The sequence below is a fragment of the Cyprinus carpio genome, chromosome A15 (genome assembly GCF_018340385.1).
Source record: "Cyprinus carpio isolate SPL01 chromosome A15, ASM1834038v1, whole genome shotgun sequence".
Classification (NCBI taxonomy): Eukaryota; Metazoa; Chordata; class Actinopteri; order Cypriniformes; family Cyprinidae; genus Cyprinus; species Cyprinus carpio.
The window spans coordinates 11,589,954-11,650,789 of NC_056586.1; the positions used below are offsets into that span (position 1 = coordinate 11,589,954).

The window sequence follows — 60,836 nt, forward strand, 5'->3', positions numbered from 1 at the left end:
AGCTCTTTTCTGCACTTTTTCAAGGGCTTTGGGATTTCTGTTAGACCCGAGACAAGCTTGCAGTAATAGCATCTTAGAAAAACCTCTTGTCTATTGCTTTGTAAAATGTTCATACAATTAGTTCAATGAAGTCTAACAGACTCCATGCTGGCGCCGATCCTCCTTTATACAAAATGGAAATAACTGTGTTTCTAACGTACAGATAAGGATACAACAGTAAAGTGTTAGTTATGCATTGAGGAAAATGCAGTAAACAACACTAAGCGCATGTCCAGACAAGCAGCTTGAAGCGGTAGTTTAAAACTGTATAGTTGTTTTAAACTTAAAATGAAGTATCCTCATGTTTAGTTTCATGTACTTTTCACTGAGAAGTTCTCTTTATTCATTTTACAGATATGTTTTTCCATAGAAGTGTTATTCACTACTGTAAGGTGGAGGTATTTGTGCACAGCGCACAGACTTTATTAATTGATAATCAACTTCATTGATAATTATTTCATTATAGATTAGTTGTTGCAGCCCTACATGAAATAATCTACACAATATGCCTACAAGTTTTGTGAACAGAGGATAATATGTACCTTTATACTGTATGTCCTTTTAAAGTATTAATATGTACAAACAAGCTAAAATGTAGGCCTAACATTTAGGAGTACATAAGGTACAAAGATGTGCCTTTTAACTTTTACCACCCCAGTGACAGAACCTTTTTTCTGAGAGTGCAGGAGACTATAATGCACTAATAATACACACTAATCATACTTTTATGATACATTTATGGTACATTTGTGTCCCTTTTGAAGCTTCAATTCTCCAGTTCCTATTCATTGTAAATAAATGAAAAATATCAACCGGCACATTCTTCAAAATGAGTGTTTATTAGCTGAGCTGCTCTTGTAATTGTTCCAAAAGATCCAAGGAAAAAAAATATTTTGATTTGAAACAAATCAAAATAAATCATGTAGATCCTCTGTTGCTGAACAAAGTAAATTCTGTATTTCATTGCTGCTTCACAGCAAACATCACAGAAGACAAAATTGGATAATGGTACTTTTTTTATTTCCTGCTTGTCAAAATGGACAGAAATAAAAGAAAGGACATTCTTTAAAATGGATCGCTGAGCAGCAGTCATCAGAGCCGCTCAGTTCCACGAGGAGCACAAATGTACAACTCAGTCCTGAGTCAGAACACGCTTCTTTTCTCCATACGTCTGTTTTATTTTTCTATGGACAGTTACAAGAAAGGAAAACACTCACGCGTCCTCTCGCACAAGAGTATCTTTTGTGTGTGTGTGTGTGTGTGTGTGTGTGTGTGTGTTTGTGTGTGTGTGTGTGTGTGTGTGTGTTTGTTTGTGGGGGAATAAAGAAAACTGCAAGCGAAAATCACAGCACAACAGTACACAGGAAGAGAAGACCCTGCGAAATCAGCGAGACAGATTAAAGACAAAAAGAGCACAGATCTCAACCGAAGCTGGACAGAGGACTACGTAGTCCATGTTGAAACGGAAATGTAACTTGGTCACTCACCATTTTAACAATCTGATTAAGCGTTGTGTACCCATAATCCCTCATCCCGCATAATGCCACTCATTCTCTCACATTACTAAGAATACAATCACATCATTATGACTCCGCCCCTCATCAATAAAGGCCTGCGAACTAACACATATTTTCATACAAACCAATCACAGCCCCTCTTTCAGCTTTACGAACGTTTGATAATACTACAGAACATGAAGGTGAGGTTCTAACCAAAAATCTCACCAAGGCAGACAAATCGTATTTTTTTTCCCTCTTAATACTGTTAAAAGTGAAATGTGTAATTTCTGTGCCACTAGCGGCACTGAACAGAATAGCAAAATTTACAAAAAAGGTTTTCAAAACACTCTTACAAGCCCTTCCATCTGCCATTGGCCACACATACAGGCAGCTCCGCCTCCAAACTCTTGCTATTGGTTGAGCCAGTGTTGCTATGCTGGGTCACTCAAATAAACATAGCAATGTTTTGAAAACACCACAGAGCCCCAGTGTTTTGGCTCCAGGAACTGAGAGAGAAAGAATCAACACATTCCATGTGTAATTATTGTGTTATCAATATCAGCGCATGCAAAATGTCTCTATAATTTCATCTTGGGTGTAATTGCTTATTAACAAAATGCTTCAATAGTGCCCTCATCCAATAAAATCACACAGACTGTGCAAAATAGTCACAAGTCAAAAGAAAAAAAAGGAACAACGAGGGGTTGGCTAAACAGAGAAGTTGATATATCAAAATGTGAAATCAAGACTATTTCTACTGAAGACGAAACATTTCTACAACTCTTTTAAAAAGAATTGAAAAGATTTACATATCTGGCGTCAGAGTTGCCAATGGTGCAGTGCTCATTAAAACCATAAACTGGAAAATTATACAAAAATAGAAATAACCCAATAACATGGATTAATATTCCACTGACAGCGTAGAAAAGGCTGTTTTCATATTTTGATGCATTACAGCACATGGAACATTTCACTTGAGTCTATAACATGGACTGATTCTGGAAAGACAGAGCACTTATCTATTTACAGCAAAAGTCTAGCAACTTAAAGCTCAAGGACTCGGTGTAGAGAAAATGGCAGGCAGTCTTTTCAGTTAGGCCACGGATAAGAGGGGACTTTTGGGTTCAAAACAGTCACCTCAGCACAATCGCACACACGCACAAATGCTGCCGTCCCCGTAACACTCCTCTGGATTTATCTTGACATTTTTTCTTCTTTTAAGCAGGCTGCAGTAGCAAGTCTCAGAACACAAAGCAGACTTACAGATAGTAAAGAGCTCATTCTACAAAAGAGGCGCACAATTTTCTTGTCACAAAAAAGGAAAAATGCCCCTCCAAAGAGACAGAGGGGAAAAATAACGAGTCTCCAAAGCTGGTCTTCAGTTTGTCCACAAAATCAAAATTGATGGCATCTGAAATCGTCAGAATGTCACAAACCCCTCCCCCCTTTTCAAAACACCCCGCCCACTGTAGTCTCCGCCCACTAGCATTCTGCCGTTTACAGGTTCAAAGTTCCACGAGAGTTTTAAAGCGCACATACATACAGACGCAACTTCCCCAGAGAGGGTCACAAACACAAAAACATTATTGCAGATTAAGTGTGCTTTCTTCGATTTTTTGTCCTTAAATGATTTAAAAACGATACTATTACAACATGCAAGCAAGTCATCATAAAAAAGAGAACAATCGAACATTTAACGCCCTGTTTTTAAAACAAGGACAGACGTTGCCCGATAAATATACACTTTTATAAATGCACCCTGGCTGAGAGGGAATTTTATGTTGGCTTGTTCAGAATAGGAAGAGGAGGCAGGGATCATGTTGGAAGTACGGAATAAATCAGCAGATTTTTGAAATCTGCTTTTCTTTCTTTTCTTTTTGCAAACAGAGCAAATTTGACTCTGGTTGATAGACATGCACCTCGGACCTTCTTAATAAAGGGATCTATCTATGCATGAAAACAGTTTGCAGCATTAAGACTTCCCTAAAAGTATATGACTGATATTCTAGAATTTTCCAGATTCAATACAAGTAAAGTTGATCACCACAAAAAAAGTCATTTGTACTTGTCCTTTGCTTTTTGCAAGAATGATGAGGCATATATAATAGAAGTGAATGGGGCCAATTTTTGGAGAATTGTGAAAAATTTATTTAAGTGCTTTTATGTAAGCTTTTATAAGCTTATTATGTTGTAAACGCACATACATTATTATTATTATTGTTAAAACGTCTGTTAAAACTGCTGTTCTCATTTTAATGGTTGTTTTAGGCTGATGTTGTCATGGCAACAAAGTTTCAAAATTGGGCATTTACAAAAAAAGGTAAGTGTTTTTCATACTAAAATCATGTTAACATTCATACTGTTTGTGTTTTCTGACTTTATTTTTTAAACAGTGAGTATTTTAATACAGATAAGCCTTATTCACATTCATTGTAAGTTCCTCAATAGCTACATTTAAATGCACTCAAATAATCTGTTTAAAATTGGACAGAAGGCTCAATCAGACTGAAAAGTCTTCATGTAAACAACTCAATCAATCTGACTGAGCTCGATCCGTATGACATTTCAGTCGGATTGAAATGACATTATCGCAGTGGCTTTCTCATACGCCGCAACTGAGCCCCACATATGCACTGAATTTTAGTTTAGAATGTATGTAATGCACATGTAAACAAATATGTGAACTGGTTCATATAAACAGATCTTTCAGAATCTGAATTCGGGTAGATTCATTTCAAGTGACGAAATTAAGTGCTTGTAAACTGTAGAGGTCTGGATGGGATGGATTGTTCAATCCTGCTCCCACAGAAATATGTTATATTTTGTCCTGTTCACGCCTACAGCTTTCATGTTTTGTCCCGCTCGTGTCCGCAAATGCCCGCAGTAAGAGGTCTACACAGATTTTTCAGTCTCGTTCCATTGTCAAAGCCTATTTCCCCCCCGCCCCACACAGCGCTTTAGATCTCAAGTGCTTGTTGCAATTGTTGCAGCAGGTAAAAGGAATGTACGCTGTTGCATACAATGAAAAACACTGAAAATGTCCAACCCTGCACCTTTATTTTTTTGTTGTTTTTGTTAAAAACTGAAAAAATATAGGTCAACTAGATAATTATGTTTTGCCCCACTAGTTATTTTTTTCTCTTAGTTCCTGTGCACATATCTATGGAAGAAATTGTGATTTTTTTTTTTATCTTGGTAGAGGTTGAGATCTTCAGGACCAAATGCAACAGAGTTTTGAATGCTGAGAGCAGGTGTGGGTGGGAAAATACTGATATTTATGGAATCTTATTGCTGCGACAGAATTTTTATCTCACAATTCAGTCTTTTTTGAGTCAGAATTGTGGGACAGTTGCAAATTTTATTTTTATTTATTTATTTTTTTTCATGGAGGAAATAAGATTGTGTTGGGTCCTGCAGATCCCAACCTCTCCCTCACTGTAACTACAAGTTTTGGATTTTTTATTGAAAATGAGTGACAAGTTTTGTGGTAATCAACATTATTCCACAAGTGTTGTAGATTAACTTGTATCAAACCAGGAGTATTCCTTTTAATACAGATTTGTGTTGCAAGAACCAAAAAGTTGTACCTTCAAGGGATATTAAAGGTGCTGTATGTAGGATTGACACCGAGTGGTTGAACTAGGTATTGCAGTCCAAATTCAAAATATTGGACAGGGTTTTTTTCACCGGGCCCCTCCTCCTCAGACTTGATGCACACACAGGTTGCCAGATTGAGGAAACAAACAGGAATGTGCACACTTGATGATAAATGAAATGAAATACGCTGTGTTTTCCGCCAACTGGCAACCTGGGCTGCCGAAATACAATTGGGTAAACTGGCAGTTGGTGGGTTTCACAAACCAAACAAAAGACCGACATTCCGGCCCAGAACGCACATTTTCAAAGGAGAATAACTGACTGTAGCATTGTTTTTCAAATAAACAAGTATGTTAACTTAGCATGTTATTTAAATATCTGCAAACGTATTATGGTATTTTTATGCTTTAGTAGAGACAAAAACTTACATAAAGCACCTTTAATTATTGAAGAATTCATTCATCTCTACAACTGAAGTCTAATTACAGCTAGAATAAGGCCAAATTGAATGACAAAACATGATCTCATTACATGCTGGTGTCTGTTCCTGAAGAATATACTGCTAAGAATCAATGGCACACTGATACCATCTCTCACCAGAGCTAAACCAACCAAAAGCTGCGGTGAGATCATGTGGCACTTGTCTCAACTGCAGTTGGTGCGTCATCTAATGTCACAGAGACTCCTCCCACTGACACGCCCCCCTTAGCCTCGTGCAAAATGTCTCCTCAGCGACAAACTGTTTGGCACTGCTGGTTTAACCAACATAAGATCGAGCCAGGCAAGAAGAAGACCTCTCTGATCCACGAAGGAAACAACTCTTTGGGGGACTGTTAAGGAAAGGTCTGCTTGAGTCCCAATTGACATACAAAAATGTTAGTCGCACCCTACGTTTTCCTTGCAGTCACCATACAGGCAATAGGCAGATGAAACATGTTCTCTTCTGGTGGATGTTGGGGGAGTCTCTTTGGATCTGTGATGATGGGATAGAGTAGGATGAGACTGCTAGGGTGAAGTAGGGCACGGAGATTAGGTTAGTGTGATGTAGGCGGACGCTTTTTCCTTTAGCTGGCGCAGACACAGATGGCAACTCCAGCTCCCTGCAAAGGAAGAGCCACAAATGATGTATAATATTAAAGCGTGGAATATTTGGCCTAAGTTAGTAATAGCTGTAATTGTACACTGCAAAATGTATTGTTTGTTTTATTTTTGTTTTTAGAGAAGATATTTTGAATTTAGTTATCAAATAGTGTTTTATTGTTTTAAGCTCAAACCTCTATAAAATGGGCTAGATTTATGCTTTAAAACAAAAATATTTTTACTGTATTTGAAAGAAAAATTACACTGAAAACCACTGGATGTTCTTAAATGTGACTCATATATAACAAATACTCACATGCATGCCCAATTTTAAGGCAGCTTTAATCACCTTTTTGATAACTTTGTGACTAAACTGACGACATAACTACGACATTGCATGCTCGTAGTTTCTTTTGCACTTTAATAAAAATCTATTAAAAATAAAATCGATCTATTTTCTTACCAGTTTGTATACTTGTGTGTGTGCGTGAGTGTGTATATTTATACATTTATTTGATATTATATGAATTTATATGAAAATAAATATATACTTATTTATATTTTTATATGAATGTATATGAAAATAACTATTTTATTCATTTTTACAAGTACAAAAAATAGTGATTAAGAATATGATTCTTATTATTATTATTTTATTTTTAAACACATCAGTGTAAAACACACAGCACATACCCTCTGGAGGCTCCGACATAGGGGGGCTTAGACAATACATGTGATACCCTCTGTCACAATCATCACAGAATAAAAGCTGATCCTGTAAAAATAATGCAAGTTGATCCTTGTATGAACATGTCCCCAAACACCAGCGCTGGGGCCTTGGAGTAAACAGTTTAGAAATACAACAGATTGCACTGGAAAAGTAAGTTGCTTCGTTCAGTTGACTTACATCGTTCTCTGATGTTCCGCACAGGCTGCAGGATTTGCACTCGATGCACTGCCAGCGGTAGGTCCTCACTGCCGCCGTCATGTTGACCGTGAACTGCAGGCACGACGGATGACCTGCAAGAGCCCAAAAAGAAGGTAATATGTTGAGAAAACTAATAAATCCTATTTCCGAGTAGAGTTTACATGGGTTTGGTCGCACCTGATCGGCCGCAGTCTGCACAGGAAATTAGATCTTCAGGACAGCCTGTTTTCTTAGAGCCTCCTAGACAGAAGTCACAGTAGCCGTTCGGGATGACAGAACCATCGGCTGCTTTTTTGGCTGCAAACGTAATGTAATTAAGAAATATGTTATTATTAATTAATGTGTTACGTGTCATAGACTAAGAATGAAAACATTTTTACATTTTAAGTTAATGGAAATTTATAAATATATTGTTCATCTATAATTCATGTTTCTTCATAATACATTAACAAATGTTAAATTACAAAACTTGAAATGTTAATAATACATTAGTATATGTGTAAATTATCATTAAATGTTTTTGAACTTCGTATTTATCATATAATCCTTAAAAAAAGTATCATGGAAAGTCTTGAATGTTTGGTTCTGAAATTTCTTTTTTGTATTAATTTGAATTTATTGTTTTTTAAAATGTATAATGGCTGCTGAAAATTTAGCTTTGTTGTAATAGTATTGTTACAATATTACTGTTTTTACTATATATTTGACCAAATAAATGTAGCCTTGGTGACCAAAGTCTTTCAAAAACATAAAAAAAATAAAAATAAAAAATAACCGACACTAGTGCAGAATAATTTATGCTTTAAAATATTGTTCATTGTTAGTTAAATACACAAAAATAATGACAGATTTAAAAAAAAAAAATTCTTAGAAAATGTTAGATATAGGATATTAACATATTGTGGATAGGTTGCTGTTGCTAGGGTATTCTGTATGGTTTCTATGATTCTTTGCTTTAAAAAGACCACCGTCAAGCCTCTATAATATTCTAGTCTCTAGATATGACTTCAGTCCCTCAAGCAGTGCCCATCTGCACCTACATACCTTTTTTGCCCAATTTACTTTTCACAAGAAGAAAATCATATATCTGCTTAACAAATAAGTATCATTCATGGAGCACAAACACATTTTAATACTGAGAGCTTTCTTTAAATCCCAACCCTAAATATGAGCAATAGTGCGAGCAGCACTAACTAGAGCTGCTCATATGAAGCCTGATTGTGTAGTGTGTTTCTGTCCATATGTTTCCTATCACAGTGGTATATGGGCCTGCTGAAGCCTGCAGTCGGAGCGGAGGGAGGGGGACAGGCTCTCCACTGGGAGAACTGGAGGTCTGTTAAATATTGTCACAGGAAGAGAGGAAACTGCTGCGGAGACAAACAAATACACAGCAGGAGACTGGTGTATATAATTAACAAGGAAGACAAGGACAGCTCTGTGCAGTGCTCAGATCAGCTTGAATTCATGGCTGAACGGTTCTGGCTTTCAGCCGGTTGAATTCAATGCAACAGTGAGACTGGTTTTGCTTGCATATGTATAGTAGAAATACGTGTATGTGGCAGTGTAAAACAACACACACACACATACACACACACACGCAGTGATCATGTGCGGGTGATTTGGAGAGCTCTGGCCCTCTCCAGCGAGGTCATTAATCCACTCCATCCTCTAGAGATCCTATCAGTGGGGGAGGGAGCATGTGTGTGTTAGAAAGAGAGAGAGAGAGAGAGAGAGAGAGAGAGAGAGAGAGAACAGGGAAAGGGGGTGCTGTTTTATTCTCTAATCTCTAGAGAGAAGAGAGAGAAAGAACCAGGATAAGATAAGAGACAGAGGAAGTAAAACCCAGTCCAGATGAAAAAGTGTTTGCCGTCCAAACCTCGGTGTGAAAACATACGCAAATAACTCCACAAAATGTGTGAGAGGCTGCATTGTGTTGCATGGATATTAGCAGTAGCATTAGAGGCAGTTCTGCAGTGAGATGAGCACACCATGTGCTGTGGAACTGTCCAGGGTGCTTAAAGCCAAACTCTACCCGTTTCAGCACAGGTCAGGTCTCAGCACAGTTCAGATAGTGGGGGAAATAAAAGCTGGAGTTACTCAAACTGTCTGCAGTCCACTGGTTCACTATTATGTAGTTAAAACTGTATCAGAAATTCTCACTAATGCATAGGACAATTCAAAATCACTCAAACAAATATATGCAATCCAAAAATACATTTATTTTATCTGTTGCTTCTAATTTTACAAATAAATCTTTGCATTTGCACTCAGAATTGCAAGGTACTTGTGAATGCATTTGTGAATATTTTTATAAATTATTATATATATATATTATTATTATTATTATTAATCTCATATATAAACAATTCAAATAAACTGGTCACTTGTCTTCATGTTTAATAATTATTATTTTTTATTGTACAATTTATTTTTTTTTTTTGTTTTTTTTATTTTAAAATTTTTATATAAACAATTAAAATAAACCGGTCACTTGTCTTTATGTTTAATAATAATAATAATAATAATAATGAATAATTATTATTATTGTTGTGGCTGTTGTTGTTGTTTTTAAAACATATGAACGAGGCATCAAGTGCTTTTTGTGGCACATTTTTATTGTTTATATATGATCTGTATAATAATAATAATAATAATAATAAGTAAAAAACAACAGCAACTAATAAAAATAAGAATAGTTATTATCTTCATCATCCTCTTGGTCATACATAAACAATTAAAATACACAGTGTCACAAACTCATTTCTACCATGAAAAACAAATCAGGGGTGTTGGACTTTAAAGAAGGGCTGTCAGTCTGTCTGCATCTTGGGAACACATTAAAATCCCTTGGACTTTTGGATCATGCAAATTTGTATTATACAGTTGCTATTTCCCTGCGAACTGATCTGAAATCAAGACAGCCAATCAGACTGGAGCTTGCTGTTTTTGTGTGTAACCAGATGGTCAGTTGATGGTTCATTGGCCTGAAGCTGAGACTAGCATACAGTGAGCAACCAGTTCACACTTGCCATGCAACTCACCTTAATAATCAGTGGGTAAAAATAGTAAAGGCTAGTTTAAATAGAGAACAAGAGGGTTGGAATGTAAATTATAAGGATAGTTACTGAAAGCTGGGCAGTTCACTGAAAATAAGGAAGCAAATCTCTATGGCATACACATTCACACTGCATAATTAGAGAATGAAAACTAGTGAAGGAGTGAACTGCCCTCCAGAAAGCAGTGCTACAATCTGCCTTACACAAATACTGGCTGCAGAATATGACATAAGGGTGAATAAAAGATGTCTGAATTTTCATTTTTGGGGGAGCCATTATAAAGAATGCAGGCTAGTTCATTTTATGGAATGTAATATTGAAAAATAGACATGGAGAGGAAAATAAAAAAGAGGGTATTTGACAGGAGTGTTTAGTATCACTTTTAAAATAATTTTAGTATCACTATAGTTTTTATTAATATTTTGAATGAGTTTTTATTTTTATATTTTCATTTGAAGTTTAGTTGAAGTTGAGGGAAATGTTGCTTTGGCAACTAATTTTAATGTTAATGTCAATTAGTTTTAATGTTAGCTTGAGTTAACTATAATAATTCTGCTTGACAGTAGTGTGACAAAGATTCTTCTGTGAAAAGCTATGAAAAACATGCGAGTATTGATTAATATACAATCAATGTACAAACAATATTTCAATGCATTCTGGTTTCCTACAGTTATATCGAATTGAAAATAGTGAGAAGAAATCTTTTCTTTTGTCCATCTGTCTCAAAGGCAGCGGCGCTCACAAGTCCCTGAGGAGCGCATACATTCACAAACATGAACACACTCTCCTGCTGTCTCATGTACTAAACACAAACAACATACAGTATATGCAGAAAATAAAGGCTTGAAAACAAGATCTGAAAGAGCAGAGAGTGAATCAGCAGATTCTAGCATACGCACAGGGCTGCCCCGTAGCCTGCCCAATTCCAGCAAAAGCCTATCAATGATTAAAAGCCTGCAGTCATGTTTAAGGTGTAGTGTTCAGATGTCAGTCACAGGCAATCAATCCTGCTTTCTCGTACATGCACACAAAAAAGAAGGATGGGAGGAGAGAGACAGGCAGACAGATGCTCTGTTCCAAAATCTAGAGAGCTGCCTCCAAATGCATCATAAGGTGTGATCCCCACACAAAGCCTGTTCTAAAAAGTATAGGCAGCTTAATTATGATGCCCTCTAAGATACATCATTTCAGCCACATTTTCCTTTGTGGAAAAGGAAATCCCATAATGAGAAGAGTACAGGATATTTGTAGAACTTCACTAGACAGAATTTATTTATTTGGAATGCCAAACACAAACAACACTTGAGCTTTATATAATATAATATAATATAATATAATATAATATAATATAATATAATATAATATAATATAATATAATATAATATAATATAAAGTATTTATTTTTTAAATGATACATTTAATTCTATATAAAACTCATATTTTAATTAAATAATAATTGGTACTTAATATACTAATTATTTTTTATTATTATATTGTTAACACAATGTAAAGTAAATTTATTTACAGTGAATTTAAAATAATTTATTTTCATTCTATATAAAAGTTAGATTTCATTCAATAGTTCTAATAACACTTTATTATTTAAATATACTTTATAAATATATTTTATTATACATTATATATATAATGTATGTGTAATGTATGTATAATGTAGACAAATATATATATATATATATATATTATTATTATTATTATTATACAGTGGATTTATATATAGTTATGTAGGTGATTTCATTCTATATGAAATCTTTATGTCATTTAATAATAATAATAATAATAATAATAATAATAATAATAATAATAATAATAATAATAATAATAATAATAAACTATTTATATTTTTATAATAGTTCATTAAATAAGTTGGTTATAATTAATTAAAATGCATTATTTTGTGCATTATATGTGTGTTATGCATCTTTATGCTTATTAGAGTCTCGTTTCATTAGTTTAGTATCATGCCTGAGTTGCTGCCTATGAAGAGTTTTATAAACCAGTGACTTTTGAGTTTCCATGACAGTTAGGAAGCTGCTGTTCTAGAAGACATCTGTCTATGCAGACAGCAGACAGCGAGGCAGCACACTAGGTACTGGCACAAAGCCCTATATTAACACAAAAAAAAAACGGAAAAGGTAAAGAACAGAGAGATGAGTGAAGCCAAAAGAAAAACATAGATTGAGAGTTTTAGAGACAATCGCAGGAGTTTTGTTGCCATGCCTTCCTACCTCCCTAAATCTTTCCCAATGCAGCATTTGGCCAATTATGAGGAGAATGCAGGCAGAACAGCACACTTCACAGCTTTCAAGTGTGTCTGCAGCCCCAAGGGAATCCAAAGGCAGAGATAGGAAGAGGGATCCTCAAAAACCTCCCTCCCTCATCATCGCTCTCTCCGCACCCCTAACTTCTCCAAACGATCCAATAGTGATACCATTCTATTTTAGCAAGATGACACATCTCTAATTAGGACATAATTGGCTGGGAGAGAAAGCAGCTCAAGTAACAGCGCCACAGGAAGTTCTCGCAAGCACCTGTTGGCACAAATTTTCATGGTGACACATCCCAAAAATATGATGCTACCAAACTAGAATCATGCAAAAGCATCGCTCACACTAAGACAATTCCACATGCCTGATCTGACACGCAGATCACTGTGAAATAAGGATTAGATTAAAGCTTAAGGAGAAACATACATCAACATGAATATTTATGAATAGAAAGTTCAAAATAATAATAAATAATGATTAACAGCATTTCTTTCCAATATAAATCATTTGTCACATTATTAATGCTTTACTGTCACTTCTGATCAGTTTGATGCATCTTTGCAACTTTTGATTAGTGTTTCACATTTTTCACAAAAAAAAAAAAAAAAAAAATATATATATATATATATATATATATATATATATATATATATATATATATATATATATATATATATTATTATTATTTTTTTTTTTTGGGGGGGGGGGGGATTCAGCTTGCCATCACAGGGAAAACTTACATTTTAATTATTTTACAGTATTACTGTTATGCTGTGTGTGTGTGTGTGTGTGTGTGTGTGTGTGTGTTATCAAATAAATACAGCCTTGGTCATAATAGACATCTTTTAAAAAACAAAATAAAAAAACAAAATTATTTTTTTTCCATATATTTGCATTATTTACACTATGGGTGAAATGTTTATACATATTATTTACACCTGTATTTTTTTATAATTTATCTTATATATATATATATATATATATATATATATATATATATATATATATTTATTTATTATATATATTAATTATTATTATTATTATTATTATTTACACATTTTGCTTGATTTTTGGTTACATTAATTATTTTCTGTCATAACTGACAGTCATATTTAACTGAATTAATCCTTTATCATGTGCTTTATACTGTGGAAAACCTCACACAATAGCATCTCCTGAACCAAACTAGGTTTAAAATAGGACATAAGAGGCACCTCATTAAGTTTTGCTGCAGTGTGGATGGATTTTACACAAACAAATAGCAGATTCCCCCTCTTGAGCTCGGCTTTATTACTGCTACATCTTTGCCTAATCATTTTTTGAGGCTGCCCACATTCTGCACCCCACTTCTTGACCATGACAAATGGGGCGGACTTCTGCTTTTAATAACCTCCTTCATCATACTACCACAGACACACACACACACATACACACACACATTCATGTATGCTTACACATGAACAAACAGCATTTGTATTGTTGGGTTCGGAATAAAACCAGACAAGTACCAATCATAAACTCGATATATTGGTCAGGACAGTTAATTTGTAGATATTTGGCCATTTTGAGATTATTACCATCAGACGACATGATTGGCTGATTAACAGAAGTGTGTCAGATCCAAAGTCTACCAACAGATAAGTGGTAACCTTTCTAAGCTATTTCTATTTAACCAATAAAAATGAGTTTTGTTGGTATAATACATTCAGCTGATGTTAAATAATACTTCTGACTTTAATAAAACCAGTTAATTTAGATGTTACCACTTTTAGTTAACTTTGTGTGTAACAATCAGATATCAGGGTATAAGGGGCTCATTACAGCAATTGGATATTTGGATCAATAAAAAAAACACTTATAAGTCCTATAATATAAATAAGTAATATGTGAAAAAACAAAAGGCATTTCAGTATCATACAGGCCTCAGTAGTTTGTCCAGTCAGCGACAAAGTTGCATAACAGAATGACATTGTGAAAGGAGAGGAGGATCAGCTTTTGGTGCATAATAAAACCTGATCTATGGTTGCGGTGTAGTCAGTCTGACGTGCGTGCACACACACACACACACACACACACACACACACACACACACACACAAACCAATGCTGTGAGATACATGGTGACTCTAGTGATGAAAGCCAACAGCATGGAGCAGCAGATACACACAGACTATCCTGCAGCCCAAAACACTGAATTAATGCCACAATCACGCTATTCTTTGAACGTGTTTACAAAAGCAAAATTACTCTCCACCACAAAAAGGAATAACACAAACACACACAAGCATATTGAACCTTCACAACACAATCCTTCACACAAGACAACATTCACAGGAAAGTACTGTATATGCAAGCGGGAGGAGAAACACACTTCAGTGAGACTTTTCCACTCTCCAACTTTCATGGAACAAATGGAAACTGTAAACATTTGAAAATCAATATTTCCACTGCAGAACCCTGGGATTGTGAATCCAGAACAAACTCATGCAATATATATATTATACTTATGATACCCCATGATAGCTCTCATACTGAGTGATTTTTGTACTCTCTGTCCTTACATATATATATATATATATATGTGTGTGTGTGTGTGTGTGTGTGTGTGTGTGTGTGTGTGTGTGTGTGTGCGTGTGTGTGTGTCCTTAGATATATGTTTAAATTTATAAAGTTTTATCAAATTTATAAAAAAATATGTTTATAAAGAAAGCGAATGAGAGGTCAGGAGTGCAATAAACTCTTTTTAGGGAACATATACAGAATTTGACTCTGGGCCTCCCATCTGGTTAAACTAAGATTATTGCAGTGCAATAATAACAACTTTTATGTATATGCACATGCCATTTACAAGGTAATAATATAATATAGGTAATAATAGGTAATAATAATATATGTATTTAAATAGGTGTATCTGTATACTGTATACATACTGAGTACAAGTGAGAAAGAATAAATTATATATAATTGTAATTAATATTATATATATATATATCATATATAACATACTGAGTACAAGTGAGAAAGAATAAATCATATATAATTGTAATTAATATTATATATATATATATCATATATATTTACACACACACACACACACACATTTAAAAAATTATAAAGACAGTGTTTAATCAAAAATAAAAAAAAGATTCATTAAATTCATTAAAAATGAAGTGATTAACTCAACAGAAAGCAGTCAATTTTTAAGTTCCTAGTACTAAACTTTTTATCCGAGCATGTTTACATGTACATGTGAGAAAGAAGGTGAAGAAAAGAAAATGCTAGAAATGATGGCGTGGTGAGAGTCTAAATGATCCTGAGGAGGCAGTCTAGCCAAACAGCCCTCGGCCCTCTTCTTAATACAGAATAGCAAATGAGGCAGAACGCAGTATAACTCAACACTACTGTCTGCCCTCATATATATGCCAAATCATAAAGAGAATCCAGCAAGTTTCTCTCTTTCTCTTTCTTTCCATCTCTCTCTCTCTCACTCTCTGATTTAATGAACCTCCCTCCCCTCCATCCTCAAACCTAGAGAAACTCCAAACTCCACTGCCTCTCTCTCTCCCTCCCTGCTCTCGATGTATAACAACCTATTCTTTATAGCGGGAGTCTGGCTGGCCAGTCTCCATGGCAACACCATCACTAGGCAACGGCCACTGCTCTTCCTGCTTTGTTGCGGAGCAGACAGGAGTGCAGCTGTGGCAGGTAGCGGCCGGGGCCTAGCGGAGCGTGGAGTGCAGACAGGTAAACTCATACAGATAAGTATACTTGAGATTTTGCAGAAATTGCCTGAGTCTAGTGTATAATTAGAATTTTCTTGAGTCATTTTTATGTTATGCATTATCAAAGTATTCATAATGCATCATAATACACATAATAAAGCATTACAGATTTTCATAACCCCTTTCATTACCTGTTCCTGTTTAAAGATTATAATGCATAAAACACATGATAAGCACTGTTTTTAATTAATTATTGCTCTTTAATGTACAAAATTACTTCGTTTTCTTAGTGCATGTTCTTTATTTTATTGCAAACGATTTTTTTGTATAATAATGTTATAATGTTATAATGAGATAATGTTAACTAATAGCCAAATAAGTTATAACTAAGTATACACAATGTAATAATTATAAGATGTTTTATAATGTTTTATTATGCATTAAAAATACCATTATAACCCATACAGACTTTAGTATCGTCAGTATCTAAATCTACAGTTACATACAATTATCTATTTTAATCTAAAATATCAAAAAATGATATATCTCAAATATTTTTGCTAATTTAAATAAAGCCGAATCCAGTGAAAATATTATATTAGGTGAAAATGCTAAACTAAAGGAAAATTACGTTGCAACAAAATGAAATAACTTGAAGCATTAAATTTACTGACTGGAAAACTAAAACAAAAAAATGAAGTAAAAAATAAATTAAACATAATATTAATATTGAAAAAAAGGGGTCGAATACAAAATCACTAAAAATGAAACAAAATTTAAAATGAAATTGAAAATAAAAAATTAAATCTCATCAAACATTAATAAAAATCATACATACATACTATTGTGATTGTGTGTGTGTATATGACAATGATTACAGTATTATAATGTATTATTATAATTGCCTTTAAACAACACTATGAAACATGATAATGAAACATAAATTCCATGCACATTTTAAAATCACATATCTTTATTACAATAAATGTGAGTGTGTGTGTGTGTGTGTGTGTGTGTGTGTGTGTGTGTGTGTGTGTGTGTGTGTGTGTGTGTGCACAGACTACAGGAAAAATGTTCCCACTCACTCTTTACAGTCTAAACCCCATGTATACAGATTTAAATATGAAACACAAACAATTATAAAATACCCATTTGTTGTAATAAAGATCATATGTTATTTTAAATGTGCATGGAATTTACGTTTTATTATCTAGTATTGTTTGAAGGCTCTTTGAGGCATAATGCTATTCATTACTGCTTTGTTTTAACCAGGATAGCATGATTTTTGCCATCCGTTTATTGCAATTGACTGTTGTTGTGCTGCTGTTGATAAGTTCAGCCTCCTCTCGTTCCCAGGTGTGCTGATATGCCATCATTATTTGTGCCATGATTCAGCCTAACAATCACGATTCCTCTCATACAAACAGCATGAGGGAATTCATCTGAAGGGAGTCATTCCAAGCTTTCAGAGCAGTTACCAGCCATAATCAACACAATTGTTCATAAAAAAAAAAGTATGTGATTACTCAGGTGCTTGTGTATGTGACACACTTATATACACATACATAAAAAAATAAAAGCAGGGAGTGGGGAAGTGGGGGAATCAAATTTAGGAATGAATGTAGAAAGCAAACAAAGAGACAGAAAGACAGATCAAATCTGACCTTCACCACGATGAAAAACATCACCGCCCCCCCACCACCACCATATATATATATTTTTTTTTACAAAAAAAAAAAAAATGCTACCCTTCCAGCAGGCCTCCTGCTAAACGAGTGTCTCCATAAATCTGAATGTACACTCTAGTTTATTTGTTCACTAAGAATGTCCAGTGTCCAATTTTATCTAATTTATATATGAACATTTCACCTCTTAAATTATGTATTTTGTTTAATAATGGTGATGGAAATACCATTTTTAAACATTTCCGAAATAAAATGGCGCAATCTTTCGTCTTGAAAAAGTGGCAAAAAATATAAAACAGGGTTACTATCATTTACTAAAAATAAAACAAACAATTAAAAACAATTTTTGTTAAAAATAAAATAAAATAATAAAATGAAATAAAATATTTTATGAAACTTTAACAATAGATAAGATTGGCAACAAACTGAAATAATATTAAGCTGAAACACCTAAATTGGAGAGAGAATTTTTTTATATAAAACTGAACTAAAATGAAAAAAGTCCTAAATTGTAATATTTAAAAAAAAAGAAAAAAATGCATTTTACTAAATGCAATTACTAAGTATAAAAAAAAAAAAAAAATTTTTTTTTTATAATATATATATATATATATATATATATATATATATATATTATATATTTTTTTTTTTTTTTTTTTTTTTTTTTTTATATATATATTAAAATATTAATAAAAGCAATATTATCGCATAAATAATACTAAAATAACATGGGTATAAAATAAATGTTCAAATCTGTACCTCTAGTTGATGAAACACACACTAAAACGTTTCAAATGTATTGTATCAGTTACAGTATAATCTTGACTACTATTTGCCGTGCTTTCAAATTAATTTTACACTATTACTTGTATAATTTATTCAAATTTAATGACAATGGAATACTGTGACTTAACAGTGAACAAAACCAGGAATGCAGTAAAATCACAATGATCTGAATAATTTTTAACAGTAATCTCTTCTATATCTACAGAATACCCACAGTACTATGCTGGCTTAAGCTTTCCAGCCTGCACTAGCATAAATAAATGATGTTGTTGAATTTTTAACTATTTGTTGGATGATTCCGCTGTTGCTGTCGTTGTATTCACTTTAGGTTACATGTTTGGTAATGTTCCGAGTTTATTATGATTGTCACCTTGTGCAACAGTATTTTGCAAAACTCATTATTTCCCTTAACTGTTCATAGAAGATTATGTTATTTCTGTACTTTAACATTCCGTATTACCAAATATAATATAAACTGTAAGGGTTAAGAGCTAATCATAATGTCTGGCTTCTTGTCTTCATGTTAAACAATGCAACGAATTGTATTCCGTAACACAATTACACTGGATGGGAGAAAATTAATTAAAAGTTAAGAACTTCGCTGCTAAAGGGAATGTTAATTATCATAATGAAAAGGAACACAACTATTTATACTATTATCTCACAATGCAGCACAGTTATCTTTTTTCCACAGTATTTTGCCGTGTTAGGATAGAAAATGGCACTGATTTCTCTTTAAAATTCAGAAAATTAGGGTAAAATCCTGACGTTTTTTAAGAGTGTGGGTGTAGAGAGTGTGTATGTGTGTGCGTGCGAGCATATGGGGGAGGATTTTAACTAGAACTCCCAAATCCAATTTTCAGGTGCACATCTAAAGGGTCGACCTCAAATGCAAACAGCAATCCCCCCGCCACCTACCCCTCTACCCTTTATCCCTTCACATTGACACCAGATAGCACCCCTCCCCCCAAACCCTGCTGGACAGCCCCCAAATCCCCCTCCGTCCCACTAGCAGCACCACAACACTATATGAAAAAGAATATGAGCAGGCATGAATTTTAATGCAGTCGCTCATCTCAGCCAAGCAGCCTCACGTCTGCAGTGGAAATAAATAAAGAGGGGGAAAAATACAGAGAACTGATAGATGAATCTTAAATCAAAAGGAGATAGAGCAGAGAGCATAGGCAGAAAGACAAGGGTGATGGGGAAAAAGAGAGAAAGTGAGAAAGAAATGGCAAAATAGAAGAAAGGAGAAAGACAGAGAGCGAGAATGAGAGGTGAAATCTCATCTCTTGGCTGAATAATCTGTCATTCATCAAACTGATAGAACAGAGAGAGGTGGAACAGCCGTAAAACCAAATAAAGGCAGAGGATGGGAGTTTCGGATTTGGTCTGGCTCCAATTCTCCATCTTGAGTTGGACGGCTCTAGCTATCATGCCTACATCTACATCTTTCTCTTTTGGTCTAAATATTGCATGAATAATACATGGGCCTAGGTTTCATTAAAACCTCTCTTATTAATAATATTGCTTGTGGTGGAGTATGGGAATACAGTGTGTGTGTGTGTGTGTGTGTGTGTGTGTGTGTGTGTGTGTGAAATGAAAAAAATGTACCACCCTGCAGATGCTCACGATTGCATTCTGTCTGAAAATCCTGCAAAATTTTACCACTAATCTTCAGCACTAACCAGCTTTCGAATCAACAAGCCAGTGGCGGTAAGAGGTAAACAAAGCGATGGGAAGGCAATTTCAGCCAAGCATTGAGCCAGATAACTCCGGGAGGCAAATGGGCATGATTTCACAAGGACACTGCAATGAGGTCACTGTTACCTTGTCTTTGTCAGGGAAAAAGGTTATAGACTGAAAACAACAAAGCCATAAGGGGTGGAAGATCACAATACTGATACTGATACATGACTTCATGAAAAAAAAAAAAAGTTTTTTTGTCTTTTTGTACCGGTAAAAATATCAAAACTAAAAATTCATTTTTACTTGTTCAGCAAAAATGTGTAAAGGCCTGTTCACACCAAGAACGATAACTACAAAGATAACTAGGCTATATTAGCATCCACACCAACAGAGGATATCGTCTGTTTATTCCAAGCGCACGCTCATCTGCCACTTTAAATCAAATCACTCAAGCTCTGATTGGCTGTCAATGTTTTTATCATTCATCAGCTGGAAAAAAGCGTTCTGAAAGTGATTCCAACGATATCGTTTCTCTGTGCCATTCTTTCATATTGAGAACGATTTTTAGAACTATATCTTTATCGTTATCTTTATAGTTATCGTCCTTGGTGTGAACAGGCCTTAAAGGGTTACTCCACCCCAAAATGAAAATTTTGTCATTATTCACTTACCCCTTTGTTGTTCCAAACCCGTAAAAGCTTCGTTCGTCTTCGGAACACAATTTAAGATATTTTGGATGAAATCCGGGAGGCTTGTGACTGTCCCATAGACTGCCAAGTAAATAACAGTGTCAAGGTCCAGGAAAGTATGAAAAGCATCGTCAGAATAGTCCATCTAGCATCAGTGATTCAACCATAATGTTATGAAGCGACTAGAATACTTTTTGTACACAAAGAAAACAAAAATAACGACTTTATTCAACAATTTCTCTCCTCTGTGTCTCTCCAAATCAGCGTAGCACCATTTTGACAAATCTGAGCAGTACGCAGCCGCGCTGCTCTGATGCGCTGTTTTCTATCAAACCAAATACATGTAAAAAACGTATCCTTGTGGCGTGGCTGACATCTGGTGATGCTTTTCATACTTTCCTGGACCTTGACACTGTTATTTACTTGGCAGTCTATGGGACAGTCACAGGCCTCCCGGTTTTCATCCGAAATATCTTAAATTGTGTTCCAAAGACAAACAAAGCTTTTACGGGTTTGGAACGACATGGGGGTAAGTGATTAATGACAAAATTTTCATTTTGGGGTGGATTATCCCTTTAAGACTTATTTTCAAAGAATATATAATGTTTTAAGCATAAACTACTGTTCAGAAGTCTGAAGTCAGCATGTTTTTTGTTTTTTTAAGGAAATGTATACTTTTATTCAGCAAGGATGCATTAAATTGATTAAACGTGACAGTAAAGACTTTAATATTGTTACAAAAATTCTATTTCAAATAAACTTTTTATTCATCAAAGAATCCTGAAAAAAAGTATCACTGTTTCCACAAAAATATTAAGCAGCACAACTGTTTCAATGATAATAATACGAAATGTTTCTTGAGCAGCAAATCAGCATAATAAGCTCTATTCGCTAGGGATTAGTATTATCTGGTGACCTTGTGTGATTTTGAAATTACCCCCCACATCTGAATTTCGTGTGGTGCATTCGCATGGGATAAGAGAAGCCAGTGATTTTACTCGAATTTACTTACTTAACTCCCGGATACCCGGATGTCAAGGGTTTGCGAGTGCCACATTTTGGCCAAATCACAGAGATGCCGATTCGCACGGGACTACTATTATCACAGGACCTCGGTGTTCGGTGAAATATGGTAGGTCAATTGTGGGGGAGTTTTACAAATTACAGACATGGCCGATTCGCACGGGATTAAGATCACAGACAACCTCCGCAATTATTACAAATGACTGGAGGTCACCAGGTAATACTAATCCCGTGTGAATAGGGCTTTAGAAAGATTTCTGAAGGATCAAATACTGATTTATTCTGAAGGAATAAATTACATTTTAAAATATATGCAAATGTGCTATGTTTGAAAAAATAAAAATATGCAATGTTTGAACGGTATTGTCAATGAGATGAGAAATGCATTTAATTTAAGATATATTCTCTGACGACACAACTTAATGTAATATTATTCTTTTCTTAGGTAAATGTATCTTGAATGTATCTTGTTTTCAGGACATTTTTACTGGAAAATGACAAAATACTGATTACAAAAACCGCAGTGTGAATTTTGTAATGCATGTGTGAGATGATTAATACCCTTTTCCACCAAAATGGTGCTGGTGCTCGGGGACGTCTCTCTCAATAGTACCACATTTTTACTTGAATGATAAAGTAACTGTTACTACATAACCAACTCTTTTTCAGACAGATTTTTTGGCACATCACATTCAAATCCCTTTAGTATGAACAGAAAAAAAATGTAATCCATGTTTTTAAATGTGTCCCAGTCCATCGGATTTCAAATCATTGTGTTCTTTTTGTCACTGGCCATTATGTGTATGTAACACTATTACATATGAGTCAGCAGTTTTGGACACAGTATTTAGCACCGTGGTGAGATGTCAAAAAATAGAGGTAAACAGAGGTAAAAAAAAGTTCAGTTTTCCATCGTGTTATCTTCTATCGACTTATCATATCATAACTATAGCAGCTGATGTAGATATGGATATTGACAACAGTGCTTAAACAAACGGATCCAAATCCAAATCGGATTTGAGTGCAGTGTGTACACAATCTTTTGCTTTGTTCATGTCGTGTGGTAATTACCATAATTACAAGATGACAAGTCAAAGATTCTACTGTGTCTTCAGAACCAGATATTCATTTCCATGGAAACCCATAGAATATAACGTCAAATGGATCCAGGCTTTGTTGTTGATGACAAAATACTTAAGAACGATGTTAATTCACCACAAGAACAAAAAAGGAAGAAAACTGTTAATATTATAAGAGTTCCATATATAAAGAATAAAATTCATAGTAATCAATTCACACATATTTGTAAATAAAATCTTTTTATTTCAGACAGATGGGGAAAATAAAGTGGCTGGAGTAGCATTGCAGCAAAACAAAAGTAGGAACAAGAGGACAAAACAGGGAGTCAGCTGCTGCACTGCGCACTTCCAGTCAGCTCTGGTGATTATAATGAACAATCTAGTTCGGTTAGGAGTAGTTTTTTAAACTTTAAGTGAATACCGCCCCTGGTTCCCGGCGATAACGGTGCCTGGTTTAAGACCAGCAGGATTAAGAGGCCGAGTCAATTTGGTCCAGGCCAGAAGCACCTTTCATTCATTGGAAATGCGTGGAACAGGGTTAGATTGGACAGCGGCTCCAGCACCAGCACCAGGGTCAGTGGAAAAGGGGTATGAGAGAGTGGGTAAATTGTGTTAGAATAGTGGTACTCTGTGGGTTGTGGTATGAGTGTGTAATCCATGGCTGCGGCTGATGCTGCGCTCACGTTTGTGGTTGTTCTTGCGCTGGAAGGGCAGTGTGTGCCGTTCGGAGTCTTCCTCACCCTCTTCGTCTGCCAGGTGTGTGTGAGTGTAATGGTAACTCAAACCCGGACGGTTCTTGTAGCGCTTCCCACAAACTAAACACAATGAAAAATACACAAGGAAACAAAAAGGCAGTCAAAAAAGTGTGATAATGTGTATAACTGTTTGGTTAACTTTGTCATGAACAAAAAGCATCGATTATAAGTATTATTATATTTACATTATTATTAATAATATTATTAATATTCTATTATTTTTTTACTATCAATTATTTTAATTAATTTCAAATTAATTTCATAGTAATGTAATAACAAAAAATGAATCATAAGTATTATTAATAAAATAAAGTATTTAATAAACATTACTCATAAGTGTTATATTTGGATAATAATAATTGTATATATACTATATATATATTTAATATTAATATTATAATATATTTTATAAGTGTTATATTTGTATAATATTTGTGTCATGTGTGTATATAAACATTCAGCTGTTATTGCCCATGAGAAAATATACAGTTACAGATAATAATGTTGGGAACATATGCAGGATAAGTCGCCAAAAAAAAAAAAAAATCAAAAATGATCTTCTATTATCAGGAGAATTGCATTGTACATGTATATATATGGGTATATGATACTTTTATTACCCGTTCTACTATTGCTTTCCCCATGCTGGTTTTAATAATGAATATAGAAATATGTTCTGTGATCATTTGTTTATTTTTGCATGATACTCACTGTCACACACATATGGCTTGTCTCGATCCTCTAGGGATGCTGGTTCCTGTCTCTTTCTCATCCCACCAACACCACATGCCTGGACATATCAAAAATTGCATGTAAACACACACAGATTAATTAACAGTTGGCAACCAGGTGCGGCTAGAGATCCATTGTTATTTTGGCCTTGCGGAGCCCCCATCCCACTTCCTTCTTCAAGCTTTAAGCAAATCCTCTTACACAGCATTAATTACACACAATTATCACAGCATCTCTTCCACACATTGCCGGATAACTATGTGGGGTGTGAGAGATCTTAGAGGAAGTAGTGTGTGCCCCAATTAACAGCACAGAAGGTGAGAGATTCTAGGGACTGAATCGAAGACATTCTGTTTGTTATCCTTGTATGTGTTTCTGCTAAACTAGAGTACTGAAACTTGCTTTTCTGTCACGGTTGTGTGCCATACATTGCCCTGTAAATTCCATGGCTGATTTTGATATAATGTATCAAAAAGTGTTCATTCAAATTTGAATGCACATATAAGTAGAATTAAGATAAAATGTATTATGTTATTAATCATGAATATGCAAAAACCCTAAAGAAAATTGTATTATATTATATTATAAATAGATTTAAATTTTAATCTCAATATATATTTTACAAAGTTATCTGAAAATAATGTGGTTGCCATTTTTAGTGCTGTGTGGCAACTATTGTTTTGATGGCTGAGCGCTGAAGTCAGAAAAAGATGTTGAATCTAAATAAATAAATTAATAAATATCTACATATCAGGACCTCCTGTCCTCCACCGGTCGTACAAAATGATAGGATTGCAACTAATGTAGTTGGTTAAGCCAAATTTGCTCAAATAAACAGAGCAAGTTTTCAGGAAAATCTAACTGAATTAATTACTTTTAGTTGTCTCTTCATATCAAGCTGCGATTGGAGAAATATTTTACCATCAACAACTACACATTTCTATTTGAAAGCATTTTAAGAATTCCGCTTCACTCTCTGTGTCGATTTATTATGTAAATTTGTGTAAAATTCATCATACGCGATATTTAAGTCCACATGCTCCATCTTATTTGACTCTTGAACTGTGTATTTGTAGAGTTTTCCTTCTTCAGGCTGTGGTTATTTCATGGCTTGAATGCATTTCTGCACAGAACCACTTACGATTCCAGCCTTTTATGTATGTGGGGTTGTAATTACAGATGAGATATGTTTTCAGTGTGCTATCACACATCAGGTGTTGTCTTTAAAGTGGTATTAAAGGATTTTTTTTCATAGCTGTTCGGAAGGAGTTGCTTTGAATCAACACAAAACCAGTAGAACGCAATGATGAAAGGTATGCAGGGATCAAACCTGGATATGTGCTAAACAGCCATAATGGATCAATGGCTGATGAGCTACAATAGCCTGCTTTGTTCAGACAGCAGCCTTGAAGAAACAGAAATCCTAGATTAAACAAAGACCCTGCAAGGCTCACTGCAAACCTGTGATACATTAAAACAAAACCTTGGGTTGTGGATCTAATTGCTACCTAGAGCAGAGGTTCTCAACTGGTCAGTTGCAACCCAAAAATGTGTGGCAGGTATATTCTTCTGACAGCAGGAAACAAACAATGCTGAAGGTAAATAATAAAAAGTATCAAACCATACCAAACCAACTTCTAAAAGACAGGCAGAAATGATTTCAGTATTTTTTTTTTCTCTTTTTTTTTTACATTTAAGATGGTACATCTAGTCAAACTCCAGAAAATTAATCTATTCACATCCAAATGACTAAAGGTAAACAAAAATATGACCCAGACCCTTGTACATTTGGCTGGGCACTTGATGTCCAATGCTAAAATTTTTGTTTTCTGAAACAAATCCAGTTGGGTCTTATGAGTAATCAGCCTACAACTGTATGATTCACTCTAATATTAGTATGATTCATACTAATTAATTAGTGACTGCAGAACATGTTATAGCTGCATGTGTTGTACCCGTCCTTTGGTGCGATTCTTGCGTTTGGGAACATCCTCCTCCATCTCATCCATGTCCAGCTCGTGAGGAAAATCTCCCACCAGCAGCTTCTGTGACCACAAGGAAAGACCAGCATATACTGTATAAGTCAGCTGTACTTTTTGAGCAACTCTACAATGTCAAACAAGCTGGAAAGACGAGTGGGAGAATAACAGACCCTAAGATATACTATATGGAAAATGTGTTTTATATTAGTTTCCATCAAATAATAGCTTGTAATGGCACTGAGCAATTCCCAGCGGACACATGGTTAAAAAAAACTTAAGGGTCTAGCTGGAACAGACTTTTTAACATTTAGGTCGCATTTGTTATCATATATTGGTGCAGTATTTGTAGATGTGAATAATGATAAATTTCAAGTGTCATTAATGTGCATCATGTGGTGAGTTGCACAGCAAAGGTATTAGGGTAAATACACAGGGTTAAGAGTGTGTTCAGATTATTAACACTGTGTCTACACTGGATACAAGCGCTGCGACACAACATGCCAAAAGCAAACAGAACCCATTAAAATTAGTAATGCAGCGCAGACTCAATGACGTGACGATAAGCAGCTGAAAGGTAACCCTATTGCTTATGTACTCCACCCATTTGCTGTATACTTCCAATAATAGTTTATCAGCTATTAACCTTTCCTGGCAAGCTGTTTCAAACTCTGGAAAACGAACATCATTTCAGCCTGTTTTAATTCAAAATGACAGCACATGCAACAGCTATTGTTTTGTTTTGGTTAGTTATTGCTTTGTTTGTTTCTTTTTGTTGTTTTTTTTCTTGATTTACCTTGAAGTATACTGAGGTCTTAGCTGTTTTTGTTCACACCAGTTCGTTCCTCGATTAAAGATTAAAGTGTATCGTGGTGTCAACTGTTTTTTTTTTCTAAAGGAAATCACACCAGTTCGTTCTTTGATTTCTTTTGAAGTATAGCTGTTAGCTGTTTTTGTTTGAAATGACGTCACGCTAGTTAGTACTTTGATTTTGTTTGAAGTATATCGTGGCCTTGGTGTATTATTAATTTTTTTCCAAATGATGTCACACCAGTTTTTTTCTTCAATTTCATACGACATTAATATGTGGGATACATGTATTTGGAACATTTACTTTCACACTTCCCATGTAGACAGTGTTGAGCTGTCGTTTCTTGACATGAAGTATATCGGAGTCTTAGCTGTTTTTGTTCTAAATTATTTCATACTGGTTCGTTCTTTGATTTCAGCTGAAGTATATTGCGACCTTTGCTGTTTTTGTCCAAAATGACATCACACCAATTCGTTCTTCGATTTCGCTTTAAGTGTATCAGGGCTTTAGCTGTTAGCTGTTTTTGTTCAAAATGACGTCACACCAACTAGTTCTTGTGTCCTTGGCATTTTTTTTTTTCAAATTACATCACACCAGTGTTAATTTCGTTGATGAATAATTTTCGTCATAATTTTCATCAACAACATTTTTTTCACTGACGACAACGAGACGAAACTAAAACTCTTTTGAATGACAAAAACTATGATGTAAATCTATTGACATTTTTGTCAACAAAATGTTAGGGAACAACGATTTGGGAAGAGATTCATTCAGAACGAATCTGCTGAGGTTAGATGCGTACATATGAACCGGCGTGACATAAGCTAACATACACTTGCTGCACATTGCATAAAATGTTAAAAAATGTCAATATGTGGGAGTAAGAGAAGAGCAGACATATAGATAGAAGAATATGGTAAACAAGTTGCTATAAAGAATGCAGAATTAGCCTGTATAAACATTGGTTTTTCATTAAAACGAAGACCATGTTCTTGTTCTTTGTGAGAAGTGGTTTTCTTTAATTTTAACATAAAGGCATGTTGTGTGTCACCACACTTAAATGGGTGTCTGTCTATCTTGATAATCCTTAATATCAAACCTATATAATGAGTTTGGAAATTTTAGAGAAATGCTTAATAAATGCACTGTAACTATAAACCCATTTGATTTTAGCCGACTTAATTTAATTCTTATGATATTTAGTCAACTAAAACTAAAAACAATTCAGATGACTAAAGTATGACTAAAACTAAATGGCATTTTAGTCAAAAGACTATGACTAAAACGAAATCAAAATTGGCTATCAAAATTAACACTGCGTCAAAATTAGTACCATAGCTTCTTTTGTTTTTTTTTGCAATGACATCACACCAGTTCCATCTTCTATTTTGCCTGGAATATTTTGGGGCATTGACCATTTTTGTTTGAAATGACATCACACCAGTTTGTTCTTTGATTTCAGTTTAAGTGTAGCAGGGCCTTAACTGCGATGACTGCCTAGCAAGTGCACAGCTGTAAACACACTCATAATATGTGGCTGTGGGAATTGAACAGAGGTAGCAGGGTGGCACACAGCTTTTTAACTCCTGCAGGGGCCTGAGGCGAAACAAGCAGCAGGATCACAGGTCTGCTCCCAGGGGACGAAGTGCTCTAAAGAGAGACTCTTAATTGAAGTGCTAATTGGTTAATTGTCCACCCCTGGGATAGATGTCATGTTGTGTGCAAAACAGTGAGGGTGGTGACACTAGTGACAGCTCCATCGAATGACAGGCTGGTTCATTAGGATCTATAAGCATTCGCACATCAACACGGGCAAATGTAAGTACCTGTAAACCCAGAGACATTGAAAATGTGCAACCCTTCTCCGCAAAATCAATACATATTCATCAAACATACTGACACAGACACACACAAAATAACACAAATACATTCGCAAACATTCACACTTTGTGGTTAACAAGGACGTCTGCCAGTGGGGGCGTGTCAGCCCTGCAGGGATTTGTGTTACTGCCAAAAAGAGACACAAGTACTAGAGAAATCAGAAGGGGAGAGACAGGAAGAGAGTTGAAGATAGCAGAGAAAGCAGAAAGAAATGCAGAATGGAGTGGTGGGAAGAGCGTTTTGGGTACCAAAAATGACAATGTCTTAGTGTGTACTTTAGGACAGAGTGTGTTAAACAACTCTTAATCTAGTTGACTATTGAGTGTGTGTCTACAAAACCATTCTAGGGGGAGCAAACCACCGTTGAGGAATCTTTCTTACCTGGCATTCACTCATGGGCTCCTCCTCTTTTGTTTCCACCTTCTTATCCAGCAGTTCTCCACTGAGGAGTGACTCCAGAACAGGACCCTCAGGAACACCCCCTTCCTTCTTTAGTGCTGCTTCATAGTCTGAACACACCGTAAAACACTGTCACACCAAGGCATTTCTAGACAACTCATAAAAGACCAGGCCAGACAGTTTTTCTGTCATTTGTTTAAAGACTTAAAGTAAAGAAAACGGACAATACCGTAAACGGTCTCACACAAAACCTGTAATTTGTTGAGAAATTACACACTTGTAGAAGATATAAACCACTATAAACCACACCAAAATGTATTTCTGTTCAAACTGATACTGCAAAACCAAGTGTCCCAAGTAAGGGTGTATTAAATTGATCAAAAGTGGCTGTAAATGCATTTATAATGATATCAAAAATTGTTTCACCATGATAAATTTTTTTCATGAGCTGCAAGTCAGTATATTAGAATAATTTCTGAAGGATCATGTGACACTTAAAACTGGAGTAATGGCTGCTGGTGTAATGAACTATATTTTAACAAATATTAAAATAGAAAACAGATATTTTAAACTGCGATAATATTTCACAAAATCACTCTTTTATTGTATTATTAATCAAATAAATGCAGGCTTGGTGAGCATAAGAGACTAAAGAGATCTTTCTGAACTTATTTTTTGGTCATTTGTGGATTTTTTTTATTATTATTTTTTTTTTTTTATAAATTATTTGTTTTATTAGGGTTGTGTGAGAATACATGACTGTCATATAAAAAAAAAAAAAAAAAAAAAAAAAAAATGAATCAAAAATTTATGTTTGCCTTTCTCAATACCAACTCTCACCGATTTTAAACTCGATGGGTCCAAGACGTGGATCCTCTAAGATGTTTAACCGTCTCTTCTTTCTCCAGCAGCGTGCAGGATAGGTATAGAGCTGCCCTGGAGCCACACCTGGGTTAAAAAAAAGAACCAGGCTCATTGCAAAAACATTGAAAACCTCAAAATCACATATGTAGCATGATACACTGTACACATAGACACACACCTGGCCCACGATGGGTCTTCTCCATCCATATGTAGCAGTTACTCTGTGCTACGCCTGTTTGGGAGTCGAGAAAAGGCAGGCGCATGGAGCGTTCAGCACAAAGTCGAGCATTATAACTGCGGCAGTGCTCAATGGCATCACGGTAAAACTCCTCACCAAGGCTGGAAAGAATTAAAAAGGGGAATTAAAATGTGTTACAGCAAACACATGAATCTAAGTATATTTGATTTCAGTGCTCAAAAAACAATATTTATTATTTAAAGGCCCCATGAAATCATCTGAAGCATCTATATGCTAGTAAACATTTAAAGGTTAACAAATTCATATTTTAGCACATAAGTGCATTCAAAATTTAGTATTCCCTTCTGGGAAATTAAAGCAAAAAATATTGATGAGTCATGTTGCGCTAAACAAATTTCTGTCCAAGTAACTTCAAGGGGCCTTTAAATTTTCAGCCATCTTCGGAGAGAACTCATTGTAGTGACATGCAGGAGGTAAATAAAATTCTTGGCTGGCATCTAATTAGGAAATAAACATCTCATTTTCAGCTCTGTTAGAAACGTACCGAATGTGCATTGCAATATACTGTACAGAATCTCACTTATGTGTTAGGAATCGCTGTTTAAAAACACTGCAGCGTGAGAACGGCGGTGTGAATTAATGGTTCATGTGCCAAAAAAGAGCGCACTCAACAGTTCTGTCCTCAAGAGTATGTTTGCATGCTCAAAACTGGTCAGGACAAAAGTACCAAACAGTGATTTTATTGCTGAGGCAGCACTCAAAAAACCTGCTTTGCAAACTGCTGTATTTGTAAAACAATTTTAATATAAGGAAAAAACTCATGAATAAGTCAGTAGCAACTGTTAAATATTGCTTTACAGATCCGTAGTTGATTTAAACTCAAATTTGAATATATGAAAACATATGACTCAACGTTTAATGAGATTTTTTTCAAACTTTTGCAGAGGTGGATGGGAGGCTCCTAATTGAATCAAATCTTAAAAGTATATTTTAAAAAACCTGTAATTGCATAATACATAATACTTATAAAACATAATATTAACACTTAAGTGAACTTAAAGAGAGTACACTTTCATGACTGTGTTTTAGAAAGTGTGCTTTGTACAGTAATAATGTCAAATAAAAGGTTTCATTTTAAAGGTGCTGTATGTAGGATTGACACCGAGTGGTTGAACTAGGTATTGCAGTCCAAATTCAAAATATTGGAGAGGGTTTTTTTCACCCGGCCCCTCCTCCTCAGACTTGATGCACAGGTTGCCAGATTGACGACACAAACAGGAACGAGCGCACTTGACAATAAATGAAATGAAATGTGCTGTGTTTTCCGCCAACTGGCAACCCGTGGTGCTGAAATACACTTGGGTAAACTGCCAGTGGGCGGGTTTCACAAACCAATACAGAGACCGACATTCCGGCCCTGAACGCACATTTTCAAGGGAGAATAACTGACTGTAGCATTGTTTTTCAGATAAACAACTATGTTAACTTAGCATGTTTCTTAAATATCTTCAAAAATATTATGGTATTTTTATGCTTTAGTAGAGTCAAAAACTTACATACAGCACCTTTAAAGTACATTTTACATCATTATGTTTTAATATATATATATATATATATATATATATATATATATATATATATATATATATTTTAATATTATGTTTAGCTATCATTATTTAATAGTGCAAAATGCCAAGTGACCAATCAAAATCAAGTATTTCAGAATGAGTCGTGTAATAATGTTGGCAATGTTATAAATCAAAGTGGTTTTGAAATTAGTCCAGATATTCTTTTGATTCTGCTCTAGTTTATTCAGCACTGAAGTTTTTCTGCATCTTCTCTCCCATTGTTAACACAAGGAAAGATCAAAAGGGCAGAAATAATTGAGGGATGCTTAAAAAGTCCTGACAATACTCTCCTTAACCCTGCTCTCCCGCAGTTCGCTTTTTTTCCTTCGTTCTTTCTTTGTGCAAACCGGCTGAATAAACTCCCTGCTATGTTATAAGCTATTGTAAAAATTAGCCCTACGGAAGTATAGGTGAGTTCTGGGACACAGTCTGCGGTTTCTGATGCGTCATTGTTTGTTTCATTGTAATCAAAAGCACTGGTCTGCAAACAGGAATGAGAAATGAAGGAAAACTGCATTATGCAATAATGACCGCGTCCCTGAAACAAGCCTGATAACAAATTGACATGATGATGATGTAAGTGTAAAACCATTGCGATTGGTGAACTCATCCATTTCTCCTTGCGGGGGAATGGTGAAGAGCCCTGTGACTCAAGACTAAAAACGCAGTCAGGCTGAAATAAATAACCCTCATTTCTCCAAACAAAATGGCGGCTGGAGCAAAACAACACATTTTCTACCTAATTGAGTCCATGTTTGATTTGGAGGCCACATCCTGGTCATTCGGTGCGGGCTGGAATCAATCCTCAACATGTGGGTTGAAATATCACTAAGTGTTCAGGGGCAGTAAATTACAGTGCATCGAATGTCATGTGCTCAGGTCCACCAGAGGGGAAATATAAAGTCCTGTGGTGAAGTGCTGTGGGCTCCATTTAAACAGTCAGCAGCCAGTCTCACACACTGGCGAGCGAGTAAAAAAAACTAAGTGTGGCATCTCCGTGATTATGTGAGAAATTGTTCTTCAGAGAAAGTCCTTGTCAAATGAGCTTTCAAGACTTCTGTTTTTGAGCAATTTCTGAAAGGCTTTCTGATTGGACTTTGAATGTTTCAAACATAATGGGCCTCTTCAAGAGTTGGGGAAAAACAGCAGTTCCCTCAAGAACTTCCTGAACTGGTGAGATAAGGTGGCTTCTCTGCATGGCACAGCTTGTTTTCATATACCACAAGCACAATGGAAAAAACGATCAATTAGATCGGAAATATTCACGCGAAATGCGGAAGAAAAAATAAATATGGTGGCCACAAATTAAGAAATGGTTTCAATAACTTATTACTAATTAATCCATTCATTTTAGTTAAATATATTGGTCACCCGTCTGCACCAATAGCCCCGTGGTGCTACATACAGCGCATCTATGTTCACGGCAACCTGAGTTCAGTTCTCGTCATGAGGTCCTTTGCCAGTTCTGCTCCTCTCTTCACCCAATGCTTTCCTGTCTGCTCGCTACTATCTTGTCTAAATAAAGGCATAAAAGGGCCCATTAATGTAACTTCATAATATATTGTCGCCCAAAAATTCTGTCATCATTTACTCACCCTTATGTCATTTCAAACCTGTATGACTTACTTTCTTATTTTGAAAAATGCTGGTACCAAACAGCTTTGGTTCCCGTTGATTTCCATTACATTTTGGACCATACAGTGCAAGTCAATGGGAACGGAAAACATTTTGTCACCAACAATCTTCAAAGCATCTTTTGTTTGTATTCCAAAGAAGGTAGAAAGTCATAAAGGTTCGAATTTACATAAGGGTGAATAAATGATGACATAATTTTCATTTTTCGGTGGACTATCCCTTTAATTGGTTTTGCTGCCAAGTTAAACTCATTAATGAATGTGGGAACAAATTCTAAATTCATGTCCACAATATCTTGATTTTATATTTTGAAAATATATCTGTGAATATGTAAACGCAAATACATGCTGCATACTCAATACGTCCACAAGGGGTGCTATAACATGCTATTAGCAAAATGACTTCGCCTGGAGTCAGTTTTTTCCTTCAGATCAACTACTTTCATGGTGGAGCAACCATTTGAAGAAAATCTTGTTGAGCAAGTTACAGTTACTTAAATTGAAAAAGTGCTCCTCAATCGGTTCCTTAAGTCATGATGTCTCATTATTCCTATACCGTTAGCCTGCTTCTGCTGGTGGTTTAACGGTGCAGCAACATTAGGAAGATTTTAGCAAATTTTCATCTATTATCAATAGAGTAGCATTGTAGAAATCTCACAAAGATGTCACTTTTAAGCCAAGCAGCTTTGTGTTGGACAATGCTGAGAATTTGTGTGCGTTAAGATCAATGATAAAAATGTTTTGCCCTCACTCGAAACTCCAGATTGTGTGAATTCCTATTTAAATGACATTTTTCAAAATTTCATCAAAGCAATGGTAAATGTGACTGCATCTGTGCTTTGGATATGATGTGTACCTGCAAGGACTAGGAAGATCTGTGTATTGGATTTAACAAGCATACCTGTTCTTTATGACAGTTCCACTTGATTGTCTAGAAAGAGAAGAAAATGACAGAAACAGACATGAGCAGATGCAGACAATATCTTACAAAGCAGCACTGGATCCCATTTACTTAAAAAAAAAATATTATTAAACCTTCTTATGGAGAAAAAATAAAAGAAAGTCATACAGATTTGGAAAACCATGAGTAAATTACAGAATTTTCAATTTTGGTTAAATGATCATTTTAATAACAACAAAGGAAACACAAAGTTAAATAAACACAAAAATGAATCAAACTTTATTACAAAATTTTGAAAACAGAATATGTTTATTATCTACTGACAAGGCTTTCGGAAGACTTTGGAACAGACACACTTGTGTTAATCGACCAAGCATGCCAATGGTGGTCATTTCAAAAAGACCAAATACCAGCTGATTAATTGATATCTGGGTCTGAAACTAGGATCTGGATACCTTGACTGTTTTCTGATTTGCCACAAGAACAGCATGAGCAGCAGCGTGCTGCAGTTTTACAAATGACAGGAAAAGCAGTTTCAAGAGTAGCAAACGGAAAACATCTTATTGCCACTTTAACTACATTACTGAGAGATGCATTATTTACAGTTATTGTATTCACGCTATATGAGAACTCCAAAAACCTTAGGTATCTTTGAGGAAGGCTGACAGAATGGAGAAATGGGTGAGGTTAGCTAATATAAGAAAAATCAATAAGAGGAAGCAAAAGCCTGAAGCAACCCAACCAGAGTTTGGCTTGTGTGCGGGCAGAGCCGGCCAGGAATGGCATCCACGGGGAAAAGTGTGTATGCCAGTGTGCCATGAGCAAGCGCTCTCACTTCTTTGTGTGTAAAACTATGCTTAGAGGGAGTGAAAGGTCAGTGTGTGTGTGTGTGTGTGTGTGTGTGTGTGTTTATGTGTGTTTATGTATGCAATTGTGTGTGTGAATTCGATTTTAGCCTTCAGATAGTTGATGCTGAGTGTTATGATCTCACTTTGATCTAGCTGACCAATGAGACAGCATAGCAGAAGGAAAAATGCACAAAGTTTGGTGCCCATTTCTGATTCATATAATACATTTTGTACATGATATAATGGTACTGTAACACAGCGATTTTAGAATATGTACCACAATTCTACTCTACAGTTCAGAATGTGCAGATACTTTATTTACTGCTTAATCCAGTATAAAAGATACACACATGTGTTTTATGTTGGGCACTTTCTATCAACGTTTATTATGTTTATGCAGATGATAAATTATATGATATTTTTATCATTTTTTATTTGATATTTTTTTTTCATTTTTTTATATGATTTTTTTTATTTTTTTTTTATGGATTGTTTATTTTATTTTTAATTGAGTGATAATTAAAAATTATGTTAAAAATTATTATTTTTAATTAAGAAACAGAACAAACTGAGACAGACTAAATCCAGAAGAACTGTGGCAACGTCTCCAAGACACTTCAAGAAACCTTTCTGCAAAGCTACCTGAAAAACCATGTGCAAGTGCACCGAGGGCAAAAGCTGTTTTAAATGCAAAGGATGGTCACAACAAATGTGGATTTCATTTAGTTAATAAAAGTTAATTGATAAAGAAAATCAATTTATTTAACTTTTAACAGTACTGTAGCTTTGCAGGTAGGTTGCCACAGTTCTTCCCAATAATATAAAATAAAAGTGAGTGACTGTTACCTAGACTTGGGCCCAGACTTGAAAGCTTTGGAAGGAAATGCAAAGTAACCACCCCTGAGGTTCAATCCAATGCCCCTTCCCCCTCTGCCTCTTTCTAGTCTGAGCACAGAGCCGTCAAGCCCCCCTTCTCCATTCCATCACCTCAGTCCTGTGTGTGCTGCTAGTGGAACAAGTCTGGCTTTCAGCAATAAGTTGACAGCTGTAGAAAATGGCTGCTCTCAGTTTGTTTGCTTTGTTTGTTTTTTTTAATGCAATCTCATTATATTATACTGTGGCGGTGGCCTTGAAAGCTGTGGAACGTGTCTTGCTGGAAGACGGGACAAAGCCGGCCATATGGACATGCAGTCTGAAAGTAGGCCGAACTGTGAATTCCAGTTTTCTCAATCAACATTGTTCCCTGCAGTTCTCTGTGTAATTTAATCACAGTTCCTCATATGATAGGTGACCAGTGTTCGATTGTGAATGACCACTTATGGATTTCTTTAATAGCAACAAAAGGAAAATTTGGACAGAACCTTTCAGGCCAACATTTATTTGTCAGCATCAGTGACAAGTGGAGAGCAGATCTAATCAGATACATCTGAGGCAATTACTCTTGTATTTTCATTACATTTGAGTTTGGTGCACAGTGTTTCTATATTGGCAGCATATATCAAAGCAAAGGCTAATGAAAGAAAGCATCCAAATTATAATCTACTTTCTTAGGGCTATTTTTAGTAGATGCTGCCCACTTAAGAGACCTTTTTTTGCATCTAAAGCTTTTAAAGAGCATCCTGCAATAAAATGTGTTCGGCAATGATAACACATGCTTGATACGATATATAAATGCATTCATGTAATAACCACTTACAATTTACACAAAGAAAGCCAGGTTGACACACACACACACACACACACACTCACTCACACAGACACACACACGCACACACACACACACACACACATTCACACAAACACACACACACACACACACACACACACACACACACACTCACTCACACACACACACACACACACACACACACACACAGTGGCTAAACAAAGGAAAACAAGAACCTCAAGAGCTGTGTGCCTTTTCCCCAAACCAAAAGAGAAATAAAAAACGATGATTGGAGAGGAGCGCATAGCTTCCAGCATCCACACTGTCACTCCTGTGCAGAGCTCAACTATGACCCTTAAAAATAGAACAACCTCCAAAATTAGCTCTTCTTCTGTAGCCTATTTAAGTTAAACCAGCGGGGAGGCAGAGGGAGATGTTGTCCAAATCTGTCTGATAATGTACTGGTGTATTCTTCATTAAACTCAGTACACTACCAGATAACTCCCTACAGTGCCAATTAGTCTCAATTAACAGTTATCCTTTTGAAAAGTAACAGAGAGCTCCCTCTAGAGTCTGCACTGTGTCAGTAAAGTACCAAACTCCTGTTGAAGAGACCAGAGACCTCTCAATCTATTGAATGCAAACACACACATGCTCAAAAAAAAAAAAAAAAAAAAAAAATCATATATTGTTTTTTAATTTTATTAGTAATAATAGTTTGTAGGTGTATATATATATAGTGAAACTATCATATGCAATATTCATTTATTGATTAAAAAAAATACATAGTAATACTGTATGTAAAAAGAGGTTAAACACCATAATTTGTATACTAACAATATATGAATATATCTTCCAAAGATACAAAAAAGCTCTGTATTTTGTTGACACTAAGTATGAATTAAATATGAATTGCAATACTGTCTAACAATAAACATTAAATAAGGTAGTTGCAAATAAACTTTTAATTTCCCATCAATTAAAAAACAATATTTGTTTGATAATTTTCCTTAAGATTACTTGCATAAGAGGGTTGAGCTTGTCAAATGTAGTCAATTACAGTTTATCTAAATATTTAGAAAATGTAGAGATTATTTACTGTAGGAAAAAAATTATATTAAAAAATTTACTTTTTTGTAACAAGGAATAAATTATACTTATAGTGTAGACAATATTTAGTTTTTTATTGTTAATAAAACTAGTAATTTTATTAATGAATTAGTAATTTTATTACAAAGAACTAAATATCAGTTTAACACATTATATTACAATTATGACATTTTTATTTTATTTTAATTGTTGAATATATAAGGTGATCGGGATGTAAAGAGACTTTCAACCAACATAACAAACAATGTTTTTGAACCAAATCACCTACCCTGCCTTTAGACTAGGTCTTTCATGCTAGGTTTTGTTAGATAATAGTTTAAAACAGCTCTTTAAAAAAAATGGGATTTGGGCCTTGAAAGCTTGTTTTAAAAGTCATATAGTGTACCATATTCATGGAATGTGCCAGATAATGATTTAAAATCTGCTATCTTCACATAAGCTTAAACTCTACTAACCAAAAAGGCCATGCAGCAGTACCAGATGGTAATACCATGGACTGAATGATATATATTCAAACCAGCAGTCCTGGGTACTTCAAAGAATACTATCATACTTTTTTACTAGTGGATCTTAGTGTCACATGTGGGTGTAAAGGACTTGTAACTATGCTGAATTGCTGTGGCTGGTGCCAGTGATGGTGGAGGCTGACTAATATGTTGATGTGGCCCACAGTATTTCCATGAGCTTAGTACTGTTAAGAGAGGATATTGGTATGCCCATCCCCCATCAGTACTGTAGATTACACTTCGCAATAGCAACCTCCTCGAGCACCTCTCTCTTTTCGTCATCCGCCCCGCTACCCCTCCCTCTTTTTTTTCACTAGACTACCCAGTCAAATGATTTATCTCATTTCTTTCTTCATCTGCCTCTCTCCCTCTACAGATGTGCTGGTGCTTTTCCTCCAGCCTGCTGAAGACTAGCTTACTGAGGACTGAAAGAACTGCAGCACATTAACAGATGCATAGTCAAAACTCAGCCCTGCATTAGCAGAGGCCAAATGTTACATAAACATTTATGAATCTCATCGACTTAAAAGAAAGTGCATGTTGATTATGTTGGACAGTGGATAGCCAGTATTTTAAGAATAAGAGCTTGTTTACACAACAGCGAATTTACTAAAAACAGAAAAGTTTTTCCTTTGCAATTTTGAAAAGTTTTGCATAGAGACGACATTGTCAAAACAATCCCCATTTACACAGACCCGTGAAAACGACTGAAGATGCTGTATTATGCATGACAGGCCAGTAGTGGGCGATGTCACTTTGTAAAGAAAAGCTACTGCGCACATACACATAACTATAGACTTAACATGTAATATGCATGTGCATGACTTCACCATTTTCGGTTTGCGTTTTTTAGGGGTGCACGATAAATATCGGCCGATAATTAATGCGCATCTCGTCATAGAGCAGCTGTTACTACACAGAGCCGTTGTTAACTGGGTGGATGATAAATTTTGGGGTTATTTATTGTGGTTCTGGTTTTGTGGTGGCTGTTATTATTTTGGTTATCGTGGTGTGGGAGATGTTAGTATGAAGAGATGTTGTCATACAAATATGAATTAGCCAACAATTCGCCAAAATGTACAATAGTTATGTATTGGCATTGTTTTAGCATTTAAATCTTTAAAACACCAACATCTCAAAATCCAGTCAACAACTGATGAATGGAACAAAATTTCCGTCCTGTTTTTCAATTTATTTATTTTTTTGGTTTTCCGATAATCTATTATACTTGAATGTATGTCACATTTCAAAAAAAAAAATCTCTCAATGTTATTGTTTCAATGCAACTTTAAAACGCTTTATTTCGGTAATGTTCAAGGATGCATTCAATCTATTTATATTTTATACAGCTGCCAAAAAGAGAAGACAATCTTTTAAAATTAAGCAAGTATATTATTTCTCCAGAGATGGAGATGGACAATAAAGATGCATTTTTCTTGACTAAAAAGTGTTTCCAAAACTCGTTTTTCTCCAGTGACAGAGAAATAACACTTAGGAGGAGAAAATGACATTTATTAGACAACAAGTTGCACATAGAGCACTAGTAAAGCACTAGGTGTTTGCTTCATGTTAAAATATAACCAAGTGCTGCAAAATGTTGGTATTTAGATATACCAGCTTATATGATTTTTTCACAATTCATATGAATTGTAAGTCTATGGTTTTACCCTCAACCACTATCAGTGGAGAATTCATCCTAGTTCACCAAGCGCAAAGCCAAGGATGCACAAAGCAGCATGAAATTAGTTCCATATTCATCAGTATCACCTTGGAGAGGAGTTTCAGTTTTAAAAAGTGTCAAAACATCTCATTTGTATGCAGAACCAAATGAGCTATTTGAAATGTACTCGCCAAAAGTGTTAATACTGAAGATGCTCAGTGAATTTTCAGAGATTGTCTGCTAAAGCCACCTGCGTTAACCGTGGACCGCAATGCTTGCAAACACCCTCGTTCAAATGGAATACCCAGGATCCTTCAATGCAGTAGAGAACCATATATCCTCAGAGGCATTTGTCTGCTATATTGAATTGCCCTGCTGTGTTTGCTGGCACAGGCTATGTGTTCACATAAATCGTCTCCTGTGGTGTAACATGGACCTGATGTCCTGCCGCATGTAACACTGCTTGAAAAGACTGCAGGACTGACAGGGGTGCTTACAGGTGCAGTTGCAGGGTTGATTTTGGTTGTTAAAGGTGCAGATTGTTATTTTTTTTTATTTTATACATCACATTATGATTGTTTTTATTTATTATTTGGGGACCTATCACCTCATTTGTGAGCATTCACACACTGTATACTCTGGAAATTGCCCTCCACCTTGCACTACTTGCGTGATGCTCTTCACAGATCATATTTAAGCCTTTATGTTTCCCTCTTGAACAATTTACAGTTTCCTTTAAACGAGTATTCCTATGGATCTCCAGTGAAAATATCTAGTGGGACAGTTTGTCTTGTAGAGAGATGAATATTTCGACCCTCTGCACTTTAATAATATCTGAAATCTGGAGAGAGGATCTATCCACCTAATAACGGAGAAAGAAGAACAGCTATAAATCTCCTCTGATGGACCCACATTTAGCAATGGTCCATGCCGTGCACTGCTCTTCTGCTCCAAATGCATGTTCTGATTCATTCTGTCACACACACACACACAGACACACACTAGTGCTCAGCACAAGGTACACACAGTCTTACAGGGCTGAAGATGCCCATGAACATGCGAGTTCTAGATACTAAGAGTGAACAATGCACAAAAAATGCAGTGGACATTTGATGTTGACACCTTGATGGATGCAGATGTCCACCTTCCAATGCAAAAGGAGTGATATTTTTTGTTTGGATATACAACACTATAATACTATAATCTATTAAAGGCAGTACTAGGCACAATTATTATTTGTTTAAAGCGCTGCACTATAGGCGATCTCATTTCAGGCCAGCCTCTGATTGCGTTATTCCGTAAAACCCTGCAGACCACCAGTCCAACATATCAGTGAGATCGAAAAAACAAAGTCATTCTCAATCAAACAATGCTTTTGTAAGAAGATACCTCAAATAGCGTGGCTTTGTTGAGGAGAGGTGTGATATTACTTTTCAAAGTCATAGGACTTACAATTTTCACCTGGCAGATGATGAAAAAAATCCCAGACTTACACTGACAGAAGGACACAAACCATACCTAAGGTCCAGAACAGGGATGCACATATTGACCATTTAACCGTTAACCGAAAGTACGAATTTTTACCAATTAATACTATCAGTGAAATGACTGAAGAAGAAAAAAATCCCCAAGTATTTTTAAGTATGCTGCATGGTAAAAGAAAGAAAAAAAAACCTATACATATTTGTTGACTCATGTGCGTGTGTCGACACGTGCATATTTCGATGAGCAAGCACCTGCTTCACCTTCACTTTGTTAACTGATGTAGTTTACGAAACACAATGGCAAGTGGCAATATTGGATAAATGAGTGAATGTATTCAGAGTGCTCCCCTTATAATCACTGGAAAGCTGTTATTCATCTTACTGTAGTTCATCACAATCTCACAAAGTTAACAGAGTAATCAAAGAACCTTACACTGCACAATTAATCTTTTATTTACATCATGTCTACACTTTCTTTATTGTAATGAGAGAATTTGTGAACGTGTAGAACTCAGCAGCACTGAACAGAACACTGGCGTTCTGAGTGGTGATTGTAACTTATCCACCTCTGATTGGCCACTGCATTCATAATAATCAACAGATATGACTGGTTACATATAGGGATGTAACGATTCACTCCACCCACGATTTGATCCGGTTCACGATTTTGATTTCACGATTCGATTTGATTACAATTTTTTTATTTTTTTAAACTAGAAATTTAAGACAAAATAAGAATTAAATGTGTCCTTTTATTATTGCTTGGACAAATGCTGTACATTTCTTTGTGAAATTGAAATATAACTATAATAATATACTAAAACAGCACTTACCACTTATTGCTCTTTTGTTGGTTTTGATTGCTTCTATTGTCCTCATTTGTAAGTCGCTTTGGATAAAAGCATCTGCTAAATGTCAACATTTAAATAGAATGTAAATGTAAATTATAAAACTAAATAGAAATTTTAAAACAAGCCCCAAATCAAATAAATAAGTAACACAAATAAAATAAATCTCTTCCATATAAGCAGAATAAGGCTTTGTCTGTGCTCTTTCCTTTTAAAGTTAGAGGCAACCACTGCATTTTAATCATGATCCAAACAAAGATGCTGCAGACATGCAACATGAGCAGTTTTTAACTTAAATTAGATTGTATAATTTCGAAATTTTGAAGCAAAAACAGAATGGTTTGACTTCAGTTTTGTGAAACTATACATTAAAAATATCTGCATGAAACAGCATGAGCTGAACGAGACACAGATTCACTCTCTTCCAACAGGTGGCGCTTAAAGCGTTTCCTTGGTTTCTGCTGTAAAAGAAGCAGCGCTGCATTTATGAACTTTAATATGCTTTATACAGAGGCAAGATGAAAAGAAAAAAAATGAAATTTAATATTTTTTAAAGACAGTAAGTTCCCCTCAGACATACATTCATATAAACTCCTACCCCTAATTGAATTGCAATTTGTTTAGCATCTCAACTGTTTTTAATTGTCACATATTTGAATCGATTTTCAACCGGCTTGCGGTTAATCGTTACATCCCTAGCTACATATGACCAGCTAATGAAAAGTCCCGAACTGCAGATTGATGGGATTTTTGTGATGGCATGATGGTGTTATTTGCCGCGGGTCTAACAGTTAACAGGCAGTGCTCCTGTCGACATATTACTTTTTAAAAATAAATAAAAAACAGACATGTTGTGCACTGCACTGAGGTAGGCCTGCTATTTATTTTTATGTCTGATGGGAAAAAAAACAAGACTATAGAAGGATTAAGTGTGTGTTTTCGTTTTGTCTTAATCTTAATTTGTTCTTTAATTTGTTCATTTCTTATTATTTGTTAATGATTTAAGTGATATGTATTTAGTGTAGGCCTATTTATTTATTCTTTTTTATTAATAATATTTTATTCAGTTTTTCTCTGTTTTCAGAAGCGCTGCAGGTGCGTGATAGTTTGAGGATGTGTGAATCCAGTTTTTTGTTGTTGTTGTTGTTGCTTTGTATGCTGCTGTTTGCATGTTAAAATAAACCTGTGAAAAATATTTGTTGTGGTTTGTATTCAAACATACACTCTAAAAAATGCTGGGTTCAGCCTTTTGGGTTGTTTTATTGGGCTATTTTTAATATTTTTACCCAGGTGCTGGCTAGTGCATTTTTATTATTTAAAATGAAAAAAAAACTTAGGATGACTGAACAAAACAACCCAGCAAATGGGTTGATGTATAAAACCCAACAAGCCGGGTCAAAATAACCCAGCATGTGTTCCTTTCCAAGATTTACCCAGCGCTGGGTTGCCAAATAACACATAAATAACCCAACATTTTTAAGAGTGTATGATTTCTAGAAAAAAAACATGCATGAAAGTCCCAACCTATCCCCCAAATCTAACCATCAGTTGGACGTAAGCTTTTGTTCAAAAAGGAATCATACGATTTGATCTGAATTTGCTAGCGATTCGCCAAAACCCAGAATAGTTTATTATTAAATGTCATACACTAACCCATAAATGAATGTCCAACACTAACCCATAAATTTAACCACCAGTACGACACAAGCAAGCAAGCAGAAGAAACATACAAATTAGATCATATGTAAATAGTTACGAATGTCATGAGCGTTTGCTGGCATTTACTCAAAATTCACAAAAAAAAAAAGTAAAACATAAACAGTTTCCTATCCATTGATGCATCTGTTGATTGAATTTGCAACTGACAAAAAGCCAGATTAACTGGAAAACATGGATAATATCAATAACGATTTTGCAACTGACTGTTTGTTTTTTGCTATAGTACAGTATAGACAAACAGGAAGCAAAGATAGAGAAAGGGGATTGGGAAAGGTCCTCAAGTCAGGACCCAAACACGGGTTGCCCAAAATGTCCAATATTTTGGAGTGCTGCCTACAAGGCATCGGCCAACAATTATTTCAGTTTCTGAGCTTACACACCAAAGGATTCTCTATTTACAAATTTAGGTGCAAACATCTCTCGCATGTCTTTGAAAAATGTATTATAAAAATACAAAATAATGATTCATGGTGTATCAATATAGTACCATGACTTAAAAACCACGTTTTCTTGTGAAATTTCATGAAAATTCTAATGTCCAGATATTTTTGCATGTCCAAAGCTTCCATTCTCCAAACTACTTTACTCAGATGTTCACACTGACGAGACTGAGTCATCAGGAAGCGACACCCTCCCTCGGTCTTCTTCAGTCCACATCTGACGATCTTCCCACAAGGTGTCTCACCTCCCGAAAAAGAGTGAAAGTGAGGACACCACGCTTCTCCAACCTTCTAAACAACGTCTAAGTTCAAGTGCAACACCACAAAACACTACATATAGCCTATAGATGCTAGAAGCGCACTATAAGATGCCTGCGCAACAGTGTGATGACTGACAGCGAGTTAGGTAGCTTTGGAGAAATAGGTCATAGAGCTAAAAATACCTATCTGTGTCTCTCTCTCTCTCTCCTCTTGAAGACAAAGAGTGTCTCTCCGGAAAAAAAAAAAAAGTGAGTGAGTGAGTGAAATAAAGAGAACAGCCCACCAGTCTCAGAAGAAGAGAAATGCCTTTATAGAATTGCAGCAGCTTATGCAAACAAACATTAAAAAGGGCCTGAGTATAGAGATTGGGAGGAAGGGTCTAGAACCGGTGACAGTCTTCGGCTTAAGAGCGACAGTGTGAAGAATTATAAAGATCTCGTTTTTCTCAGATCAGCTAAGGCAAAGCGGAATAACTATCCAAGAACTCTGCATTCTGCATCCTACGAGATGACTGGAAGAGACAGGACACCATCACTTTAGGAGACTGAGAGAGAAAAATAGAGACAGTAACTGAACCTGAGTAATAACTAGAGAGATGTGAGGACCAGTGGAGGAAGAGAGACTGAACAAAGAGAAATACGCAATGAGAACAGTAGGAAACTAATCCAAAGATTCCCAATGAAATGCCATCATTCTGGTGAAGGCATGCCAGTTAGCAGATAATCAGCAATCAAGGCAAGCATAATTTAATCACCATCTCTTAAAAATGAGTGATTTATAAAAGCCAGTAATGTAAATTGGATTGGCTCCTCAACTGATATCTCCTCATGGCTCCAGAAGCACTGCACTTTAACTGGGTTCTTTGAAGAGGGTTACTGAAGAGCGTAACATCACAGTAATTCAGACGCTGACTGCAGCCCCTCTTTCTGTTCATTCATGTTTCTCATGCAAATATCTCAAATGCACCGAGAAGCACACCTGCTCTTGAATATGACTAAAAACATCCGTCCACAGTCAACAACAAGCTTCACCGCTCAGGGAAATTAATCGAACCAAAGAGAACCCAGTAAGATACTGCAGGAGTTGTCATGTATGAGTTACTTACACGAGTCACTGAGTCAAAACTGCAGTTTTATTCCTTTACAGAAATGTATTAGATAGTGCTATTAAGGTTAATCGATCACTTAATGTACAATCGTATAACACTTTACAACTAGGTCCCGTTGGTTAATGCAGTGACTAATTAATAATGCATTTATTACAGTATTTATTTATCTGGATCTACCTCTAACTCTCCCGGCGTTGGTTACACCAATGGCTTCCATTCTGAAAGATCATGTGAGGCACGTACTGTACGTAGGATAGGGCGTAAGCTATATTTGCTGCACATATGTCCATACACACTTAATTTGTCAAGTCTCAATACATATTTTTACAAAATACTTGACTGAATTCAAATGATGTCAAAGCTGTTCGTTTAAATTTGAGTAAGCTGTATTGTAGCGCAATAGTAACCAACTGCCGAATGTTATTTCACCAATACTAATCTCGTTTGTTTTGTTTTTTAATACATTACAAGTTATTCAAATGCTATAATTTGTCATAAGGTAAGAGTTCCTTACCTCATAAAACCTTGCATCCTGTCTGACCCTGAACTTCCATGCACAAAGCTGAAATAATATGAATAATAATTTATGTAGTCAAATGTTTGGCAGCAGTGTAGAGTATAGCCACACATTAGACAATCACGTTGGAAACCTTTGTTATTTAAAGTTTAAAAATTAGACAAATAACATTCCACGAGCAAATAACATTTATTTATTTATTTTTTCTCCAAACGTGCACTAAATAAAACGTCCCAGAAATGCATTTTAGGTTTGTTTAGTTTTTGTTAACGTATGATTTTACATATATGCTTAAATATATAGAATTTTTGGTTTGGTTTTGGAGAACGTTTTAACCCGCTCTACTGGGATGTTACCAGCAACTGCAACCAAAATACAACGTTGTGGAGACGTTTCGAGCTTGCTGGGTCCAGGTGGCCAGTCGTGATAGTTTAGCCTCCAGGAGCGAGATGCAACCTGCACAAGTGCACTGTCCTCTTCATCAGATGTAAAAGCTACACTCACATATTCAAACACGTCTCCCCATTCGGAAGGTCTCCGTCTCTAGCAGACGAATGTAAAGCAATTTTTGGCACTGAGCCCGTGTGGCGTCTGCGTGAAGAACGCCGAAAAAATGTGTCAGTGTGCACAAAGGAATCTAATGGAAACTTCACCGAATGTGCACTGCTGCAACAGCGCATAAGAGATATCAGATGTTACACGCAACTAAAATGCCATGTTTAAACATGCATGTTCTTCAGAAATAACATAAAGAATTCATTTCCACGATGCATGTTATTTGTACAACCGCATGTATGTGATCAGCGCGTGCAATGTAACCACCCGCTCTGTGTGATGAACTAACATTTTCCAGTTCTGTCAGTTTTGCATCTAAATCCTCTGACAGACAGCATGCCAGTTAATTTCGTTTGCCATTATATTATGTAAAAGCAAAAAGGTTCGAGTCGTTTATCTTGAGACTCGGAGACCAGTGAACTCTCCCGATTCCAATCCCAACAACTGTAAGTTCCCAGTGATCAATACTGACCAGAGACGCCGGGTCAACATTCTCGACATTCCTCCATATCATCACTGTGCATATGCAGAAATGACACCCGAGGCTCTGCACTTTATAACATGCCATATTTGCCCAGATGACAAAATGTCGCCGCGTGCAGTATGACTTATTGCATTTCAGCATGCATTCGTAGTTTAAACCTCGTCGGCATTTAATACTGTTAAAGATGTTTGTCTATTTGTGAATTCTGAACGAACGCTGTTTGTTGCATGACATGTAGCTATTCCATAAAGCATGAAAATATAAATATTTTTACTTACGATTTCAGAGGATTTTGGACCACTGTGGCCATTTTGATATAGAAATACAATGTAAGACTGCAGTCCCCGGTATTGTACATGTAATATAGGAGCAATTTCAATTTCATTCATTCTCTGGGGCTGCGGCTGGATCGGCCAGCCAATGGGAGCACGACTGGCCGACGGTCAGGGCCGGGAAATGTAGTTTTTAATCCCTTGATGTCTTCAGGGGTCAGAGGCGCGTGTACTACAAATAGCACAATGCACTGCGGTTAACTGTATACTAGTCCCGCCTTGATTTTGTTTGGGCAAGCCAAAACATCTACTGTAAATTCAAGGTTGGATTGCTGGACTGTCTGTCAGTATTTTTGCTCTCATGTTTGTAGCTTCCTTGATTCGTAGAGAACTGGAAATATTTTTAGAGAGCGATGAAGTCAATATTTATTTTCTTAGTATGCATATATTATATCTATTACAGATAATCCGAGTATATTTCGGTAGGCAGGGATCAAAATTATTAATGCATAGCTTTATTCTCTTATATTTATTTGTGCTGTATACATATAACATATTCCCATCGACTTCTGTTGTGTTAATACTGAGCTAATATTTTTCATCTTCTAAATATAACCCTCAAACAAACTTTTCTGCATTTTTATATTTTCATTAAGACATTATTTTCTGTTAAACCTTTGCCTTAAAAAATGCTAAACACGTGTAATATTATTAGACAATAGCAACAATGCTACATGTTTTGATCTGCTTATGCAATAAGAAGATCTAAATATTGTGAATATTGTCAAATATCAGCCAGACTGACCTCTGATAGAAATGCAATGGCTATAAAGGGCCCTTCAGTCCTGTTAACTGCAATGGCGCCACTTTGAAGGCATTCTGTGACATGTGATATTTATAGATCCCTGCTAACAAATATTTAATGAACCTTAGCAAGCTCTATGGAGTGACTCTGAACCAAAATGTCCTGTTAATTCATAAGGGATTACTGCCGAATTGGTGCAGTTTTAGGGGATTTTAGAGTTGAGCTAATCTTCGATTTAAGATATTGCACCGCAATAAATTCTAAAACTAAAATGAAACATTAGTTCTATTCTGTTTGCACCTACCAACTAAGTTTTTACCAGTTTTACAAAACTTTGATTTCCTAATCATACAATAATGAATTCATGTGAGAGCTTTGTTTTTATTGACCTGGGTACTACAAGATAAACTTCAGTATTTTGCACACAAAGACTGCTGAAAGAACAGCCACAGAAAAGCCACTAGAGGGCGTCAAAGTGCTTATTAATCCACAATGGAAGCGGCCGATAGAGCAGCAACAGCGCCCTCTTGAGTTCAGATAGAAAACCAAGCACCGCCTGCAGGACAGTAGCAGCGCTGCAGCAGGAAACGACAGTAGTCCTGGGACAGCTGTAGTCCAACTAGCTTTCCAGAGAGTTGTGATGGTTTTAAATCACGATGTCTGAAGTGCTACTGAAAGATATGGAAGAGATTTCTCTCGGGCCTGTTAAAATGGACGAGCAGAAGGAAAACGGACGGAGTTTTCTCCTGGTGGACGAAAACGAAAGCTTGCAGGTTTGTTTTTGTTAGCTTCTGTGCTAGCTATCGAGCCATTAGGTAAACAGCACATGCTTTGTCTTAGTTGTTTTGTTAGGTGGTGTTTGGCAGTTCACGAGCATGCTGTTAACTAATTGTAGTGTGTGTAAAATAAATAATATACAGATAAACCAAGCCTGAGCTGATAGTATTAACATCTAAGATTCTCACTGACATGTGATCTTTAGTCATTGATCATCATTGATTATATCAAGGGTTTGTGTAGTTCGGGTCTCAGGTCAAGTCTAGCCTAGTGTGATTTACAGACATTAAACGATCTCAGTAATGCATGCTGCTATTTCATGGCTCTAACGTGTTATTCTGATGCACTTTGGTAATACCATGGTATGAGAATATAGCAGTTATTACATGTTACTTATTAGCTGGACACCCTTAATAGAGAGTCAAGAATGACGTTTAGTGTGGTTTTGGAGAGTTTATAGTGTTTTCAGGAACCAGCCTGAAAGGGATCAGTTGTGATAGATTGTTACTGTATAGAGACCCAAAGATTAAGCTTCATTATGCACTTATGTCTTTTGTTGTTTCAAACCCATATGACTTTGTTTTTTGTTTTTTTCAGTGGAACACAAAAGGCAGGGTGACTCATGATAACATAATTGTCATTTTTGGGTGATCGGTCCCTTTAAGATTCTTACAAATGGCGATAGACAGACAGTCAGAGAGACAGATGGGACAGGCATCCAAGAGAAACCATTAACACAGAATTCTGCAAACTCATTCTGAATTTGCATCCGATAACACATGGAGGCAGAACTGGAATTAACATTCGAGTCTCATAGAATTGCTACGTTTGAAGCTAAGAACTGAACCCCTCAGTATTATATGTGTTTGTGTATGTAGACATTTTAGTGATCTTCTAAAAAACACTGTGATCTCCAGCTGTTCACAATTTTTTGTTATATTGCTCTAATTTGTTACATTGTCTAAGTCATGTGATGAGATTTTTTGTTGTTGTTGTTGTTTTTGCATATATTCCAAGCTTTGGCAATATTGAATTGAATTTAAATTAATTGGTAAACGGACATACTGATTGATTGGCCGGCAGATAGATAGATAGATAGATAGATAGATAGATAGACAGATAGACAGATATTTAGGTAGATAGATAGATAGATAGATAGATAGATAGATAGACAGACAGATATTTAGGTAGATAGATAGATGATAGATAGATAGATAAACACATCAATAGATTGATGGATAGATAAATAGACAGATGGATAGATAGACAGTCATCTTGATAGTGTGACAGTGTCTGTAAACTCGATCTCTCGTACTCTTTCTCTCTTCTAGGTGAAGAATGAAGCTCAGTTTTTGGAAAAGTTGGGCTGCAGCGCCGCTCAAGGAGTCAAAGTGCTTTCCATCTTTGGCAACACGGGCGACGGCAAGTCTCACACTCTCAATCACGTGCTTTTCGATGGCGAGGAGGTATTCGCCACGTCTCCTTCTCCATCCTCATGCACGGTGGGCGTATGGGGCGCTTACGAGCCGCGCCTGAACCTGATCGTGCTGGACACGGAGGGCCTGCTTGGTGCCGCCAGTCAGCAGAACCGCCGGATGCGTCTGCTGCTGAAGGTTCTGGCCGTATCAGACGTGGCCATCTACCGCACGCGGGCCGAGAGGCTGCACAACGACATGTTCCAGTTCCTCGGCAGCGCGTCAGCCGCTTACCTGAAGCACTTCACACCTGAGCTCCGCGCTCTGTCTAGCCGCTGCGGGCTGGACGTGCCTCTCTCCAGCCTGGGACCTGCTGTTATAGTTTTCCAGGAGACTTTTCGCACTCAGCTGCTAGGCCAGGGTAAGTCAGAGCAAGCAGACCTTCACTGTTTACACGGCCTGCAATGTTTATCAAAATGAATACAGCATTTTTCTGATACATGTTGTTGCCAAAGGCTGTTGTATGACTAGCCTGGGGCAAAGGGATTGCTGTGTAAACCTGGGTCTGCACACCCTCATGGGGCCTAAACACATAGCCGGGGGTCTTTGAAAAAGTCTAGTCTTCAGACTAGTGGAGAATCCCACTGGAAAAATGCATGTTGTCAGTCAAACCAGGCTTTATTTCAAGCTAAATTGTTTCATCGTTCCTGCCATTATTTCTGTCTGCTTAGTGATGAGAATTTCAATTTTTTTTTTTATTGTCTCTGTAGTCAAATGACAAAACTTTCGAGAGATTTAATTGGAGTCTGTAATACATGGGCCACTGACACAATGATCATTTTTATCTGTTATTTTAATCAGAATTGCATAAAAAATGTAATGCATACAAACAAAGACTTAAATGCATGAAGAGCGTGCTTTTAATTTTTGAATTAAAATTTCTTTTGAGTTGTCCTGATATCATAATGAGAAAAAATCCTCTTTAAAAGAATGAAATTCTTGAAAATAAAGTTATTTGATACAATCTTTTATCATTATGTTTAGAAAAAATATATATATTTTACTACTACACTGCTTTAATAAATCATTTGAAAAATCCTCCAAATCAAAATCATGTGATGCATTCAACTTGACCAAAAAAAAAAAAAAATATATATATATATATATATATATATATATATATATGTGTGTGACATATATATATGTATGTATGTATGTATATGTGTGTGTGTGTGTGTGTAATAAAAAGGAATTATAATAAGACCCCTGCAGATCTTCATGACTGTGTCAAGGTAAAAAGAATAAAATGAATCAATAATTCATTATATTTTATACAAAAAATACTGTTAAATATTTAAAAACTTTTAACAAATAAATTGTGTTCTCACATGTATTCAAAGTGTATTCAAAATGTTTTTACTGTTTACTAACTAGTTAGAACAAGTTTTATAATTAAACATTCACTTTTCTTGAATATGGTATAAACGTTTTTAAAATCCAAGATGAATGCAAAGAGATAAAGATATTACGTAAGATATAATATAATATTGCAACTTCAGGTGCCTTATTGCTTCTATAAAAGATTGCTAAACAGTAAAAATGTTTTAGTAGGACAGGTTTTCAAGGAAATAAAAAGCCTTTTTTAAATCATGTGTCCTAAAGAAAATCAAAACAATGAAGGTTGCGTAATGGTTAAGCAACTAGTTATCTAACACAGACTGCAGGAAAATCCCAAGGCAGGGTGACTCAGGTGTGGAGTGCAACCAAATCACAATACTGCACTATTATAATTATGCCCTTGGGTTAACCCCAGGTTTTCAGCATACTGTAAATCATGGTACATGAAAAGTGTTGTATAAAGCACATAAAAAAGCTTTAAATGTCTGTAAATGTTCCTTCATCTTTTTTTATTTTGAAACGATTGAATTAGTGCCATCCAGTGAAGTGTGTCAGGCTAGAGAAATATGGGTTTGTTTTTTATCCAGATGGCTCTGTCCCGGGGCAAGCAGACACACTGCTGCAAAAGCGCTTCCATGATTTGGGCCAGAGCACAGACGCCTTCAGCTCCGTTCAGTACGTGGGCACCCAAACCATCACTCCCCCCACAGACTACTCACAGTTAGTGCAGATAGTCAATCAGCAGGTGAACAACACATCCCAGCGAGCCCCGCGCCAGCCTGCCATTGTGTTCAGTGCATTGCAGGTACAGTAGCTTCTCAAACTTCTCTGTGTGTGTGTGTGTGTAAAGTGACCCCAGAAAGAATTTATACATTAAAAGCTTTCATATTTGGTTCGATATTTTGGATTTAATGCAATTACAGTAAATTCATGTATTTAAAGGAACAGTTCAACCGAAAAATGAAAATGTTATCAACGTTTACTTATTCTCATGTCATTCCAAACCTGTGTGAGTTTATTTCCTCTGTGGGACACAAAATGAGAAGTTTAGCAGAATGTTCACAATGCTCTTTTCCGTACATTGAAAGTGAAGGGTGACCAGGGACTGTCAAGTTCCAAAAATAACTTAAAAGTACCATAAAAGTGGTTCATTTGAGTCTGTCTCTTTAAATATACATACACAATCATTTTAAAGTTTTAGGTAAGCATGATTTATTTTTTACATATAAATTTATAAATGTATACATTTAATCAAAAAGATTGTGTTAAATTTATGAACATTTAAACAATAACAAAATAGTGGCTTTTATGTTGTTACAAAAGATTACTATTTTAAATAAATGACATTCTTTGGAACTTTCTGCTAATGAAAAAAATGTATCACAGTTTCTAAAAAAAAAATATATATATATATATATTTATTTATTTATTTATTTATATATATATATATATATATATATATATATATATATATATATATATATATATATATATCTATATATATATATATATATATATATAAAGCAGCACTGATAATAGTGTTTCTTGAGCACCAGGGTTATTATAGTTAATTAAAACTAAAATAATAAAATCTAAGGTAAAAAGTAAAACTTAAACTAAATTTAAGATGAAAACAAAATATAAAAATAAAAACTAATTCAAAATATTAATAAAGACTATGTCTAAAATAACGCACTTAACAATTAAGTGTGAGTTTGTTCTTTTATTGTCAAGAATATAATATAATGGTGGTGTAATGGTTTCTAAAAATATAAAGTATTTATCTTCAAATTAGCATATAAGAAATAAATATTATTTTAAATTGTAATAATATTTGACAATATGACTGTTTCTACCATATTTTACATCAAATAAATGCAGCCTTGTTGAGCATAAGTGACTTCTTTTTAAAGACATTTTACCAATCCCAAACTTTTGAACGGTATTGAACTTAAGTGTGATTTCAGTGTCCTAAACTACTGTTCTGGGTCAGTGTATGCATGTATGCGCTTCACTGGACTTCACTGCTCTGCTCTCTCTCAGGCCTTGAGCGACAGGTTCTGTGGCGAGATCTCAGATGACAAAATCAGCATATGCTCCTTCTTTCCTGATGAATATTTCACTTGCCCATCAGTCTGTCTCAGCTGCAAGTAAGTCCACACAGTCATCTCTTCAAGCTGTAGATTGAGTGGCCTTTTTTTTTTTTTTTTTTAATTGCAGGGTGTGTTGAATGCACAGATTATGTTTGATGCATGAATTAAGAAAATTGCTGCATTGTCACACATCAGACTCTAATTTCATCACATCAACACTGAGTCACTTTATAATTTCATGATTTGCAGTTAATAAAGAAATAGGATCTCTATTCAGCATGCAAAACAAATATATGGAAATGAGTTGCACTTGAATGTAATTAGATCTTGAGTCATTTGTTATTGTTTTAGCTTGTGTGTGTGTGTGTGTGTGTGTGTGTGTGTGTGTGTGTGTGTGTGTGTGTGTGTGTGTGTGTGTGTGTGTGTGTGTGTGTGTGTGTGTGTGATTTAATAGAGCAGTACACTTTAAGAATACTTAAGAACTAGCGAATCATAACTAACCTCTCCAAAATCCCATGGCTTTAGTGTTCGGTGTAAGAATGGCATGAACCACCAGAAAGACGGGGTCCCACACATGGCTGATGGATTATGCCAGTATGCCCACCAATACAACAACAAAGTTCTCATTTGTAAGGTAAGAACTCACTGTCATGGCCAGTTCTTAAGGTCAAGATTAATGTGTTTTGTGTTACTTAGTTTAGTGTTTTATTCAGTATTTTGTTTCATTTTGTTTTTATTTTGATTAGCTTTTGGTTTAGTTTGTGCTTTTATATTTTCTGTCTTTCTTGGTTTTTTTTTTTTTTTTTGTTTGTTTTGTTTTTTTTATAGGTGGGGCTCCAAATAAAGTTTTATTTTTATTTTTATTTTACTTTTTTATTATACATTTTTTTTTTGTATTATTAGTTGTATCTTGTGTTTTTATTTAAAAAATTTTGTGTTTAAATTTTTTGTTTAATAAAATTATTTATTTTTATTAAAGCTACTCCTAAATATAATGTAGAAACTTGCCATTTTTAAGGTTCCTAATATTGTTTAGGGTCTCCTACAATAGGATTACATGCATGCAAGGTCAAAAAATGCTTTCATTTTCTCAGAATATGCAGTTAATATCACCTCATTTTCCAGTGATTCTCAAATCACTCGTTCAAAGAAGTTCCAAGATTCTGTCTCTCTAAACCCCTCCTTTCCGTGAGCCTACTCTGCTCTGATTGGTCAGATGGCCCAGTCTGTTGTGATTGGTCAACTGCGTACAGCATGTCACGATACACCCAATGCCTTAGTTCCGTATTTTGAACACTGGATATAAAATATAGACATCAGTTATCAGTAAAAGGACATGTTTGTGGGCGGGGTCAAGTTGTTCACTGCCGGCCAATGTAGAACATAGGCGGGAATTATGCAAATATGTTGATTTGAATTACCAACGACTTTAGGCTGTACAGAGTAGATTCTATATTTTGGGAGACAATAACTTTATTTATGATGCACTTTTGGCTTTACAGCTTTGCAGATCGTTTACATTCACAATCATACAGCTACATTACACTGCATGAAAGGCAATATTGGAAATGGCATAATAGGGGCACTATAATCTTCTGTGTAGCAGCTTTGCAACGATTTGTATCAAGAAAAGCACTTTACAAATAAATGTGAATTGAATTTAATTATTACTTTTAATTTTATTATTTTGTATCTTGTGTTTGTAGTTTTGTTTTATTTTAATTTTTTTTGTTGTTTGTATTTTCATTTTGATTAGTTTTTTTTTGTTGTGTTGGGTTTTTTTATTTTATTATTATTATTTATTAGTTATTATTGTTTAATTCATTTAATTTTTTGCACTATTGGTATTCACTTTGGTGGTTCCAACGTGCCATTTTTTTTTTTGTGTCAAAAAATCGTACAAAATTGAATTTAAATTCAATTTTTTTTTTTGTGTTAATGTGTTTTGCAAAATTTTTTTTATGTTAATAATTAGGTTTTAGTTTAATCAGTTTGCAAAAACTGTCCTACATGGATTCTCAATTTGAAATAAAAGGATAATGGATGGATGGAAAGGATTATAAACCATTTCTTTTACCTGTGCAGAGGTGCTACGAGAGCGGAAGAGAAGTGATTGTCATACCAAAAACATCTGCCTCTTCAGATAACCCATGGCTTGGTCTGGCCAAGTATGCGTGGTCAGGGTGAGTAAGATGTTTTTCTTACTGAAACTAGCCTCTGAAGCTGGTCCTCGTCCATGCTCTGAACCCTGCTCTTGTTTTACAGCTATGTTTTAGAGTGTCCCAGCTGTGGCATCATCTACCGGAGTAGACAGTACTGGATGGGCAACCAGGATCCAGAGAGCAGTGTGGTGCGGCCAGAGGTCAAGCATGTCTGGCAGGGGGTGAGTTGTTTTTCCTCTGTTCCATCCATGTGCTGACTCCATTGATGCTCACAGTGGCTCACAATGATGTTTTTATTCTTGTAGACCGATGCCTTCCAGATAGACCATCAGAACGCAGCTCAGCGGGTTTTGGATGGAATGACTTACATAATCCAATCAGTGACAGAATACAGCTCAGGCCCAACTAAAGCCGTCGCTGCCTGGCTCACAGACCAGGTGGCTCCACCCTACTGGAAACCCAACTCTGAAATCATTGTGAGTTGACATGCCCTATAGGAATAGATGAAAGAGAATGTCAAATTACACTTATTTATGCCACATTAAAAATGTAATGTAAAAGATGTCAAAATGTCAATCAAATCTATTGTTTTATTTTCTAAAAACATCATGTTTGTCTGTTTAGCAATGTCAAGGTTGTAAGAGAGCGTTTGAGGAGGCGGAGAGGAAACACCACTGTCGGGCATGTGGGGAGGGTTTCTGTCAGGCCTGCTCCACTCACAGCATGCCAGTGCCCGAGAGGGGCTGGGGCGGCACCCCTGTACGAGTGTGTGATGCCTGTTACCAGCAGGGAGGACCCCAGCACACTGGACAGGGTGAGGACTTGTTCTGTAATACAATTTAAAAAAAATATATTTACAAATGTAATTTATGAAGCTGAATTTTCAGCATCATTACTCCAGTCTTCACTGTCACACTATCCTTCAGAAATCATTTCAATATGCTGATTTGGTGCATTGATTATTATCAGTGTTGAAAACGCTTTTTAACCCTCCTACTGTGTCCAAAAACTGAGTACAACTTCTGACCCCATATTGTTTTCCATGCATCTGCATCATGCAGAATATTTGGTCTTGTAAAAAAAAAAAAAAAAATGCAATACTCTCCAGGGTTATATTGAGTTGAGTTGTGTTTTCCAAAACTCAGTGTGGGATGTTAAGTGGTTTGCTGAGCTGTGACACAATCATTCTCTCCCCTGCAGTGGCCGTTACAGAACCCCGGACACTAGTCGCCCGCAGAGTGACAGAAGTAGCTCAGTCCACTCTGGATATGGTCTCCACCGCAGTGGACTACCCCCTATGTGAGTGTTGCCACTTAAATACACTCTGAATTTACACTAGAGAATTGTATTTTATATAATGCAGCGCAAGAGAAGTTTTTTTAAAACATTATGTCCTCTTTACAGGTTTTGTAAAGGGAGTTGCGAGACCAGATTATTGGATCCCAGACCATGAGATCAGCCAGTGCCACAGCTGTGCTAAACCCTTCACCCCCAGCATGCACAAGCACCACTGCCGGGCATGTGGTCAGGGAGTGTGTGGGAACTGCTCGACTAAGACCAGGCCTGTGCCGTCTCGTGGCTGGGACCACCCTGTGCGAGTGTGTGACGGCTGCGCTGACCGCAGGGATTCCCTTTGAATTGCTGTGCCGCTGTCATATATGTGCTGGTGTTTGGATGCTGGTTTTGGGGAGTGTTTTAAATTTGAATTGGTGTGGTGATGTCTGGGTTGGTGGAGAGTCGTTGTTTTTCAAAGCGTTAGCTGCAAAGCTAGAGAATGATGATATCTGAGTTATATTTTATCTCAAAATGAAGAGAGAGAGAGAGAGAGAGAGAGAAAATAAAAGGTTAGTTGTCAAGTATTTTTATTTTCCTTTTGACTTTAGGATGAATAAACTTTTTTTATGTGTGAGATTTGCTGCAGCAATTAAAAAGAGGAAAATAGAAAATACTACTGTTAATAGTTTTGATAGATTCTAGTTAATTGACTGTAGTGCTGGCACTGAAAGCGAACTGCCTTCTAAAAGTGTTTTTCTGTAAATAATAAACATCTTAATGTTTCTATCCCAAAGATAAGAAATAACCTTTATAACAGACTATAAGACAGAGAGCAAGAGCAGTAAAAATCAACATATCTAATACACAATTATCATTTGAGGTAAGTAGGAGATGTTTCACGTCTAATCTAATTAAGAAACGTTTGAATACGAGATAGCAACCTTACCTTTTATTGGTACAGTTTTATATTTTATTCCAGGAACAGAAGTTAAGTGAAGCCTAGAATTCAGGCAATGCAGTTTATCTTGTGACGAATCCTGTGAGTTCATATCTCGTTGTGTTTTTTTTATCAGCATTGTTCTTTACTACACATGTTTCTCAAATAACTGCACTTGACCGAATATTTACTATCGTGGTCAACTTTCTTTAGTCGAGAGCCATATAATCTAATACATAAGATGCAAACTGTGCATATATAATGAAAATGAAATTATTCTACATCATTTATAGTGCCTAATGGATCTCAACCACTATCTTGCGAAGGGTGTATGACATTTAATACAGACTTACACTAAACTCAATGCAGATGACTGCATGATGAGCCGTCACAGCAGGATAACTCCTAACATTTGTACAGCTCATAAAATGGCTTATATATGGCACTTTATTCATATTTGATTTGAGAGAATCCATGTGGAATTCTTAAAGAGATCATTTACCCAAAAATGAAAATGATATCCTCATATCCATTGCACATTTCAATATATATTTTATTTTTTTCATATTATGGAAATCAGTGGCTACCGTCAGCTGTTTGGTTACCAACATTCTTCAAATGATCTTATTTTGTGTTCAACAGAAGAAAGAAACTCATACAGGTCTCAAACAAGTCATGAGGGTGAGTTTTCATTTTTGGGGGAACCATCCCTTTAATTGTTGCTTATGTTATGTTTTTTTTTTTTTCTTTTAATAGTTCAACTTTTTATATTTTTTATCTGGAATAGAACATTGTAGTCTTCTATGAAGGGATTTAACCAAAGCAATGGTTTTAATTGCATATAACTGAACCTGCATTTGACAATCCTGCAATCTTTGTTTTGACTGGCCGGTACTGTTTTTCAGGCTTTTAATCGGAACATTAAAGTTATTTCAAAATCGCCTGACCTCTTGATTCACAAGATAACAGTCATCAATGGAAAATAATGGGTTCTAGCTCTGTGAGTGAACAAACGCGAGGTCGTCTGGAGGTAGAGGGCTAGATTTCCTGATCAAGGGCCTTAAATAGATGAAACGGACTCGAAATCTGATTTAAATCATGGAGGTTGTACTCACATTTCCTCCATTTGTAACATTACTGTCTGGCAAACAGTCTGCCTCATCACATCTGCAGGAAACTGTCTTGAGGGTGTTTTAAAGATTATAATGTCAGCGCTTGTGAGAGTGTCATTAAGAACATCACACACACTGGAACACAGATAACTGACACAGTTCTCTTCTGTCAGTCCTTTTAGTGATCAACAACATGCGTTTTTCAATTTCTGATACTGAAATAGAAGTATTGTGTAACATTATAAATGTATTTAATGTCACTTTTGATCATTTTAATTAATCTTTGAATAAAAGTGTTTATTTACTTTTTAAATCTTACTCTTAAAACATTGATGTTTTCAACATTGATAGTAATAAGAAATGTTTGATAAAATTTATTGACATTTAGATTTATCTACATTTTAGAAGATTTCGGCATAGATCACTTCACTGTCAGTATTTTTTA

General features: G+C 35.7%; 2 protein-coding genes across 3 annotated transcripts; one reads left to right on the forward strand and one right to left on the reverse strand.

Moving 5' to 3' along the window:
• Positions 1 to 5,424: 5,424 nt before the first annotated feature.
• LOC109069025 (zinc finger protein neuro-d4-like) lies at positions 5,425 to 48,549 on the reverse strand. Its single transcript, XM_042771003.1, is given in 13 exon segments — positions 5,425 to 6,235; positions 6,909 to 6,990; positions 7,123 to 7,235; positions 7,321 to 7,440; positions 23,840 to 23,971; positions 24,623 to 24,701; positions 26,599 to 26,688; positions 29,696 to 29,823; positions 30,554 to 30,661; positions 30,756 to 30,916; positions 34,940 to 34,969; positions 48,424 to 48,468; positions 48,470 to 48,549. Coding segments are annotated over 13 exon segments (1,224 nt in total). The 5' UTR covers positions 48,535 to 48,549; the 3' UTR covers positions 5,425 to 6,164.
• A 1,203-nt stretch (positions 48,550 to 49,752) lies between these two features.
• LOC109067029 (zinc finger FYVE domain-containing protein 1-like) lies at positions 49,753 to 58,720 on the forward strand. 2 transcript variants are annotated; one of them, XM_042771000.1, is made up of 11 exons: positions 49,753 to 49,995; positions 51,331 to 51,835; positions 53,400 to 53,617; positions 54,856 to 54,962; positions 55,431 to 55,539; positions 56,991 to 57,088; positions 57,171 to 57,288; positions 57,373 to 57,543; positions 57,692 to 57,881; positions 58,265 to 58,366; positions 58,472 to 58,720. In XM_042771000.1, the coding sequence occupies exons 1-11, from the start codon at positions 49,879 to 49,881 to the stop codon at positions 58,702 to 58,704; spliced, it is 1,968 nt and encodes a 655-aa protein (XP_042626934.1). In that variant the 5' UTR covers positions 49,753 to 49,878; the 3' UTR covers positions 58,705 to 58,720. The 2 variants fall into 2 exon arrangements, with proteins under 2 accessions (XP_042626934.1, XP_042626936.1); XM_042771002.1 differs by having other exon boundaries at positions 49,755 to 49,995; positions 58,268 to 58,366.
• Positions 58,721 to 60,836: the final 2,116 nt, after the last annotated feature.

What these genes read in the sequence shown, in the direction of transcription:
- LOC109067029 (XM_042771000.1), top strand. Translation starts at nt 49,879, where the DNA reads ATGTCTGAAGTGCTACTGAAAGATATGGAAGAGATTTCTCTCGGGCCT. An exon ending in TTGTGTTCAGTGCATTGCAG is followed by an intron (nt 53,618 to 54,855) that starts GTACAGTAGCTT and finishes GCTCTCTCTCAG; the next exon opens with GCCTTGAGCGACAGGTTCTG. An exon ending in ACCCCAGCACACTGGACAGG is followed by an intron (nt 57,882 to 58,264) that starts GTGAGGACTTGT and finishes TTCTCTCCCCTG; the next exon opens with CAGTGGCCGTTACAGAACCC.